This window comes from Tenrec ecaudatus, chromosome 9 (genome assembly GCF_050624435.1).
Source record: "Tenrec ecaudatus isolate mTenEca1 chromosome 9, mTenEca1.hap1, whole genome shotgun sequence".
Lineage (NCBI taxonomy): Eukaryota > Metazoa > Chordata > Mammalia > Afrosoricida > Tenrecidae > Tenrec > Tenrec ecaudatus.
In genome coordinates this window covers 90,876,255-90,948,343 of record NC_134538.1, presented here as the reverse complement: position 1 = coordinate 90,948,343, position 72,089 = coordinate 90,876,255, and the positions used below count along the sequence as shown (strand labels likewise).

At 38.8% G+C, this 72,089-nt stretch overlaps 1 protein-coding gene across 1 annotated transcript; it reads left to right on the top strand.

Annotated features, from left to right (window-relative positions):
- The first annotated feature begins 17,007 nt into the window (after window positions 1–17,007).
- AHR (aryl hydrocarbon receptor) lies at window positions 17,008–65,610 on the top strand. Its single transcript, XM_075558334.1, has 11 exons — window positions 17,008–17,694; window positions 29,126–29,313; window positions 45,146–45,249; window positions 47,628–47,717; window positions 50,617–50,740; window positions 52,013–52,143; window positions 53,719–53,921; window positions 55,263–55,372; window positions 57,562–57,703; window positions 58,918–60,124; window positions 63,403–65,610. The coding sequence occupies exons 1-11, from the start codon at window positions 17,630–17,632 to the stop codon at window positions 63,541–63,543; spliced, it is 2,505 nt and encodes an 834-aa protein (XP_075414449.1). The 5' UTR covers window positions 17,008–17,629; the 3' UTR covers window positions 63,544–65,610.
- Window positions 65,611–72,089: the final 6,479 nt, after the last annotated feature.

Here is a 72,089-nt window from a genome sequence, read left to right as displayed (position 1 = left end):
AAGAAAATTTAAAGATAATGGAATTTTTCTACAAACTCTTTAAAGCTTCCTCGTATGAGGCACACAGACATGAGAGAGCATTACATGTTGAGGAAACTACCAGTAGTTTCATGTAACTAGATTCTGAATATAGAAACATGAAGACAGAGAATTGGGTTGAGGCCAACATATGAATTAGATAAAAGAATATATGGGTTTGGTCCTATAAATGACTAAAAATCATAAAAGATTTTAAAGTAGGATATGGCCACCTTGTGTTTTTTTTCTTACAATCACCTGTCTCCAACTTTGTACCTGCTACAATAAGAAAAGTAATATAATAACAGAGGTAAAAAGAACTTACCCTATTGGCAGATAGATGTCAGTTAAAGGTCAGCCTTTCAAACAATATGCTGTTGTTCTTGCTATTGCTGTATCAGGTGCTGTCAAATCGGTTCAACTTATACCAATCCTATATACAAAAGAACAAAACACTGGCTGGTCCTGTACCATCCATCCCACAATCATTGCGATATTGGGGCAGATGCGTGCAGCCATTGAAGGTCTTGTTTTGATAACCCTCTACTTTACCAAGCATGATGATCTCCTCCAGGAACTGGTCCCTCATGATAACACGTATAAAGTACACAAGATGAATTTTCATCATCTTTCCTTCGAAGAAGTATTATTGCCATACTTCTTCCAAGACAGATTTGTTCATTCTAGGGCAGTCCATGGTGTATTCAATACTCCTACCAATACTGCTCATCCACAGGGATCATTTCTTCCTGGTTGTGGTTGTTAAGTGCTATCGAGTCTGCTCAGACTCATAAAGACTCTATACACAACAGAACAAAACCCTGCCCAGGCCTGCACCTCCTCACAATTGTTCTGATTCTTGAACCCATTGTTGCAGCCACTGGGTTGATCCACCTCCTTGAGGGCCTTCCTCTTTTTAGCTGCCTCTCTACCAATCATGATGTCCTTCTCCAGGGACTGGTCTCTCCCGACAACATGTCCAAAATATGTAAGACAAAGTCTTACCGTCCTGGCCTCTAAAGAGCATTCTGACCGTACTTCTTCCAGGACAGATTTGTTTGTCATTTTGGCACTTTTGGTAGACACGTGAAACACGGGCCGTGAAACACGGGTAACATGGGCTGTGAAACACGGGTATCAAGTAATAGGCATTATTGGGGAACAAAGTCTGCCAGGCTACTCCAAAATGGCAAGTAGCACCGGCACAAAGGAGGCAAGGACAGATATACTCTCACGGGTGAAGACTGTTAGCTAGGGGCGGGAGAGCACCATGTCACTTCCTGGTTGACAGGTTTGGATGAGGTGGGGTGACGTGGCTTTTGGCATGCACAGAAAGGTGTGCGGGTGAAGAGTGAGCAGGAAGCGTGGGAGGGAGCAGCTTGAATTGGCTAGGTGGCATCTTCTATTTAGTGTTGGTACTTTCAACATTCTCCACCAGTACCATTATTCAAATGAATAGATTCTTATTTGGTCTTCCTTATTGAATGCCCACATTTCACATGCATATGAGAAATTGAAGATGATATGGCTTGGGTAAAGTGTACCTTAGTCTTTAAAGTAACATCCTTGCTTTTCAACGCTTTAAGGACTTACCCTGGTGTTTAAAAACAACACCAAACTTATCCAGTCAAATGACATTTGACTACCACTTCCATGAACATTGACTGTGGATCCAAGCAAGACAAAATTCTTGACAACCTCAATCTTTTCTCTATTTATCATGATGTAACCTATTGGTCCAGTTGTGAGGAGTTTGATCTTTTATCCATTGAGCTGTAATCTACACTAAAGACTGCAATCCTCCTCCTTTTCAGCAGGCAACGTTGTATCATCTGCATACAGAGGGTGTTAATAAGCCTTCTTCCAACCCTGATGTCAAGTTCTTCTTCATGTAAGTCAGCTTTATTTCTATAGGGACATAGTGGTTATGCTTTGGGCTAACCACAAAATCAGCAGTTCAAAACCACCAGCTTCTCTGGGGAAGAAAGATGAGGCCTTTCTACACCCAAAAGACTTACAGGTTTGGAAACCCAGGGCCTGTTTTACAGGGTCTCTAAAAGTTCAGATGGATTTAACGGCAGTAGGGTTTCTGAGTTATCCAAAGTTTGTTATGACTCACACAGTTGAATGCTTTTGTACGTATGCTCAAGTTAAGCATATTTGTGATATTCTCTGCTTTCAACTAAAGTATATCTGATATCAGCAATGATGTCCCTCGTTCTATGTTGTCTTTTGAAACTGGCTTGAATTTCTGGCAATGCCTTGTCAATGCACTGCTATATTTCTGGATTATCTTCAGCAAAGTTTTATTTGAATGTGATGTTAGTGATATTGTCAAATAATTTCTTCATTCTTGGATCACCATTATTTGAACACCCCTCCCCCCCCCCGCCAAAAAAAATGATCTCTATCCATCAGTTCACCAAGCAGTTGTCTTCCTAAATTTGGGCATAGAGGAGTAAGCACTGCATCCATTTCTTGAATCATCTCAATGGGTATTCCATTAAGCCCTGGATTCTGGGTTTCACTAACACTTTCAATACAGCATAGACTTCTTCTTTAAAAACCATCAGTTCTTGATCATATGCTTCTTCTTAAACAGTTGAACTTTGACCATTTCTTTCTGGTTCTGTGACATTGTATATCTTTCCTGTTTAAAATGTTTCCTATGTAGTTGTGTTAGTTGCATAATCTGGTGTCATTTTGAGGATTAAGAGTTTAGGGGTGGAGTCTAGCTTGTCAACCAGGCTATAGCCAATGAGGCCTCTGTGTTGGCATGGCCTTATGAGGATTCTGGGAACTCCTGTATTCTTCCTTGGTGGTGGGAGATGACTCCTCCTCCTCCTCTTCCTCCTCATCCTTCTTCTTCTTCTCTCTCTCTCAGCTCACTTCCTGGGAGATATCCCTATGGAGAAGACACATGGAGAGAGGCTGATAGAGCCAGACTTCTGGAACCAGAGAAGACACATGGACTAACATAGAAGTTCATTTTGCACATAGAAATTCTATCTCTATCACACATGAGGTTTGACTTTTTCTTCAGTTCTTTCAACTTTGCAATGTCTTCTCAAGCCACCCTTAAGTAAGTTTCTGAGTATCCTTTGACATCCAACTAAATGATCATGTGATTTTAAGTAAGATATATAATCACTTTCTGGCTCAGTTTATACATTTGAAGAGTGATGTGTTAGTCTGGGTGGACTAGTGTAACAAATCCAGAGACACTATTATGTGTGTAAGAAAGCGTTTTATATAAAAGAGCAATTGTATATTGAGGACATCCCAGCCTGGTCCTATCAAGTCCATAAGTCCAATATTAGCCCACATATCCAATACTAATCAAAAAATTCCTCCTTAGACTCAAGCAGCCATACAGTAATGTCAAATGCAGGAAGATCATAGGCCAGTGGGTGGAGAGTCTTTTGGATCCAGTGGAGGTAGAAGCATCTCAACACTGGCAGGGGTCTCCACGTGACTCCTCCAGCTCCCAGGGATCTGGGCGCATCAGCGTAACTGCATCTGGCTCCTCATCAGTAATATCTCACCAAGAGTAAGCATGTGGCCCACTTCCAGCGAGCTATCTATCTCCTTAGTACCTCCAACAGGCTAAACTCCATCCCTTCATTTAAGTCTCAAATTGACAACAGATTATGTAACTACCACATGTGGTATAGTAATATACTTGATATGGCTCTTCTAGCCATAATCTTGATAACTCCCAACAAACGATGGGGTGGGACTGTGTGTATTGGTTAATTTCCTCCTTTCCTCATGGATCTGGATAAGAGAATTTGGGGACAGATTGTTTAGTTCAGTTGTGAATGATTATTACCAGCCTAATTATAATTGTAAAAACTTAAAACTCTAAAGTAGGGAGTGGTTGGCTTTGCCATCTCAGTGTGTTTAATGCAAGTCATCTCAGGAGCAGAAATGGAAGGTCTCACTACCAAAAAAGATGAGCCAGGAAAGGATCATGTTCTTTAGATCACGGAGTTCCTGCTTACCAAACATCCTTAATCCAGGAAACAGAGGGTGTGGTGCCAGAGGGGCAGCAGAGGAATGGCAACAGCAGAAGGAATCACCATCATATGAGACAGAACAGTAGGCTTTGGGCCCATGGGCTGAGAAAAACTGAATGCTTTAGAGCTGGAGGATCACTTGAAGAATAATGTATATACAGGCAGTTGTGTATGCTCTTTCGTCTATGCCATTAGTACTCTCACTATTGGCCTGCTCAATTTTCATTGACTTTGAAGTCTTCAGTGGAATTGATTCTCTAGCAACTTGCATGATTTTTTAAATTTGTTTTCGAGGATCATCACGATTGTCTAGTTTGGTGTGCCTACACTTCAAATGATAGTATTCACTGATGTTCCACCTTTGTGTTGCCTAATAAGCTTCTATTGCCCTTCAAAAGTGGTACTTCTCTTTTACCTCTTACTGTTGCTATACCTAGTACTGTTTTTGCTGATTTTAGGAGCCATAAAACACTTCACATTAATATTCTCTAAAGAAATTAAACAGAGTGCTAATACTACAACACATGTGACTTGAAATACCCGAGCTTGTTCCATAAGATACTGCTGCCTGTGAGTCAAGGAATAGACTGTTATGCAATAAACTGCTTACAAAGAAAGCACAATATAGTACAAACTTAAACTAGCAATTTACACATTTTAATGACTATATGAATGTTTGTATTACAGGCTATATATACATATACGTGACTGGGAATGCAACTGATTTGTATACAACAGACATACTATTTGTGTGTGTGTGTTTGAGAAAGAGAGAGAATAAGTTACATTTGCTATATTCCATTATCCCATTGGGATTTCTAAACTCCACTATAACCTTATGGAACCATGGACATACATGGAGTCAGACATTGCCTGGCTGGACATTATGAGTGCAGAGTTTCTAAATCACATAAATCAAAGAAAATGAATGTCTTCTCCCCTTAAAATGAGTCACAGTAGCTGTGAAGATTTGGAACTGATAAAACTAACCATTAAAAACAAGTATATAAAAATCAGTTTTAGGATGTTTCGCTTCAACAATAAAATGAGGACTAGATCCATTACAAGTCTGAAGAGTCTAGAGGAAGTCACAAAGAGAAGGGGTCCAAGCCAGAGTCAAGGAGCAGCAGCACCTTCGTGGTGGTCGCACATATGACCTGCTTTAACAACGAGAGCCTCTTGGTTCTGTAAGACGAAACAAGAAATCTTTCTCAGAACAATTGATGAAAAGTTTGTTCTTTTCTCTTCAAAAGTATGAAATCGGAAGAGAACCCATAACAAAATCAACTCATACCTATTAAAAATCTCGATATATATGGAAGTATGTCAGCCCATTTTCACTTATAGACTTAGCTATAATACTTGGCATGATTAGCATCATAAATGTGTAAAAATACTAATATGAAAACAAAATGGCATGGAAAAGAGATCATTTTAGTTGTGAGGAGGATGTCATGCAAGCTCATGAACATCCTTGGGAACTAGGGATACATAATATCTAGTTATCTACTAAATCTGTAATTGTTTCTTCTGCACTATAGACCCAAGAATAAATGCTTAAGTCTGTAATTCATAAAATATATATTGCAATATAATTCGACATGAATTATTAGCAAGAAAATGACATCCAGCAATTTTGACAGCTGTTTGTTCTATCATGAATATCTATCAAAAAATAAAAAACTAAGTATATTCACTATACCATGTGATCCTCACAAAGAGTAGTATGAACAACATTTGCATTTTTGTATCAGTTAAGATTCAATAAAGGAAAGAGAATAATCTCCAGGTACTTTTAGCAGACAGACAGTTAATACAAGGAATTAAAACCTGCTACAATCATTGGAACAAACTCGAGATGCAGTCTCTCATCTGGACAGATGAATTGACCTCCTGTGGGGTTCCTACTTCTGCTGCAGTTACAAGATGAGGGTCCTGGAATTAATCTAGTTTAAGGATATACCCACTGTCACTACAATCAAGGGGCCTGGAAGCCACCACTCAGGTCACTGCAAGCGCCTCTGCAGGCCTATGGGACTAGAAGTTGGATGCTGGAACCTATGACCTAAAACAAAACAAATTTAAAAATCCTGTCTCCACAATCCTGTTTGTTAGCAGAGAACAATGGAAGCATCAAAGAGTTGACCTCCATTTGACTTCTGCGTCCCAAATTTCAATCAGTGTATATAATTGGCAGAATCTAATTTAGATCTGGAACTCTAATTGCATGGGAATCTGGGAAATGCAGTTTTTCTGTCTTCCAGCCGCTGCAGCGCCGAAATGCACACTGGAAAGAAGTAGAGAGTGACTGCCAATTGGCCGCCGCCACCAGACATAATAAGACATTTCTTATCCAAGGTCACAGAGTTAACAAGTGATAGAGCAACACATCTCAATTCAAGAATTTTGGCCACTTGCCAGTGTTCTTTCCACTCCATCACTCTACTGTACTGATGACTCTCTGAAGACATTTGTCAAAGGAGACATATTTTCAAATCTTGTGCTAATTACATTTTTCACTGAAGCATTAATTCAGGCATCTGTAAATATTGTTACCTTTAGTCTTCTGTCAAACCTAGTTCTTCTTCCAAACTCAGACTTAATCTCATTTTACAGTTCTTACAGTTAAACCAACACAGCTAGGATTTAATTCCTTTGAGTATTTTTCTCAGCAGGCTTGCTGCTTAATCCATTTAATGTCAGAACAACATGAACCTTCTGATTAAAATGGGGGAAAGAACATTATTAGAAAATGCATTAGTGCATTTTGTCTTTGTGATGGGCAACTTTACCTTCATTGTAGTTTATGTTTTCTGTTGACTACCTATGGAAAGATTTCTTAAAAGGAAATGTTTGGGATGGCAAAATACCTTGAATTCTAACTATATATATTTATATATATATATTTCAAAAATTAATGGAAAAATTCCATTATCTTTCAATACCTTTTTCCCATACTTTTGAAGCTCCTGTGGATAGCTCTACATATGTATCTACACATATATTTTGATAGAATAAAAATTATTTTAAAAAAGAACAGTAATATCTCTTATTTATATTTGATTAATTTATAACTTTCCAAATGTTAAACTTCATACTGATATATTTTTCCCACCTATTTGTTTCCTGAGTGTGATAACATAAAAAGGCTACATAACTTAAATATTACTGGCTTTAAAGTTAATATTACTGTTTAATATCAAATTGCCACTATTCAAATTATTTACTAAGCTGTATGGTGATGCTAGTTTTCTAACAAAATTTAAACAACTATTTTTAGGGATTTGATCTTTGATAGGTAATACTATCAAATATAAATATAAAAATTAATATATTTACTTTCTTATGACTTTAAATGATTGCTAAAAGGAAATACATTGCATATGTTATAAGTCCTATTTTTTGTTAAAACTGAAAAATAAGCCATCTTTAGATTGACTGACAATAATGACATTTCTTTCTGAAAGGCAACTTTTGTCCTTCCAAACCACAACCCACTTTATGATTGGTTAATGCCGTTAGCAGAAACAAACCTGGTTTTAAAGCTTATCTGCTCCATCTGAGGTTATTTCCTTTATCAATATTTCACATATATCATGTTCATAAGTAATTGAGCTGATTCTATGAAAATGTCAACTTTTTAAAATAGTCAAATACTATAATTAATGCAAAGTGTATTTGGGGACTGGTTTATTATATATTGCCCCAATATTTCTCATCACTTTACTAATGAACTTCTTGTCTTGAAGTCAGCATTTGACTCTGAACTGTACAAGAGTACCTAAAAACAGAATTATTTCTTTCATATATTTTCCTGTACCTTCAAGTGTTGAAAGGAAATAGATATATGAAAATCCTGATTTCTGAAGAACTTAGCTGAATGTTATTTATGTTATAAATAATCTATTTGGTCACTCTTTAGGGAACAACACATTCAGAAATAATTAATTCTATGCATTTTTTTTTCCAGAAATGCATCTACTTTAAGTGATTCTTCATTTGTAGAATCAAAAGAATTCAACTCAGGGTGTGCACTGAAAAATATAAAAGAAATGGCCAAGAGCTGGCAATACATGGACTCCTTATAGCCCCTTTACATCAGCACTCCTTGCCCTTGCAATGGCAGAGAGGAACTCCATCTATATTCAGGCAGGAAAGCAGCTCACCAAAGTTTAAAGTTTTACGGGGGAAATTCTTACCCCTTGCCTTTGGAGGGAAAGGGTGGAGACCGCTGCTGCTTTCCAGGACACTCCACCCTGAACTACATCCCCTTGATTAATTATGTAACCAGAACTCTTTATCACTCTCAACTTGCCAATCAGGTCATGGCAGAGTTTTCTAATGCTTGATATACTGTAAGGTTTGATTGAGAAGAGTCCAAGAAGAAGAATTTATAGTGTTTGTTTTGCATAGCATTTTAAAGAAACTATTTAACTTGGGTTAATGAGTTAACTTTTTCCCCAAGCTTTTTTTTTTTTAAACCTCTCATTTTATCATGTAACTCTGACAAATATCCTGGTCACTGATGAATTATAATACCTTAGAAAATTAAGTAGCTATATATTTTAAAAAATAGATGACTAGTAAATTTCATCTTTATAATGCAATTGAAAAGGTATTGTGAAATATTAGAAATTATTAGTATATAAATATATATAACTAATGTGTGAATACAGCAAAATAAATCATTTATAGTTAGCATAAAGGAGCTAAGCACTTGAAATATACAACTAAACCTCTGCTCCTCAGTCTCCAGATACTACAAAATGAGGATTGGGATGGGGCTTTAAGTTTGTTCTCAAATGAGAGAAGTGCAGAAACATCATTTGACTCTCTCCCATCCTCTCCTGCTCCCCCCACACTACTTTATTTCTGCTTTGAATTTAACTGGCCCTTCTGAAGAAACAGTTTTTGATTGGAATTTTTTTAAAGACATCTCAAGGAAACTAAGGCAAGTATGTTATTCTGAGATCTTGTCTGCAGTCATCCACTAATCATAGAGATATTTTTAAACATGTTTGATTTTTTAAAAATGTCATGCATGTATGAACTGGAAGACTAGTAGTAATATATTTTGACCTCTGTGTGTTTATAAATTGGTTGAACTTTACATAAGTAAGTTATAGATACTTCACCCCTATACATTGCATTCCCTGTATTTTCTGAAAGTAAGAATTTTCTTCTATATAACCACAATACTACTATGATCTCTTTAAAAAAACCCACATAGCTAGGCCACAATCTCGCAATCTAGACCAATTAAATTAAAAAGTTCATAAAAGCAGATCTTGGATGTCTAGAACACACAACAAAAAATTCAGAATTATTAGCTACACAGAAATTAAATTTAAATTAAACATTCAAGAGAGAATACATATTTTTAATTGTGCATCATAAAGTGATTTTTTTCAACATAGCAGATTTTCATTAGTGATGTTAGGTCAGATTTTCACAATAATTTTGGTACATTACCATTTCCCAAAGTTTTTTATTACAAGTTATTATATTTTCCTCTTTTATTATATTTTTAAATTCAGGCTGCCTTTATTTTTTGTATATCCCAATTAATGTTAAATTGATTTGTGTAAAATATATATACTGTTTAATATAATGTTGAATAAATCAGTTATGAGATTTAGGACATTATTAGACTTAATCAAATTTTATATGTTTAATAATGAACAATTCAGAAAGCAAATATCAAAATCTAAACATAATTTGCATTATCCCTTCAACAGGGAAGGAACTTATGTGTCCCATGTGTGTTTTAAATCTTGATGTCTCTTAACAACAAAGTATTATCTTTAAGCAATCAAAATATTTTTGAATAATCACATATTATTCCTGGATTTTATTGAAGTTTCTTGTCAGTGTTATCATCGGTATTAACCTAAAGCATATTTCCAAAATCCTTCAACACCTGTTAATTCTTCAGCACCATTTACCAGGTGTTTGGGACTTCTGATCTGGACCACATGGTTGGATATCTAAGCACTTACAGAGGGAACAAGCACACAGAAACCGGCCTCAGCTACTTATGTCTCCCTTGGTGCTTTTAGTTTAAAGCAAGCAATGTGTAAACTGATTATTTTGAGGAAATAAATGAAAACAATACAATTTGAGGTGAATTATATACTTTAAACAGCAACAGGAGTGAGGAGACAGATTTCCGTTCCAACTGTGATCTACTCAATGACAGTGAGTTTGGGTTTTTCTTAGAGTTTTACTTCTTTGGGCTTGAGGTTTTTCATCTGTGAAATGAGTGCTTTTACTTTGTCAAAAGTCCCAAACTATCTCAGCTCATGGCATGTTTTAGTATCTCAGTAATTTTTCGATGGTTTCACAACTAAAAATTATGTACTAGTTCCATTTATTAAGTAGTCTGGTCCAAATGTAGGGTATAGTTGTACCAATAACGTAGTAAATGTTTTAAAAAGTATGCATATCCAATTTTTAAAATAATTAATTTCATTTCTTAATGAGACACGACTGACTGTTGGGTGCTGTCCAGCTTCTCACACTTTCAAATTAAAAAGCTACCACCCTTTTTTTTTTCTGTTCCACTTGTATTTACCCACATCCTGTTGCATTTTAATATTGCAACTTCTAAAACCTCAGGTGTCCTGGTGGTGTAGTGATTATGTATTAGGCTGCTAATCACAAAGTCAATAGTTCGAAGCCATCAGCTACTCTATGAATGAAAGAAGAGGCTTTCTAGTCCTGTAAAGCAATTACAGTTTCCGAACCCACAGGAACTGCTCTGCTTGTCCCTAGAGGCGCTGTGAGTGGTAATCAACATAATGGAAGGGAGTTTGGGTTTTTGGGGGTCCAAAAATTCAGCTTCCTGAGATATCATGTTATAAAAAGTAATGCATTATTATTTAAACCAGCTAGTGGTTTGCATGATGTCAAACTGATGTCATTATGTTGGCCTTGAAAATATCTGCTGGGACCTTTACTTTTCTAATTTCTGTTTTTGTCATGCCCCAGAGCACTTCAATACATGGTTTGGGAAACAAGTGTCTAAAATACTTACTTTAGCTATAAAACATGTACTCTCATGTGTGGAAGCAATAAGTGAGACAGACTCTTCTGAGAGCCAGTAGTAAAGAGCTGCAGGATGGAAGAGCAGACAGAAATGTGTCTTCATGAAGCAGTCTTCCCTCTCCACTCCACCTGCCCGATATCTACCGCACCTCAGAGCTCCACTCAAGCACCTCTTCTTCAGAGCCACCTTGCCAACCAAGTCGAGCACATTCTCAGACTACTCATTTCACAACACCCAGGACCATGACAATTATACCATTTGTTGGTTTAACGATTTGATCAAGTCTTATTGTCCCCATTGGAATGTAAGTCTGTGAAGGTAGGGGCAAGGCTGAGATTACCATTGTATCCCACAACACCTGGAACACGATAGGAGCTAAAGCACCTTGCTGAATTGAATGAATGAACATCAAACAAAGGAATAGCCTTCTCAATGATTTGAGTTATTTTGCATTATTTTAAACACTGGTATTTCTAATAGCCTTCTTAAACTGTATTTCTTTTTCTTAGATTAGTGCGAAAAATGAACCTATGTCCATTCAAATGCATCAGAAATCTCAGAAAACAGTTCGACCTAAGCTAATTGAAAGGACGAGCTTGTTTTGGATAAAGGAATTAAATGTTCATAAAACTTTCACAAGCAAATTAAATGTTATAGGAAAAATAATCACATTACTACAAAAAACTTACTATAGAAAATTTAAAATACTAGTGGAAGGCCATAGACCACACATCAATGTTCTCTTATGGCAATATAGGAATTAGAAAGTGGTAGTTTCCATAAAATGTTGGTTTTTACTTTTACATTGACAGGATAGCACAACAATTGTTTTTTTTATGTGCTAAGCAGAAAATATAGTTGAAGTGCATGTGATACTATCCAAATGAAATTAATCATAGGCATTTATGATCTATTTCCATCTCGGTTATATCTATTTCCATCTCGGAAAGGTAGGTTATTTAACTAAGATAGTGTGATATAATGTGGCATATGATTTCTAAATAATAAGAGCAGTTCTAAACTAAAAGGTAGGGTATGCAACACACACATATACAAATAAGCAGAACAAAATTAGGCAGTGAATGATGCTACTAAACAGCTAACAACATTTTTAAAGTATGAATTTTTTTTAATCAAGAGCTTAGATTAGTTCATTGGCTACAGAATCAATAGATTGTTTTCAGGGGCATTTTCATTCTTCAAATTCCTATATAAGGAAGAACTAATTCTCTTACAGTTTGTTCTCGATAGAGTGATGATGCGCAAGAATACCAAGATGGGGGAGTGAGAGAGAAGGTAAAATAGAAATGGTTGATTGCCCCTGGAACGGCAATTTCAGAGAGAGCAAACTCCCCCACATTCACCAAGTTCTTTGGGAACTTGCTCTAGTCCTTTGCCTTCTAGCACTTTCTTAACAGCTCTCCCCAGCAATTCTTCTCTCTTTTCTCTTAGCACACATCTAGCTTATAGGGTTGCTGTTCACCTACTCCCTGCTGCTTCTTCCAGATCACTTGTACGGTCTTGTAACATAAAAAGAGCACAAGCACCGCCAGTCACAAACAATGCCTGTTCCCTTGTAGCTCACGCTAGAATACCCTTCGCATCCTATGTTCTTTCCCACCCATTACTATCCTTGTATTTCTCACCTCCAGGCTCCTCAAATTTTCTGTGCATTTTAATAATCTGGGAGATCTTATTAAATGTGATTCACAAGGATGTCCAGAGATGATGCATGTCTTACAGCTTTCAATTTGCTATAGTCCTCGCCCCTCCTTTATGCTTTGGTACGAATTCCTTTATACTTTGATAATAATTCTGCTTGTATTCTCTTTAGCATCTTCAAGCCAGTTGCCAGTGAGCTCATTTGAACTCATGGCAAACCCATGTGTGTAGAGCCAAACTGTGCTCCATGGGGTTGCCAATGGCCTGCATTTTGGATGCATATTGCCCGCTCTTTCTTCCAAGGTGCTTCTTAGTGAACTTGAGCCTCCACCTTCTGGTTGGCAGCCAAATAAGTTAATTATTGGCACTCTTCAGATAACTCCACTTTAGTAGCTATTGATCCTCCTTTGTTTCCTGTTTCTTACATCATCAAGCATCTGAAGTATAGCCCATTAAGAAACAAAAAAACTTACCTAATAATATCACTACCTCTAATTAATTTGTCTTTCCAATGGACTATTACTTGTAAAGTAATTGTTCTTGCTTGTTTCATTTCTTCAACTCCAATTCAAGTCTATGCCCATTCTAATGTCTCTTGTAGTCTCACAACCCCACCAAAATAGCATTAACCAATGACACCATACAGAGAAAGCATAAAAGGAATTTCTGTTCTCATCTTACTTGAACCACACAATAGCCAACATTTCTTCACATTCCCTCCCATGGCACTAAACAAAACACTGTTGCCAACGAAGTGATTTCAATTCATGGTTAGCTTATGTGTGCCAGCATAAAACTGTGCCACATAAATCTTTCATTAGCTGATTTGTCATAAGTAGACAGCCAGGCCTTTCTTGCCAGGCACTTGCTAATAGACTCAAGCCTCCCACTTTCTGTTAGCATGGAAGTGCTTTACTCTATCACAAAAATTTCCTTATTTTTCTTATTATTTTTGGGACACCTTTTCAGTTTGTTCTGTCAAAGCATCATCTTCTGTCCAACCACTAGGTTCTGTGGTTCTTTTGAGCTCCGTCCTCCTCAGTCTGTTCTAGTACGTATTCACTGGATGTGACTTCATGTTCTCAATTGTCACCTAAATGGAAATGACCTTTAAACTTACAACTCCTACCAAATTCTTTCCTGGCAGTTACAAACCCGTATGTCCCAGGCCCTATTTCACATCCCTGTCAGATGTCTCAAGGGTACCTCACACTAAAGGGGTCCAAAGCTACATTAATACGTCTCTCTCTCCAACAGTACATGCCATTATCATCTGATGGGACACACAGTCCAGAAGCTATTATTCCTTCCTAATACCTCTCTTTCCCTTACAGCTTTATTTGCACTTCATCTTTCAAGCCGCCCCAATATCTATCAAATCAAAAAAATGTTCTCCATCCCACCATCGTCTCTATTAGGGCCTCATGTAAGCAATCCTCTTTGGGGCTATTGTAGTGGTTTCCTACACCCTCCCCTCCGATCCCCACCCCCAACTACCCCACGCTGTTCCTTTCTTTTAAATGAAAAGTTACTTATGTCTCTATCCTCTCTTCTCATACTAAATTTCTTTTAGTGAGACACCTCGCATCAATACCACTTTGTCTATGTTTCATCTGCCTGGAAGGCAGACGTTTACTCTTCTCCAGTTGTTGTTGTTGTTAGGTGCCTTTGAATCTGCTCCAAGTCATACCAGCCCTAAATATAACATAATGAAACAGTGCCCAGGCCTGTATTATCTTCTCAATTATTATGTTTATGTCTATTGCTGCAGCCACTGTGTCAGTCTTGAGAGACTGCCTCTTTTTCATTGACACTCTACTTTACCCAGGATGAGATTCTTTTCCAGGGACTGTTATCAGGAGAGCCTAATAACAGGAACATTCTGACTATACTTCATCCACGATAAATTGGTTTAGTCCATGGTACTTTCAATATTCTTTGCCAACATCATAAGGCAAATGTATCAATTCTGCTGCAGTTTTCCTTATACACTGAATAGCTTTCACATGTATGTGAGGTGATTAAAATAGCCAATCTTTCTCTTTCAGAGTTGCTGGTGGTTTTGAACTGCCAATCATGCAGATCTCAGCCCAACACATAACCACCACAGTGTCAGGGCTCATTTTGTTTTCTGAAGTCAAATATACCTACTAAAGATCACAGAAGACAGTCAATGTATTCTAATTCCCCGGGAACATAGTTGATTTTTTGGTTTAGGTCACCCATTTATTTCCCAATACTAGCAGAAATCATGGCATACACTAAATACCCCCAAATGTCTTGTGAATAGGTTAATCTAGGGTGATCAGCTAAGGAATCCTGTATGATGGGACATTTCAGTTGGCATTGTCATAGAAGAGTGGAAGAAAGTGATTACAGATATTGCAAAAACTAAAATCTGTAGAAAATTAGGATAATAGGTGGTAAGGGATTTGAAGATGACCCCTCATTTGATCTGAAGAATAGATTTGAATTATGTACATGGAAATTGGTAGAGCCACAAGGGTTAAAGAAAATGAGTTCAATTTGTTGTTGTTGCTGCTGCACTGAATTTAAAGGAATAAAGTGACCTGATGAAAATGTCATGAAGGATTTTGAAGTGTAGGCATGGATCGAATATGAAATAGCATCTAGGCATCTTAACCTGGATGCCCTTCTCTTCCTAAGAAGCAAACTCCTTCGCTGTTTTCCCTACTTTAGTGTATAACATCCACAGAAAGAGCCAGCAACCTTCAGACCAGCCTAGATTGCTCTCTCAGGCCCTCATTGCCTACACTATTTCTAATTTTTTCCCTCCTCTCTTCAGTGCTTCTGCTACTTTCCCGAACTTCAACCTAAATTATTTCAACAACTTTCTAACTATTCCCCCTGGATCCAGGTTTTGATAAATTCTTTTCAAAGACGATTTGATTCCAAAGTCCCTGAATTTCACCTCAGTTTCTCATCCCCTTGTTCTAACCATACCCAATAGGTTGCACGACAATTCCAGCTCATGGCAGACCATTGTGATACAGAGCAGCGCCACTCCATAGGTTTTTATTAGCTGTACTCTTTACAGTATTAATTAGCGATGGCTTTCTTCTGCAGTGCCGCTAGGTGAGTGGGAACTGCTAGCTATGCGCTAGCCTGCATGCGTGTAGTCACGTGCAAACTGCATGCGTTTCCCAAGCCCTTTCTAGCTATCCACAAACGAAGCCAAACTCACTACTTTCAACTTGATGCCACTCACAGAGACCCTATAGGATCAGGTAGAATTGCCCCGGTGGGTTTCGGAGACAAGAACTGTTCATGGGAGTCAAACTGCGCTCTTTCTCTGATGGAGCAGCTGGGGGTTTCCAACTGGTGACCTTGTAGCCAGCAGCCCAACACTAACCACGACACAACCAAGGTTCCAACTTGCCAGATAGTGTATGATTCTCAAACACCTATTGCCCTAGTGCTTCTTTTCCTCCTAGCTTCCTACTTTCCACTAACCTTACTGAAATGTGACTGTGGGATAACAAAGATATTCTGACTGAGAAAAGAACTCCAAAAAAAAAAAAAAAACCAGCTTTCAAGTCTCAATTTATATGACACCTTTCCCTCTGGGGAAATGTAGAGCCCCATTGGCTATCTTCCGGTCTGCTTTAGTCTTTACCCTCGAACTCGCCGACTCGTTGTCCTTCTATGTGTGAAGCTAAACTGACAATTAAATTTGGCACATCTCTCCTGGAGGCCACGGACCTCTAGGAGGAGAAACACATCTTTCTCGAGAGAAGTACAACCAGTATATTCCTTACAAGGGAGGCGGGCAAAACTTCATCTCAGGAACATCTCACAGGCATATCCTCAGGAGGAACCAGACCGTGCAGAAAGCCATCATGCTTTGCATAAAGTGCCAGGTGAGTGAAGAAGAGGAAGCCCCTCACATGGAAATGATGGGCAGGACAGCAGAGGTCCAGGCAGGCTTTCAACCCGCTCTACACAGCGTGGCTAGGGGTCAAATCAATTTGAAGGCACCTAGCAGCAGTTCTTGAGGCAGACCAGCATGCAATTTGTTGTCACACCTCTTTCTGCGCGGGAAATGTGTTCACAGATTGCTTCCTTTGACCTCAAGAAGATGGCTACAACAGGAGGGCATCCTTGCGTGTCACGTCATCACGTGCTGAGACGAGGGTGGGGCCCTCCAGGGAGCAGGAATGAAAGGGTGGGGCCAAGCAGGACGGGGCGGGGCTACCCCGGGCTGGACGGGGCGGGGCCCTCCAGGGGTCTGGCCTCTTGTGCTATTTCCCCGACGCGCCGTGACAAGGAAGGCGTCGAGGGCGTCGCGGGGAGAGTCCACTCGGAGCTCGTTTCCGAAAGTGTACCCCGAGACGCAGGCCTAGACTGCGGGCGACCGCGTAGCCCAGCGGAAGCGGGTGGCTCCCAGGACTTGCGGCCGGCGGCACCGGCGCTCCGCGCGGCGGGCGGGAAGCACCCAGGCGTGGGGAAGCCCGGGGAGCGGCGCGGCGTCGCCTCCCTCACTGCAGGGTCCGCGGCGCCGGCCCCGGGGCGCGGGGTGACCCGCGCGACCCAGGCCGGGCTGCCACCCAGCGGGCGCCGGCTCCTCCTCCAGCCGGCTGCCTCACCTGCGGGCAGCGCCGGGCCGCCTCCGCCTGAGCGACGGCACCTGCGTGCCTGCGCGGCCCGTCTCCGCCCCGCGGCCCGCGGCGTCCCCCACGGGCGCGCCCGGCCGCCGGCTGAGTGCGGGCGCTCGGGCTGAGGGAGCGGGACCCCGGGCCGCGGCGCTCCCCCCGCGCGAGGAGGACGCAGGTGGAGAGGCGCGGAACCCGGCCCCCCCGCCCCCCGCCGTCCCAGCCGCCGCCGGGCCCCGGACGGACCGGGCCACCGCCGCCCGGGCACCATGAACAGCGGCAGCGCCAACATCACCTACGCCAGCCGCAAGCGGCGGAAGCCGGTGCAGAAAACGTGAGTGTCGGAGCGCGCCCGCGGTGCGGGGTCTGGGCGCGCCGGGGGCGCCCGCACACCTGGCGTCCCGGGGATTCGCTCCATTCCCCCCCCCCCCCCCGGACCCATGGGAAGCACAATCTGGAGGCGAAGGTTTTGAATTTTCCGTGTTCGATCCCACCAAAAACTTGGGTCCCGGTCGACCACCTCCCACCCTCAAATCCTTGTCACCTGTGCACGCACGCCGAAGCCCCTTGCACAACTCCTGCTTTCTTTTCGGTGGCTCTGATTTGTGGACCGTTTGGGCCTGCCCATTAGTGCTGGTGGATTGGGCGACGCGAGCCACTCTTGAAATCCCCTCACACTTTGAATATCCCCCTGGGGAGGACCACCTTAGTGCTGGTCCTTGGAGGAGACCAGGAGCTGGGTAGGGTGAAAGGTTGAGAAAAGACTAGCACGTGCGGTCTGGAAGCAAGGGGTTGATTGCCAGACAGCAATTGTTTTGGTTGTTGCTCCTGATGTACTTATTTAGCATTAATATTGTCGTGTTCGGCGTGTTCTACATGGGCAGTGTGTAGCGATGGTAGCAGGTGTGAGCGGGGGCATTTGTATTCCCTGTCACTGTTTGGGGAAGTGGTCCCATTATTTTTTTTGTGGGGGGTGGTGGTGGTGGTTTGAGATTTGGAATTGCATTTATTGAAGGAGACGTTTCCACTTTTAGCATCTTCGTCTGCTTTCTCCTCTTCCCTACTTTAAAATTTTGTCAGATATAGGTGAATAATTTCCCATTTTGATTTTGTTTGGGATAGGTATTTGTATGAGTTGACAAATACGTTTAACTTTTTCCAGGATTAAGAGAAAAAGATACTTGAAACAAGTTTCCTTTATGATTTGTCTTCAAGTGTTTATTAATAAGTTTGATCTCTGAATTACTTTAAAATAATCAACATAGTTCATATTTTCTTAAACAATTAAACAAAAGCATATTAAATATCTACTCAGGGAAAGTCAGAGATTTGGCTTAAAATATCAATGTAAAGCCCAACAGCCCCAGAAAAAAGCACTTTTACTTTTTAAATTGTTGAAGAGTTGCTTTACTCTAGAGTTTTAATTTCCACATAGGTTTTCAGTGATCGTGGTTTCTCGAATCTAAGCTTAGGAATTGATATTTACCAAGGATATTAAATCTTTCCATAAATCTAAGTAGGCTTCAAAAAACTCGGGGGGAAAATCCCATTATCTTACAATTCCATTTTTCTGCGATTTTTGGGAAGTCCTTTTATGCTGGTAGACTGATTAAAATTAGAAAATCTTACCTAAAGTGTATCTAACATTAAGAATAATGCTTGATCAGCAGTTTTTTGTCTTGGCACTTCTATGAATTAGTTTATAATACTCGACATTTTGTAGTATAGTTTCTTGTATGTGTGTGTGTGTGTACATATATATGTATGTATGTATATATATATATATATATATATATATATATATATATATATATATATATATAGAGAGAGAGAGAGAGAGAGAGAGAGAGAGAGAGATTGATTTGTCTACTTTGACCCTGCCCTGGATAGTTACAATTGGTAGACATCAAAAATGCCTTTTCTTCCGAGTTACTAATACATAGAACACACCGTGTATAATAAAGTCGTGGTTTTGTTTGTGTGATCTGCACAGCGAACTGTCTCATTGATGAACTTTGAAGATGTTGAGCTTTAACCGGTGTGTTACAAAAGGACTTGGGTAGCTTTTTCATTAAAAGCTTTACTTTGTATTCATTAAAAAATTTAATACTTTTGGTTTCATAAATACACTGGTGATTGTAAAAAAGAGGCAAAAACTAGAATGGTATATTTCTAATATACCTACAACAAGGCAGGAATGGTTGGCAGTCATACTTGGAAGAGGAGTGTTTTTTAGCGAAAAGGAATGGTGATGTTTTCTTAATGATATCAAATTCCTCTTTATAGATAATGTACCTTTTGCCATCTTACATTTTATTGTACTTCCAAGGGCTTTAATTTATGTACATTATTAAGCATATTATTGAATTCCAATATTACAATATAACAAGCATTTTCCTCAATTACACTTATTTTATCAAGTAGTACAGGTTGTTTATCAGGTCTTTACTGAACATCATGCATTGCTGATTATATAAATACCATAAAGTTACACCAAATTGTTCTTTAAGAAAAAACCAGCACTAGCATTTTTCATAAAGCATGTGGGTGAAGGGAGACGTTGGACAGTGTAAGACATGAAAAATAATAACTTATAAATTATCAAGGGTTCATGACGGAGTGGGGGTGGGTAGAGATGGGAAAAATTGAGGAGCTGATACCAAGGGCTCAAGTAGAAAGCAAATGTTTTGAGAATGATGTTGGCAACAAATGTACAAATGTGCTTGACACAGTGGATGGATGTATGGATTGTGATAAGAGCTGTCTGAGCACCCAATAAAATGATTTTAAAAAGAAAAGAATTTATATTTGAATAAAAGATAGTTAATAGAGTTAATCAATGTAAATGTTAATCTTATACCTGAAGTAATTAAACCTAAATTAATTTTAAATTAGTGTTTAAATTGTTAATTTGTGGGTAACGGGCCCCAAAATATACCAGCATTCTCATGGGAAAATTCCTCTTGATAGAACTAATAATGTCATTCAGATCTGTTTAACTTTGATCCTTCAATGATAGTTTTTAGTTTACTTACAGAGAAAACACACTGTAGCATAAGTTAAAGCTGTTGAAAAGACAGCATTTAAATATACAATTCTATTGCAATATGGAATAAAGTGGGTGACATGATTTTAACCCAAAGGTTTTTCCACCAACTGAATTTATTAAACAAAGCAAACTCCCTCTAGTGGTACATCTGACTTTGAGAGTACACTTATTAATAGGAAATACATTTTAAATGTTAATTTGATTCTACTAAAATATCTTATACATTAAAACAAAAGCAAAAATCCAAACCTGCTAGTGAGTTGATTCTGCAACCTAGTAACCTTATAAAGAATCTTCAAGACTGTAAATTTTTATGAGAACAGAGAGCCTCATCTTTCTCCCAAGAAGCAGCTGGTGGCTTTGAACTGCTGACCTTGTTGGTTAGCAGCCCAGGCATAGTACACAGAGCCACCAGGACTGCCTGTCTTACAGATAGTAAATACAATAGGAATATTTTCTATCTCGTCGAATAATGAAATCAGAGACTTAAAAGCGCTCAAGCAACTTTTCTAAAACATCTGATCCATGTTCCTGCCTTCATGAAGAAATGTTCAGAGATCACCTCAGACTTCTCAGTGTGTTTCCCGTGCTTAATAACCCTGCTCTAAACAGAACAAATATTTTAATTTGAACTCTAGTCTTGTATTCTCCTTGAAGAAGATAGCCTTATTGATTTGTTTAGTTATGTTGATTCATGACAGTAGTTGAAAAGCCAACTATTAACTCTTATTTTTGTAATTTTCAGAGGTTCTATCAATATGAAAGAAATTTTAGGGGAACATCATACAACCATAATCTGTAGCATTACTACTGTGTGTTGGCAAGTTATAGATTTTCAGGAAATGAAAATTCCTAAAAGTTGCCATATACAATTATAAATATCAGTAGTAGTGGTTATCAAAAATAGTTGTTATAAGGTGTTAAAACTGGAAAAAATATTAACTTTAATATACTTAAAATGTTTTCTCCTCCGTGAGTTCTTGCTGAGAACTGTTTAGATGTCATGAGCCTCATTTATTGCTCATTTAGTAGAATAAATTATTGAATGACTTATTGAAAAATGTTTTGTGTAAAATAGTATGTATTGTTTTTTGAAAGTATCTAAATAAAAGGATAGGTTTTTTAAAGTTTTGTAATTATTGCCCCACCATCATGATTTCCCTTCAGATAGCTGGCTTGTACATGGTGGTTATGGACGCTCCTCCACATTGGAACTGTGAAATGAAAGTCAAGTCGATGAGTATTCTTTCATTATAGTAAAATTTATAAAGCATAGTGACTGAAAGAGGAAACAGGTGTTAGCTGACAGAGTGCTGCACTTGATCTAGAGAGAGGATGAGACGTGGCCTCCTCACTCTGGTAGATCTGGGCAAGGTCCGCAATAAAGGAGAATGGCCCACATCTACGCTGTGGATTTCTCAAAGCTGACCCACAGCTGAAGACTGCTGGAGAAGAAATTTTAAAGGAAGCAAATGAACAAAACCAACCAATTTTTCTGTGCAACTGTGTGTGATTATGTTCTGAATTGAGAGTACAGCCAAAATAGGGTGAATAAACTTAGCATATTACTTGTTTATTGATGTGCTTGATTAAAAGAGTGACTTAACAGATATCATGCAATTCTAAACCTAACAGCAAAATCTTTTTAAAGATTGAGTCAAATTGCCCTACAAAACTGTACCATGTACATTGGCACACTCTGCATATGTCCTTGAGTTTTTGCTTAAAACTATTAATTGTCCATTTGATAAGCAAGAAAGGGAGACAGAAGAAGTAGCTAATTATACTTAGTATGGTGTGTGTGTGCCAAGTAGACTGGCAGTGTGTGCTTGCAGATGTTTGTCATCTGAGTGACCGACACATACGGATTTGCTTCGTCTTATATATTTCAATTTTTTTTCCTTTTTTGACCAACGTGTTTTAAAAGTGTATTTCTATTAAATAATACACATTTTAAAACGTTACTGTTTACAGAACAACTCACAGTAACAGATGAACCCTTTCTCAATCAGTTCTTTTTCCCGGTACTAGTATATATCCTGATGAAAGGGACATGAACAAGCTAGGAATTACTTATTGAAGTCCTGTTGTGGTAGTTAAGCATTTTATCTTTCATTTTTCCTTCGACTTTTCTTTACCCTCCCAACCTAATTTTATCATTATTTCATTATTTGTATTAAATTGCCATCAGTGCTCCATTATTCTTGACTATGTAAATTTTGCTTACTGCTGAAAATACATTATGATTCCTTTCTTTGCCATCATAAGTCATGGATTTCTTTCCCATATACTTACCATTTTCATTTTAGTTGTTGCCATAGGTTTGTTTTGGAATGTAGCTGTTTCCTAGGTCTCTTCTTTTCCCCTTTGGGGTGATTTCAAAAGCAGGCGGGGTGATTGCAGAAAGCTATGCAACCTGTTATCTTCAAATTGGCACTGCCTTGTGGCTTTCTACTCCTGTCAAGAGAGTTACAGTCTCAGAAACTCAGAGGGGCAGTTCTGCCCTGTCCTATACGGTCACTGTTAGTGGACATCAACTTCATGGCCGAGAGCTTGTATGAGTTCTTGTCCTTACGACCGCATTTAGATGCCATCTCTCTATAAAACCTGTCCATGTTATCCCTTTTACAAATGAGCTCTTACTCTCTTGCACTCTTAACCCTATAACGCCGAGTGCAACGTTTTGGTAACGTTTAATTAAATGTACATATTAATATGTATATTGATAACTATGAAAGTAAAGGATAAAAACAAAATTTTTTCCCTGAAATTAAAAATTCAGGCATTATAGGGTTAAGCATTTTGATGATATCATTTTTATATCATTGGCCAATGTTTGATTTTTGTCTTATAGAATATCTCTATTAGAAAAGGTAAGCTCTTAAGAATAGGATTATCATTGTAGTAACCAGAGCTTCCGAGTGCCTTTTACATAGTAGATATTTGGGAAATATTAATAATTTAACAATGGACTACAGCCTGAAATGTTCCAGTAAGTTTAGTGAGTTTGATATAGCAGATAAATTATGTCTGGAGTCCAGGGTCAATACTAAAAGTTAAGTTTTTTAAAAGTGCTTATGCATAGACAAAGTGGAAAAAGGAACTATTCTTAGTGATCTTTTGAGTACCCAGGAAATAGCAGTGATTTGTAAGACATATTTTATTTTTTTGGATTAAATAAGAAAATAGTTGATTGTGGTCCGTTGTGATAATTTCTTGTGCTCCAGCCAGTGCTGTTTGGACCTCCCCACCTCTCCTCAGACAGAGCAGAAAGCGAGAAGAGAGTGCTCGTTCCACGAGCAGCAGCAGCAGGACAGGACTCTGACTCACTACAAGTGACTTGCAGCCAGATTTCCCAGATTTTTTATTCAGTCAACATTTCTTGCCTCATATAGGGAAGTAAAATATCCAGCTGTGTTCAGCTTAACAATGAACCTTTATTTGCTCCACAGATCACCTCCCACAAAGGCCAGTAAGCATGTAACTTGAAACTATAAACATTTAACACTCATATTCCGAGATAAATCAGGTATGCGCTAAAGCAGTGGGGAGGAAATGAAGAAGAGTGAGCTCCTGAGTTGGGTTTGTTTGAGTGCATTTGGTGTGGTAGAGGGATTTATTGAGGAATCCTTTAAGTGTTCTCGAGGTCGGAAGGAGGGTAGCACCACGGTAGATGCAGAGATGATGTTCAAGTTCTGGGGGAACTTGGGGAGGAGATAAGTTATGGACACATTAGATAAGTAAGTGACGTAAGTTAGGGACACTTGAATTTCATGTGTGCAGGGGAAGGCCAGTTTAGGGGCTGGGTATAATGATGAACTAGTCCTTCGTAAGTGTAGGTAGTCCTAGACTAAGGACTTTCTGATGGGCTTCTTAAGTCAAACACACTGTTATCAAGTTAGTTCTGACTCGCAGTAACCCTAACCAAACGAACTGTCCTAAATGGGTCACAAAGACAGCGCTGGAAAATGTGAATAACTGGAGTATGTTGTAATTTGAGGGTTACTTGTAGATTGAAGCAGTGGGAAAAGGATTAGTCACCCAAGGGAAAAAGAATTACAGTGCCTCTCAGTTTTATCATAGGTATCTTCTTATTAGGTAACCTCTTAATCTCCCAGGTTTACTGAAACTGTTGTATCTTTGTACATCTTCATGGGGTTTCATGACACCACATAGACATACAAAAGTTTACAAGTTCATTCTTTGTTTTTTTTAGTGAACTCGGTTTTTAGTTTCTTCAGCTTTGCTTTTAACAGATACCAGTTGATGAGATGGAAACATTTTAGCTGGAGATACTAAGAAGTCTGTAAAGATAGCATTTCTCTGCGCTGGACCGGTCGCTGGGCCTGTCACCACCAGTGCTTACAGCGTGCAGGGCTTCTCAAACGGGAGCATGGGATGCAGTCAGCTGTAGCCTTGATTTCACAACAGTTTGACTTACAGGTTGGGACAGGACTTTTGAGGTTAGGGTTTAAAAAACAATAAATTACTGCTTTGCCTGATTAGTATCTTACCATCTCTTTCATATCTGAACTCCAGATGTCCCAAATATAATCTTACAGGAATGTTTATGTTTCACATGTAGCTTTGATTTAAATGGATCGTTGGCAGTATAGCTTGGTATCGATTTGAAGACAATACAAAAGTAAAAGTACTAACATAACCCAAGGCAAGTATAATTTATTTTGGATTATTCTCTGTCTTCAGTATGTGTAGATATATGTGAAATATTTTCACAAACTAGTTCTAAACGTTCCTCCCCAAATCAGTGAAAAGGTGAGGCAGATTCATGTGTTTATCTTCAACATTCCGATCTTGTGAAGCTCTAAGGCCAGTGGGAACGCGTAGGAGTGTTGCATTACTAAGTCTAGTAGTGGGACTTCTCAGCTCTAACTTTCTTTAACCCCCTGTGCATTGGACGTTTCTTCTGACTCCCAACAGGTTCCACAGTAATTCTTTTTCTATTTTTATGTCTCCTCTCTTCTTTGCATGCACTTCATTTTCTTCCTTACACCAAAATGTTCCTATTACTAAGATCTGTTCTCAAGCCACATTTCACCTTGTTTGATAGACCTTTTACCAATAGTCCTTTTATCAAGAAACACTTGTTATCCCAAACTACAATGCCCAGAGTAATTTGAAATCTCTCAGCATGCAATTTCAATCTCTTCCTTACCTCTTCTACCAAGGAGCCCTCGTGGAGTAGATGGCTGTGCATTGGACAGCCAAATTACAAGGTGAGCCGTTTGAATTCCCTAGCTGGGAGAACAATGAGACCTTAAATCTATAAATTATCAAGGACTCATGAGGGAGGGGGTAGCGGGGAGGGAGGGGAACAAAAAAGGACCTGATGCAAAGGGCTTAAGTGGAGAGCAAATGCTTTGAAAATGATTAGGGCAAAGATGTGCTTTATGCAATTGATATATGTATATGTATGGATTGTGAAAAGAGTTGTATGAGCCCCTAAAAAAATGTTAAAAAAAAATAGGCTCAGACACCATAGGAAGCAGTTCTGCTCTGCCCTGTATAGGGATACTGTGAGTCAGAATCAACACAATGGCAGTGAGTTTGGACTTTTTTTTCTTTTAAAGCACATCCTCTATGCATTCACCAAGTTAATTTAGTTCAGTGAGCCCTTGACTATAAATCAAGCCCTATGATAAGCAATACAGTGCTGTACTTAAATATGTCTTCCAGACAATTTGTTCTGGTTTTGTTATTGATCAGGCTCTGATCATTTCTTTCTGGTTAGCAAGCATTATTGAGAGCAAACTCTGTATCAGGTATTGTGCTGTGTACTTGGAATAAAAAGATGATTAAATATATGTAGTAATAAAAGAAAATTATATGCAGTGTAGGTTCTGTAACACTTAGGGACATTTGATCTAATGCTAAATATTTCATAAGGTGCTTACTAATGCATTTAAGATACAACTTTTTTTGCATCATGTGAGGAAACGTTATCTCTTAGTGCAGTTATGAAGACTACAGAGGGGTCAGTACCAGAGGGGCAGTGATGCCATATGTCTTCTTTCTCATGTTGCTACTGTCACTTCTTCCTGCATCACAGTAGCTTCTCTTGCTTTAATGTTTGTGTTATTCTGGTCTCCTTAGTATTTTATAATCATGTCTAGAAAGTCATAAAAATGCAAAACCAGATTGTCCGTGAATGTCTTTTTGTGTGGAATGTTACTTGCATAGAAACTCCACAGTGGCGTGGTTGTGTAAGATGCAGAGGTAGTGTACAGGGAAGGGAGGGGCTAATTCATTGTGAGGTGGACCGGGGCTGGCTTTACAGAGGGGTCTGCATGAATAGGATTCTGAAGAGGGGGCGGTGTCAGGACGAGGCTTAAGAACGAATGAGTTGAAACCATCACAATCTATGTTTCTAATGATACTAGTTTCCTAGTTTTGCAGTGTAATGGACGCAGAAGGCTTTGGCTTTGGCGAGAGTTGAGTACTAGGTAAGGGGTAGAAATTTGTGACGGGTTTGCTGTTAGGCTAAGGATGCAGACAGTGGGAACTACTGAAAGATGCTTAACTTCAGTGATAACGGCCCTGCCTTCTATGCTCTCCTTCACTGGAGGCAGCACAGCACAGACTGCCTATGCCAATCCCCAGCTTCCAATTGAAGATGCCTCCCACATAATGAAGTCTAAGGCTTTAGTTTACCATTTTTTATGGGTGTTGCTTCTAATACCTTGAACATTTTTTCTTCAGACACTTACATGGTTCACACCTCATTTTTTCATGTCTGTGAGTGAAATAGCATGTGCTTTCTTCATGTGTTCAGTATCACATCAGAGACCTTCATGGCTATGATATCATCACCCAGTTCCACTGTCACTCATTAGTTTCTTACTGTGTTTTATTTGTATGCTTAACACTTCCCAGCTTGAAAAGGTATGGGATTATTTATTTGTTTATTTTGGAATCCTTGCACTGGAATGCAAGCTCCATGAGAACAGGAGCGTTTGTATATCTGTCCACTGCTCAGTGTTGTGTGCCTGGCATGCGGTAAGTGCTCAGAGAATGCCCTCCCCGCCATCTTCCGCTGCTCCAGGCGTCAGTCAGGACTTACTCCTCAGTCACAGAGCCCCATGGAATTCTAGTCCTCGTCTCAGAACCATCTCAGACATTCTCTAAAGAAACTTTCTCTAAACTCCCATAGTATGTGTTTGGATATTTACTGGAAGGACATTTGCCTGGACTATCCAGTGCATTGTAGATGCAAATAAATATTCATTGAAGTAGACATGAATTATAAGTAAAAGTTGGTTAATTGGAGAAATATAGTAAGTAAGTGTGGTATTAGAAACCCTCATCACAAAGGGACTACACATTGGGTTGCTAACCTCAAGCTCCACAGTTTGAAACCACCAGCCACTCCAAGAGAACAAAATGGGGCTTTCTACTCCCGTAATGAGTTATATTCTCAGAAACTCACAGGAGCAGAACCACATCAATTAGGGTCACTGTGTGTTGGCATCGACTTGATGGCATTGAGTTTGATGTGTGATTTTGATTACAGGGCAATATGATTAGGGGGAAATTAGGGTCGTTGTTAACCAATTTCAGTTAAATATACAGTTGTAGAAAGAGTCTGGAGCAAACTTGATTTTTTTTATATATATGCCACTTTACTAATCTATTTTATTTATGTGTATACAAAGAGAGACATAAGAATTATAAGAGAAAAATGGTAATAGATGTATGTTAAGGACAGTATTAAAATATTGTTAAACTTCTTATTTGCTTTTTATCTTTTTGCATAAAGCCTTTTCCACATGCAATGTTGAAGACATAAATTACATAGAAATGTTTTCATCACACCATACCCAAGCCAATTTCTACTTTGAAAGTTAATATAATTTCAACTATCAAAGATTTCTTTTGTAGTAAGAAAACTCAAAATATGTCTTATTTCTTTTGCTAATAGAAAAGTATCAGAGTGATTGTAAAAAATGACTTTATTTACATTGAGAATGTCTTGCTTTTCAAAGTATTTCAGCATGGGTATTTGATAATCTGTAACTTTCTTTTAAATCATCATACTCAATGTTGGGTTTTTTGTTGTTGTTTCTTAGCATTTTCTATTGAAGACACAACTTACGAAAGATAGAGAATTACTGCCCAATCATAAAAGCACACTTTATCATAATCAAAGTTAATCTCTGGTGTTAAAAATCAACAACTATAAATCAAAATGTATTCCTTTTTAAAAATGCTGCATGTATGTATGTTAGGGCGTTAAGATTATAACTGAAGGAAAATACAGCAAATAGGAGGCTGGCAGTGATTACGGTCCACATTTGTTCAGTCTTCTACTACTCATCTACAACGGAAATGAAGCTGGGGCTTCCTGTGAAAGGTAGCAAAGGAAGAATGATTTTTTTCATCATTTATTGCTGCTTGCTTTAGGTTTTTCCCTTTTCTTAATAATGGCTAACTGTATTAGAGAAAAAATGCTGTGTAGAGTTATTAATGAATACAACTGCACCACTGATGTGTTGTTTTAATCATTTCATGATGCAGTCTGCAGATTTTTCACAAAACATTATGAACAAATTTTTTCTTGATTAAAATCTGAGCGGGTGATTTTTAGGAAGCCATATGTAAATTTGAGATAGATATTAAATGTTAGTTTTATTAGAAAAATACTTAAAATGTTATGCATTTGTTTTATGTATTTCAAGGATTCTTGTTTGTTTTTCAGAGTAAAGCCAATCCCAACAGAAGGTATCAAATCAAACCCTTCCAAGAGACACAGAGACCGACTGAATACAGAGTTGGACCGTTTGGCCAGCCTTCTTCCATTTCCACAAGATGTTATTAATAAGCTGGACAAACTCTCAGTTCTTAGGCTCAGTGTCAGTTACCTGAGAACTAAAAGCTTCTTTGATGGTAAGAGAGACCTGTAACTTTTCTACTAAGGTGTACAAAATATTTACACAAAACACAGTTTGTGCTGTGTTGAAAATTATAAAATTCACCATATGTGAAAAAAATAGTTTATTGCTATACAGTAAAGTTTAAATGGCAAACACATATGTAATGGTTCTTAAAATCACCTTTCCAGTTTGCTTCATCACATCAGGTGAATGGTATCACTCTGGAAACCATGTGTTGGGAAGTGTACTGCATTTCTGTTCCCATTCTTAATCAGATTTTAAAGTCTCTTCTTAAATTAATGAATAATATATACATTACTTCTTTTATCCTTTCAAAAATCATGAGTATGTTTTGCTATTTACATTCACTATATATTGATTCCAGGAAATGTATTTGGAAAATGTTTTTCAGTGGGCATGGGACTGTGATAGAGGAGTCAGTATAATTGGACTTCAGCCTCCACCATGCCATCAGCACACTACTCAACGCACCCCAAGCCTTCAGCAGCCCTGGTTTCCAGCTGATGCAGCTGGAAAGCGAAGGGTTTGAGCTAGGGCATCATTCTACGTTTACCATGTTTCATACTCACAAGGTTCTTTAACTCGAAGTTCTCATTAGCAAATAATGTTTTCCATGATTTTTTCCATTATCTTTTTGTATCAAGGAAATTTTAGGTTTTATAAAATCCCATGTTATTTTACAAGTGCTAGTAAAGGAATTACTGGTAAAATCTTAGTGGTCATTATCGGGACTTCTCAAACATTAATGCGCTACAGGTCACATAGGAATCCTGTTAAGATGCAATTTCTGATTTAATAGGCATAGGTGTGGGCAAAGATTTTGCATTTCAAACAAGCCCGCAGATGATGATATTGCTGGCTCAGGTCAATATCTAGACAGCATATCTACAGGCACCTAGGTTGTCATTTGGGTTTAGAAAAATGCAAAATAGTAAATTACTTTTTAGGTTTATGTTTAGATGGCATGATGTGTTCAATCCAAATGTCTCTCTATATGTATGTTACTTGGTATGCTTGCTTATTGTTTTGGAGAAAAATTATAGAGTAGCAGTCAGAATGTGGGCTATATTGACTGGTTTAAGTATAGTAATTTTAGGGAACATTATATATGTAAAGGTATTACAGTAGAAACTCTTTTCTGATCCACATAAAAAGTCATTGAATTTTTAGTTTACATCTATAAGAATGCTTACCTCCGTCTTTTAGATGAATTTTGCACATCCAGTTGGATGGGGATGGACTTGTGCACGCTGCATGCGTTGTTTTACCTGAACCTACGTCAGTCACTTTTCTTTCTGGAGGGACCCTGTTGACCTCCCCTTAAAGTGTGCCCTGTAGACTAACAACATCCGCATCACCTGGGAACTTGTTAGAAGTGCTATTAATATTGGGGCCTCTCTCCAGAGCGATGGCTTTATAAACGCTGGTAGTAGTGTTCAATGCATGTTGACTAGTTTGAGAGTCATAGTCCAAGACTGTAACCTGAGGCCCACTCCCAGCATGGTAGTAGAATGTTGTCCTGGCCCTGCGTGCTCTGTTTACTCACTCACTGTGTCTACTACCTGACCCTGGGGTGGGTGATGTGTGTCTGCCTCTGGAAAGTTTATGGTGTAGCAGCAAGGGAGGCATTTATTATCTGAGTACAGGTAAATATTAAAGACTTAAGGGTTTTTTTGGTCATTTTTTACCTTTCCCGTTTCCTACTTCCCTATCCAAATAAACCAAAAATGTTGTTTCCAGTCATGGGTCATGCTTTGAAGCAGTCATCTAACCTAGCCCTGTTAATGCCTTGAGTTATTTTTAAAATGCATCCCTTTCAGAAAGACAAACCCAAATGTACAACATTGTAGGGAGATTATAGTTGTATTTGCTTAGCTTAATATAGCATAGATGGTCTAAGCCAGTGGTCCTCAACCTTTGAGTCACGACCCCTTTGGGGGTTGAATGACCCTTTCACAAGGGTCACCCAATACATAACAGTAGCAAAATGACAGTGATGAAGTAGCATCGAAAATAATTTTATGGTTGGAGGGGCCTCACCACAACATGAGGAGCTATATTCAAGGGTCACAGCATTAGGAAGGTTGGCAACCACTGGTCTAAGCAGTTTATCACATTTTTCAGTACAGAATCATAATGTCAGATGAAAGGTGAGGAAAGTAGTGGAGACAGAAGATCCCGCCTCTTTCCAGACCCCAGTGTTTGGGATGGCAGAGAGTAATATTTGGAAGGGACCCGTATGAACAAATACTGTGTGCAAAGAGGAGACATGACGCGCGCTGACACTAGTCAGATTGGTGAGTTTTGGGCGTCCCTTTTCTATTAGGAAACAGTGTAGCAAAGTGAAGGGAAGCGCTAAGTGAATAACAGGATGCAAACAGGGGGTGTGAATTCCTGCGGGAAGAACAATGTAAACGAGTAATCATACAATCTTGCTAGAAAGGAAACTCAGGTTTTACTGTAACAATAGATATTTTCCCAAGAAAATACTTGTATTTACTATAGGTTTAAATAATCCAGCTTGGATGAATCTTAAATGTTGGAATCACGACTGCACTATTACCCATTCCAATTAATCACCGCATTGTCAAATCCATCGTTAGTGTACTTAAAGAAGGATGCAGACATTTTTCAGGTTTGGTAAATTTAGAAGCAGTTTATTTAACAATACAGGATGGCTTTATTGCACAGTTGTACAGGAAACACAAGGGGAAAAAGAGGCTTTTGGCCTTTAATAGCTCAAAATCTGATAGAGGGAGACACTCAGAAAGTGTAGCAAACATAATAAAAGAAAAGTACATAAATTATAGCAACACAATAAAAGAAATAAGAGTACATATTTCTAAACCAACCTTCATACTCTAACATCTTCACCTTTTCTTACACCTGCTGCTTCTTCCATGGTACACTCCACGTGTGGGCTTTGTCTGATGCTTCATTGCAGTGACCACACAGAACTCACAGCATGCACACAGTTGGGAAGTAGCCAGTTTAACTTGGAATCAGGACCAGGAAGCATATAGCAAAGTCTGGATAGGTCCCGAAAATGGGAGCTTTTTTGGGACCCAAAATTATCCTTTCTTCAGTGTAGGACAGCTTTCTTCATCCTTCTTGGTCAGGCAAGCAAGCAAACCCTTCACTCTGCTTGCACTACCCCTGAGGATAAGCCTTTTGGGCCTCCTCGGAACAGGTTTCGGTTGCCCCTGACCTCTGCACTGCCCAGGCAAATGAAATGGTTGGGTGTTAATAGAGCTCTTGAGCTACACTGCTGAGTACTGGAAGGTGCCTCACTCTTCCAGCAAGCCTCCTCCTCTGAGGCTCTCAGATCTCTTGTTCGAGGACCAGAAAGCCCACTGTAGACACCTGGATCCATGAGTTAGAAGGTTTGCCGCACAGTCCTTTTGTTCCTGTCATCTCATGTGCATGCCTTTATCAGTAGTATTGTTCTCTCCTGGGACTATGAGTTTCTCTGCCCAGGGACCCTGGATCCAAAAGATACATTCTGCTCCATTCTTCTGGTTAATAATTATAAGGTACTCCACTCCACTTTTGAGATTGGATCCTTTGAAGCCCAGCAGAGTGGCCAGTCCCTTCATTAGGGTTCCATGTACCTGTTTGTATTATTAGCAAACTCTCCAACCCGCTGGGTGGACCATCATAAAACCTACCAGTTGTTAGTAAAGGGAGTCTGAGTTGAAGACAAGCAACCCGTTAGATTGATCAACTTCATAACCTTAAATTGTCTCTATAAAAATGCCTACTAGATTGAAATGTATGCATTGATGTGGGATCACCATTCACTGTCAGTTTTACAGAGTATTTTCCTGTCAGTCGGATGCTTAGTCATTTCTGGTTAGAGGCGTAGATGTAGTGTACTAGAGGCAGCCTCTCCGCTCTGTGTCCACTCATCAAAATGACAGCATGGTAGAAGGAGATAGTGTCAAATAATGGAAGTACACGACAATAGAAACAAATGCTAGTTTGGAATACTAATTGTGTGGCTTTAGTTAAAGGTCTTTAACTTTGCTGTTTTTCATCTTCCCATGGTAATGCTTGCCCATCCTGATATTTTAGTTTTATAGTTGATTAAACCTGAAAAGAAAGAATCTGTGCAGTAAACTTTGCTCCGCCACCCCATGTTTCTTTATCTGAAATGGCATACATTCAAATGTAGATACTTTGATCAGGAAAATGTGGACAAAGCTTGCTTTGGGAGGAAATTAAAGAATTGTGGGCACAGTGTCCTACTTCCTCCATTTCTATGCACATAGGAGTTTTTTAATACCGCCCTGTGTTTCAGTGTCAAATAGCGCTCTTCAGTTTCCCTCTTTATACAGCTCAGGTTTGATTAGCTCTTGAAAACATTCACATTAGAAAGTCTTCTCTTTCTAAGAATAGAAATGATAGTTTTAGAAAATATAAGAGAATGAGACTCAACATTTATAAGTTATTCCCCTAAATCTGGTGGTTTGAGTTGGTGGTTCACAAATATGGCACCTACTCTTCCGCATGTGTGAGAATTCGCTGGCCAAGGAGATGTGAAGCCTGGTCCTAGACATGCTCAGTCAAAGCCCTGTAAGCTGGGATCCTGCGAAGCACTTAGTTAATAAGGCTTCTAGGCGATCCTATTGTTTGCTCAAGTTTGAAAACCACTGCTCTAATTGGTTAATTAATCCTACTCGAAGTACAATTTGAAGTCCACTTTTTATCTGTATACAAAGCAAATACAACTCATTCCTCATTGAAAATGTAAGTAATTTAACTGCTCATTATGGGAGAATCACCCAAAACTACATTTTTAATTGTAAGTGTATTAAATAACAGCTTTGGCAGTCAGTTTTCACATCATGGAAGTTGGTATAAGTATAGGCTTTTTTATCTTTAAACGGATAGTCCTTAAAATTTCAAAAAGACAATACTTACCATAAAGATACAAATAACACTTGCATATATGCATTTTGCCCAACCCAGTGCCATCACGTCCATTCCCACTCCTAAAACCCTAGATAGAGCATCTACCGTGTAAGTCTCTGTGGGAGCAGACACCTGCTTCATCATTACCCTGTGGAGTAGCTGATGGGTTCGAACCAACAATTTGGCAGTTAGCAGCATCAACACCAAGGCTAAATTTTAGTTTGCCTAGGTGAATAGTAATTTGGACACAGAAAAAAAGTGTTCTGCCAGTGCTTCAGAAAACACTGATCTCTGTAGACTCAGTCTTTGTTTTATTTCATTTTTTCCCTCATTTTCCTCCCCTCAAAGGAGAAAACTTTGTTTACAATAGAAAACCTCTTGTATTGAAGTGGGGCATTATCTGTTACCTCAAAGGATGTAGGAGAAAATAGCTTTTAGAATTCTTAACATCTTGTTTTGAAATTATTTGTAAATACTCATCCATACCAGACTAAACTAAACTGAGGATGTTTTCCTTATATTTAATGCTATATTACTTTACTCTTTGGCTGGTTACATTTTATTAAACAACATTCATTACCTTTGCTCTCATTTATGCCTATGTCAGTGTAGGAATGAAGGGAGTTTATGTTTCCTACCAAGAGAGAATGAGATAGTCTATTTACAGATAAGTCTCTTACATATCTTTTACGTTGAAATAAGGATAAGAACAGGAAGCATGTGGGACTTTAAAGATAAATCATCTTTTACAATTATTCTTAGTAAGATACAGTAACTGAATAATTATATCATGACTGTTTTATTATCTTCAAATCTGATATCATCCTATTCTATTACTGTTGGCTTTGGGATTTTTATATTATTTTAACTGGTAATGCCAGAAAACTTCCAATGTTCAGAAGAAACAGGAGGGAATCAGTATCTAAAATCTTACTTTATGCGTTAACATACAGTGATTTTCTACCCTGTTACTACTGTTGACTTAGTCATATTAACTTTACATGAACTAGTTTGTGACTATAGGAACAAACCCAAACCCACTGTTATTGAGTGGATTCCAACTCCTAACAACCCGAGAGGACAGAATACAGCTGTTCTTTTGGCTTTCCGAGGTTGTACATGTCTAGGGAAGCAAACAGCTGCACCTTTCTTGGGCAGAGCAGCTCGAAACCAAAATGCCAAACTCACTGCTATACAGCCCGTTCTGACGCAGTGACCCTGCAGTGATGGGGTGGATGGTTTCAAGCTGCAAACTTTGTAGTCAGTAGCCATTGTGTAACCAGACACCACCAGGACACGGTCAGCAGCCCAGTGCTTTTCCCACTCCATGGTACTGTATCCTGAAATCTAGCCAGCTATCTACCTGTTGTTTCCTAAAGCAGCGGTTCTCAACCTATGGGTCCTGACCCCTTTGGGGGTCAATTGACCCTTTCACAGGGGTCACCCAATTCATAACGGTAGCAAAATTCCAGTTTTGAAGTAGCAACAAAAATAATGTTATGTTTGGGGGGGTCACCACGGCATGAGGAACTGTGTGAAAGGGTTGTGGCGTAGGAAGGTGGAGCACTGCTGTCCTGAAGGCAGTAGTACCGTATGTGCTGATGTCTAACCAATTCAAAGCAAAACCTTGTCACTGTGTTAAGAAACAAAACCATGATCATTGCTCTGTGGAAAGGGCAAGTGTGTGTTGCTTGCAGATAGCTGTACACTCTTAGTTGGTATTACTTTTGGGAAATATGCTGATATTTTTAGAAGCTCCAGATACAGATTTCTTTTCTGTATTTCTGCTCAGATAGCGTATCTCATCATTTTTTCAGAAGGCATGCTCATTGCACTGCCTACTCCAATACTTGGAGTATTCTTATTCATATTTTTTTATTTTATTCCATTTTGTTTATGCAGTGCCAGTTGCTAAGTGGGGGTGCTTTTTCTGGAAACCGAGCTACGATTGTTGGAAACAAAGCAGTAGGAGATACTTCCAGCCCCCTGTAAACTCTGACTACAAATTCCTGTATACGAGAAGAGGTTTAACTACAAATACCTTTTTCCTTCGATATGTAGATTTTGTAATTACATGTAGGTGTCTTTCGATGCCCATAATACATTGCATTCTGTGAAATATGGCCATAGAATGCTATGTGATTTGTGCATTGTGAGGACACCATATTAAACCACATGGACTGTGCTCCCAGTTGTCCTGTTTGCCATGACTGGCAGCATGAGCCCAGAGCTGGGACTGCACAGCAGGAGCACAGAGAGAAGTGGTGCACCCAACAACACCCTCCGCCCCTTCCACCTGAGCAGCAGGGACAGCCCAATCCCAGTGCCACCACTGCAGGAAAGAGAGCTGGTACACAGAAGCATGTCTGCTGGCTCACCTGCCTGCAACCCATGGTCCAATGTGAAGAGTGTGTTTGGGATCTTTAAAATTAGTCTGGGGAAATAATATAAAAAAGGAGAGCTGCTTTCCCTAATCTAAGGAAAAACAAAAACACCTTATGGGAACATGTATATACATACAATCAGAGTTAAGCAACAAAAACCTGTGTTTCATTTAGCCGTATTATTTTAAAGGGAGAGAGTAAATGTATGATTCAGCTAGTTATAGGAGAGTCACTACCATGACTACCTATACTGTGGTAGTGAGATATCTGCATTCAGATTCCATTCATAGGTCTCAAGTTGTTTTATATGAAAATAAAGTCAGAAACGAACCAAATAAAAGGACTAGTCTCCGAATCAAGATTCCAAGTACTACATATTATACTACATATTATACTACATATTTATTATACTACATATTATACTACATATTATACTACATATTATACTACATATTATACTACATATTTTATAACTACATAAAAGGCAGGTAAAAGCAGCAACCATAAATAATAATTATATTACATCAATTTCTCAATTTCATAGATTTTTCTTAGAATGCTGTTAAAACAATATAAACATACATGATAAATTAAGGAAAGAAAGCTCCTCATCAGTCTGTGTCAAACCATAATCTTAATAAAAGCTTTTCTTCCATGGCAGCAAGTATTAGTTTCTAATTATAAGTAATTAGAATGTTTTAAGGTTCTTTGATTTAGTAGATTATAATTTGTAGTAAGAGAAGACCGAGGCACAAAATCTATGCAGTATAGAGGTCTGGGTATCTCTAACTCCGTTAAGTAAGGTCCCAAAATTCTTTGTGATGTTTTAAAATTAATGTAAAATGAAATTCTATGGGCTTTTGGTACCCAGGAGGTGGAAAGCTATCAAGGATCTGCAAACCCCCCATATAGAGTAAGAGTGCTGCTCTATTTTAATAGTCATCTTGGGGGAGATGCGTGTTATACAAGTGATGGAGCCACATCAACGATTCAGAGTCTGTGATTTTGAAGAGGAAATGCTTGGCCTGTAACGAGTAATTGAAATCTGGGCTTACGGATTTCAATTTCAATATAAGGAAGGAAAATGTCTCAGTAGGGAAAATGGATAAGGTTATTAAATGCATGTGGAAATCAGATTTGTGTCATTGTGAAATATGTTACTTTGTAATGCTATCATATAGTCACACTCTAAATCCTGTCATTAACCCAAATCCAAACCTTTGGCCTCTGAGTCTGTTCTGGGTAATGGCGACCTTATGTAAGGTTTCTGAGACTGTAAATATTTACAGGATCAGACAGCCTCAGCTTTCTTCCATGGGGTAGCTGGTTGATTCGAACCTGTGACCTTGCATTTAGCAGCCAGATATCTAGATTACATCACAACCAAACTCACTGCGCTTGAGTTGATGCTGACTCATAGCAACCCTATAAGACAGGGTAGAACTCCCCCTGTGAGTTGCAGAGACTGTAACTCATTACAGGAGTAGAAAGCCCTGTTTTACTCCTACATTGCTACCTGGGATCCTTAAAGTCTGTCATAGTTTAAATTATATTGTTTGTTATAGAATGATTGCTTCATAAATTTCTCATTAAGGAAATGGTTGAAGTATTTAAATCGTTTACTCCATACTTTATACCCTTGTATTGTGAGAAGTGTAGTGTATCTCAGGAAAGACACCAGCAACAGTACCGTATATACTCATGTATAAGCCAAGTTTTTCAGCACAGTTTTTGTTGCCTCAGATGATAGTCGGGTCAGGTTATACTTGAGTATATACAGTATGTTACGGAACAGCAGTGCTTCCCAAGAAGTCTGTTGGAAACTTATTTGCAGATGTGATATTTTGTTTTTATGAACTGGCTAGTATTTAATCCCAGTGATGCCATGTTTAAAATGCCCTAAACTTAAAATTATGCTGTAACTAATGTAATGGTTTTTATAGTGTAGAGGTACTTTTCCATCATGTAATCATCACAGCAACCGTACTAGGTATTTAGTAAACGGTACCGTCAGAGATGAGAACACTCAGCCCCTGGGGCGTACTTTTAGGAGCTCTGGTGGCACTGTGGCTAAGGCCCTTTGCTGTTAGCATAAAGTCTGGTGGTTTAACCCACCAGCAGTTCCACAGGAAAAGGATGTGGTAGTCTGCTTCTGTGAAGATTTTCAGTTTGGAATCCCCATGCAGCAGTTCAGTCTGACACAGTGTATCAGAATCAACTCCAGATAAATGTTTGGTTTTTGGTTTTTTTTGCATTTTTGTGTGAGCTCTCCATTGTGGTTTGAGTGTGTATAATAAAGTCAGTTTATAATTAACTCGGTTACTGATAGAATCCAGGCATTGCCCAGGCACTCTGTGCAATAATCCTTACAAGAACGTGCCTCAGTGGGGTGGAGTATGCCAGAGGGGATCAATAGAACCTGAGAGGCCTGGGAGGTGGTTAAGGATAGCCCATATTCCAGGTCAGCCTGCTTTTGTTCCATCTAGACCCTGTCACTTAAAACTGTGTGACCGTGGGGAAATTCCTTCACCTTTCTAAATAGCAGTGTTCTAGTCTATTAAAAAGAAAATGATTCTAGCCTCACAGGACTATAGTATTGTGGAGAGCTAATAAGATGTGTGTTCAGCAACTATCATGTATATTGCTGAAGAATGCATTCCAAGGTCACACAGATGGTAAGAGCTAGTACTTATCAAAGTGCCTTTGCCACCTTCTTACATTGCGTTCTAATCGAGGAAAACAATAACTCTCACTGCCATTGAGTCATTTCTGGCGCATGGTGAGCCTATAGGGCAGGGTAGAACTAACTGCTCCTGTGGGCTTACGGGAGTAGAAAGCCTCATCTTTCTCCTGAGGGGTGACTCGTGGTCTCAAAATGCTGACGTTGAGGTTAGCAACCAAAAGTGTAATCACTAGACCACCAGGGCTGCTATTAGGAAAACAGTGGAAAGTTTTTATTACTATAGCTTCCAGTGGTTTTAAGAAGGGAACGGTAGTAGGTATGAGCTGAACAAATAGAGGGCAAGTGTCATGGAAGGGTGAAAATTGCATATCTGGACAAGGAGGACAGGGCATGCAATCCCCTGTCTGTGCTCTTGTTGGCGGGCGGGGGAGTGGTGGACATAAAGGGGAAGGAGTGCACCTTTCCTGCACCTACCTTTGTAAGGCATTTACTTAGATCCTTTACCAGTAATTAACCCTAAATGTGAGACTAGCAGAATTAGATATTTCTTTGGAGTAGGTCCCTCCAATTATCATTCCCTACTTTCTCTACTGAGTATAGTTATCCATATGGAGTATTGTTGGCTAATTATTGGACTACAAGCCATAAGGTTAGCAGTTCAAACCCAGCAGCCACTCCATAGGAGAAAGATGAGGCTTTGCAGTCTTGGAAATTCGATAGAGGGTGGCTATGAGTTGGAATTGACTTGATGGCAATAGGGTTTATAGTTACCCATATTAAATAATGTCTTTTCAATATTTAGAGATAAGCATTGCTTAGAGAGGGTTTGTCATTTTTATTCTTTCTTATCTTCAATCCCCATATTCAATTACATCTCAGTTGGTACTTAATATTTTTGACAATGATTTTCAGTTCTTCGTTTACCTCTTTATATTCCATACTTAAAGGCCAAGCCTGTGTGTGTGTGTGTGAGTACATTTGTTAATACTCTGAGCCACATGTGACCTCTTCCCTGGGAGAGGGACAGCAGAGAAGGGGGGAAGGGAGACCCCGAATAGGGCAAGATATGACAAAATAACGATGTATAAATTACCAAGGGCATATGAGGGAGGGGGGAAAGGGGAGGGAGGGGGGGAAAAAAAGAGGACCTGATGCAAGGGGCTTAAGTGGAGAGCAAATGCCTTGAGAATGATTGGGGCAGGGAATGTATGGATGTGCTTTATACAATTGATGTATGTATATGTATGGATTGTGGTAAGAGTTGTTGGAGTCCCTAATAAAATGTAAAAGAAGAAAAGAGAAAAAAATGATTAGGGCAAAGACTGTACAGACGTGCTTTATACAATTGATGTATGTATATGTATGAACTGTGAAAAGAATTGTATCAGCCCCAATAAATTGTTAAAAAAAATACTCTGAATACAAGCTGAGATCATAAGCCATTCTAAGATGGATCACCTCTTCCATTCTTTATTCAACTGTACACTTGTAGTTAGGTGCTTTAAAGTCAGTTGTAACTAATAGCAAATCTCTGACCAGTCCAACAGAATGAAACACTGCCCAGTTCTGCACCATCCTGACCATTGCTGTTAGGCTTTAGTCCATAGCTGCAGTCTCAAGCTGTGCATTGAGGACTACTTTTTTCACTGACCTTCTACTTTACTAAGCCTTAAGTTCATCTTGAGTGATTGATCCACAGTAAAATACCGACCACTAAGGCTCGCCATTCTTGTTTCTAAGGGGCATGCTGGCTGTACTTCTTCCAAGACAGATTTGTTCAATCTTCTGGCATTCCATAATAAAGTCAGTATTCTTTACTAACACCATAAACACAAATACATAATTTTCTTCAGTCTTGTGTATTCATTACCCAACTTTTGCCTACGTGTGTGGGGATTGAGGATCCCGTGGCTGGGCCCGGTGTGCTTTAGGCCTCAAAGTGGCATCTTTGCTTTTAACTTTTCCCCATTGTTCGATTTCCTGCCTCCTGCTTCCAGTAGGACAAAATTTCTTGCCAATGTCGAAATTTTTTTATTGACTGTGATGTTACTTACTGGTCTAGTTTTGAGGATTCTTGTTGAGATATAATCTAAACTGAAAGCTGTCATCTTTTATTTTTTTTCAGTACTCCCAGTGCTTCAAAAGCAAGGTTGTGTCACCTGCGATACGTAGATCACAATACGCAGATATCATTGTTTTTCTGCAACCAGTGGCTAGTTAGAACTGATGCCAGTCCCATTGATTAAAGTTAATTGAAAAATACTCTTAGAGGGAGGCCTTCAAAAAACCCATGGGGAAACGTTATTTAAAAGTTTATGGAATGCGTTCCACAAGATTTGTAAAACCCTTTCATGTGTATTGCATATTAATTCATGTTTACAATTGATAATAAACACTACTAAGGAAAAATACTCTTTGCATGATTTAAATTGGGCACTTTAACTTTGTTACTGATATGTAAAAGGCTGAAACATAAGAACAACTGTGAGGCAGATGCAGAACTGGGCTGTGTTTATTCTGCTGTACGAAGGGTCACCATGTGTCAGAACAACTCGATGGCACCCCACAACAACAACATTGGAGAACTAAAATGTTAGGCTTAGGCTCCGCCATAATGTAAAGATTTCACTTTGGGGATTTTGGGTTTTGTTTTTAACAGCAAGTCTTACTGATACGTGATATAACTCTTAAATTATAGGTTACAGCAGAACTTTTGGAAAAGAAGTACAGTTGCGGGTGACATTGTGAGACTTAGTGCATCCATGTACATTTAGCCATAAACAGCCAGCAAAACAACCAGAGAGCAGCCGCAACAGAGGAAAACACAAGAAAGCTAGGGAATGTCATTTTCTCTTCTGTCAATGAGAAAAGATTAATCCTTTCCTTTGGTCTTGAAAAACTATTAGGTAAATTAATTTAGCTCAAATTATTTTCTGCTGCCCCAAGGAAGTCTGTTCTCTGGCCTTTTCAAGCTGTTATATTCGGAGACCAGTGTTTGACCTCTTCTTTCAAAGTGATGATATGTTTTCAAGTTCTGTTAAAGGTTAGATTTTTGGCATAAGATTTGAGGGATATGACACAAGCTGAATTTCACTTCCCTACTTGGGGAAGCACTGGTGATTTATCAGAAAAATACATTTTGAGCATTAAGGAGTTTAATGTACGATGCATGGGTTTTCCTATGAGAATTTCCTTGGAAAAACTTACCCTGAAGCCCTCATCTTGCATTTTGTCCCCTAAACTCAGTGAAAGCTGAAACGGGCCGTAATTTGAGTCTCTCAAGGGTGCCAACACTACCACTGTGATGTGTAATATGAAGAGCATAGAATTCTTAGAGAGAGTGGAAAGCCTTCTTTCTTTAAGAAATTTATAAATCTCCCCAGAGGCTAAGTCAAGAAAAAACAGCTTCACACTTTGCTATTTTTGTTTACTATTTTATTGCAATACTTCTTTACTTTCCCTCTTGATTTATTGAACTATCGCCAAGAACTGCATGTGTATTCTAATTATTCTTCACATGAACCCTACAGAATGAGTTTTTTGTTATAATTATCACTTATGAAAAAACAATCACATTTCTCAAATATTTGATAAATGACAGAACTAAAATTTGAACCCATAGGAATGTCCACATGTTTATAAATGAAATGATATTTCTGGATGTGACAAAGTGCTAAATAAATAGCTATTATTTTCACTTAGCTATGCTGCGCTTCCCACTATATGAGGGGGTACCCCCCAAATGGAAAAAAGCTCCGCTGAGCAGAGCTTTCGTAGTACACATTTTTCCCTCTAGGCAAGCATCCAGTCACACACTCTGAGTTAGTGCACCCAGGGGTGTCGCCTGGGAAGGTTCTCTCTGATCACAGTGAATTTTTTTATAAAAGCAGCTTTGCTTGAACCTCGTCTTTGTGTGTGTGATGGTTGATTTAAGAGAACATCATGCTGCTGTAAAATTTTGGCATAAGAATTTTGATACATTCTTGCTCAGGAAAAATGCTCCAGAAACTGTTGTGATGTTGAACACACAGAGACAGTACTATGAGAAGAACTCAAGTGTATGAATTGTTTTATTGTTTAGAAAAGAAGTGTTTATTGATGAGAAACCTCATTCTGGATGTCTGTCAACTTCCATAATGGATGAGAATGTTGACAAAATCCTTGCACTTGCACTTGAACACCATTAAAGATGACCATTGAAGAGATGGGGAAGCTATCTGAACTGCCTTGGAGTTTGGTTCAGCAAATTTTAGTGGAAGATTTGGGAATGAGAAGGATCACTTTGAAATATGTCCCTCAGTGGAAGCATGTTGTGCTTTGAAAGAATATCTCCAAAGAGACCCAGGCTTTTTTCTAAGGTCACTGAGCTATTCTCGTGACCGGAAAGCAAACATCAGTCAAGTCAATGGAAGGTGCCATCATCGCCTCGCCTAAACGAAGTTCATCGAGTGAAATCAAAGATCAAGACAATGCTTTTTTTTTTTTTCTATGTCAGGGGTATAGTGCATTTGAGTATGCTCCTCCAAGTCACACTGTTCATCAAGCTTTTTATTTAGAGCTCTGAAAAGATTGCATATCAGTGTGCAACAAAAAAGGCCTGATCTGTGACACACGGGGTCTGGTGCTGCCACCAGGACAAGGCGACTTGCTCTCATGGCCATCTCATGTGCCAGCCTTTGGCAAAGACAGCAGGCCTCTCGTGCCCCCGGCACCTGACTCACCTGAGCTCACGCCTTGGGACTTCTCATTGTTTCTGTGAATGAAGAGTACCGTGAAAGCATAGTAATTTGATGATTTAGAGAAGGTGGAGAAAAACGAGGGAGGTGCTATCAACCAAACATGTTTGGTTGGAAAATGTTCCAAGAATGGAATCACATATTTGAAAAGTGTATTAAAGGTAGTGGAGAGTGCTTTGAAGGTGATAGGGTTGTTTTATTAAAAACTAAATGCACATATTAGGAAAAATTCCATATGGGGGTACCCCCTCTTATATATTCTGTATAGTAGCATACCACTGTATAGCTTCCTGTCTCCCTGGTAGACTTACCTTAATAAATACAATTTACAGCAGAAGATGTAATGAAAGAGTACCTGCTTTACAAAATTTCACACTTTGCAATAACTTAAGGAAAATAAGGGTGTGTGTGTGTGTGTGTGTGTGTGCGCGCGCGCGCGCAACTTTAAAGCCAGCTGGAGGAGGTGAAAAGAAAAAAATTGAGTGAGTGGAAAAGTATACATATTCTTCATTAAAGAAGTAAATTCTCCTGGCGTTCATTTACAAATTTTAATATGCAGACAACTAACACACTTCTTTACAGAAGGGGAAAGTAGAGGAGGAGTCTGAACTTTTTGAAAATATTTCTGTTAATAAGGTATCATTGAATCACTTCCTCAACAACTCATCAGTGTATCAGTGTTTATGTTAAAATTATTTTCTAGATGCATATTCTAAGGTTATTCTTCTGATTAAGTAGGTAGGGCTGGAAGGAGTATTTATAATAATATTCAGCAACTCATAGAAACTCCTAAATTACATGGCAAAAGTCATGTAATAAGCTCATTAAACGTGTTTTTAACAATTTCTCAGATTACAGCCAAATTAAATTTACCTTTAGTTTTATTAGCATAGCACTGGAAACTATTTCATCAGAGCTATTCAAATTGTTTGTTATCATTCTAGCAGATACCAGTAGCCCCATGTTGTCTCCTTGGTAAATGTAACAACAAAAAGTTGTTACAGAAGTTCTTCTTAACCTTACAGAATTGCTTGTTTGGTGGGGTTGGGTGTGGGGTGCGGGAGAGAAACTGAATGTTACACCATTATGTCTTCATTTTGTGCACAGTTGCAATAAAATCCCCCCAAGGTGACAAAAATGGAGGACAGAATAACTCTAGAGGAAAATTCAGAGAAGACCTGAACTTGCAGGAAGGAGAGTTCTTATTACAGGTAAGTTTCAGAGAATATTATTTCTATTATGAGAAATGAGACTTTTTCACATTCCTACTTACCTTGTCTCACATTTCATGATATACATTTAGCACCAATGCAGTGTGGTAAATAAAGATGCTTCCGGAAATGCAGTGTGCCACGTAGCTTATACTTAGGAGCTTTTCTTTTGATTTCAACCGAAGAGTCACATGCAATAATGTCCCGATATAATCCTTAAACCTTAAACAAAAATATCCCCTGAAATCTTGTCAAAACAAACTGTAGTTTAGCTTAAGTAATAAAAAGCATCTGCTTTGAAGAACATTAAGCTCTTGTTAAAACTATAAAATTGACAACAGAAATTTCGAAAGATGAAAGGCTAATGCGTGTGCAGTTAATTAGTATGAATGATTAAAGGTAGCCTGGAAAGGAGGGTTGGGATGGTTAGTCAACTCAAAAATATAATCAGTGTCACTGGCTTGTAAATGTAGAAATTCATATATGTTCCATAAATACCTGCAGAAACAAACATCAATTATTTTTGAAATTTTACATTTTTTGCCATGTAGATTGGTATTAATTTTAAACTTTTATAAGAAATAATGGATTCACAAATAATGATTTATCTTTTTATCACTTTATAACATCTTATTTAGTTTTCATTTTATAACATGTTTTGGTGCTATTTGATACTGTGTTTATTACTATCTACAACTCCATTTTAAAATTGCCAGTTAAAATTATAAATCACAGTATGCAACAATTAGTGATCAATCACACATGAAGACAATGTATCCTGATAATTAAGTGGATGAGCTTTGGAGTCAGACAGATTGCGCCTCTGAGCACAGCATTTTCTTGGCTCTCTGACCTTCAGAATTCCTTTACCTCAGGCTTCTCTATTACCAAGCTGAAGTTTGTTACCTATGTTAACAGATTGTTGGAAGAATTCAGCCACATGAATGCGTAATAGCGGTTTAATAGTAGGTGCTGTTTTCTTTCTAATCGAGTCCTGAGAAGTATGATGCAAAGCATACTTAAATCTTCAAGGTGAAAGGAGAGACAGTCACTGGATTCATTACCTAATCTAAAGACAAGGGCATGTGTGAGCAACATAATCAGCAGGCCAATGTTGACTCTTGAATCCCACTACTTAGCTATGTCTCACTTGCAGTGAAGTTGTTAATAATATATTTAATAAATGGCTATTGGGCATATAAGCTATTAACAGTTCTCAGAGCACATTCATGTAAATCTTTATAACAACAACACCTTACATTACTCGAGCGCCTGCTCTATTCCAGCACTGAATAAGATGAGCTGTAGTCCTTACATTCATCTGATAAAATGATAACATGAAATCTGGAAGGAACAAACAACTAAAGCTACACCATGAATAAGGGACAGAATTGTTTGGTTCTTACACTAAGCCATGCAATATTTCCATTTACATAAAAAAGTAAAGGAGGTTAGCTGTACCAAATAATAGACCAACTATCAAACTGAACTTAAGTGGCAAATAGTGAGGCCTTATGAGGCTTTCTACTCCCCTAAGGAGTCTCGGAAATCCACAGGGGCAAGAGAAAGAGGCAACTCAGCTGGTGGTGAATTTGGTTTTGGAAATAAGCAATTGCAGGATATATAACAGCAATAAAGTCACTCAAGATATTTTTCACTATTCAGTTGTAGAATGTAAATATTAACGTGGAGTTTGAATAATCACAAAAGGAACAGTAAAAAGAGTTAGGCAAAATTTCAAAAGGTTTAACAATTTTATACTTTGCTAACACACCATGCATCCTTGGAATAAGAAGAATCCACTGTTAACTCTTGATTTCGATAAGAAAATCTTTCAGTTAAAGTTCATGCCCAATCGCAATAATTTTAGTAGAATATTTGTTTTCTTCCTCGTTTCAGAATCTGGTTTAAATATATTGTACACAATTTCAAAACCATAAACTATCTAGACATGATTTACTATAGTGTGCCTCTCTGTAGAAGAAATAGAGGTATAAAGGTACTGATACATTCAAAGGAAGAGAAACCTAGATAAGAAAACCATTTGTGCCAAGATATTTCAGGCACCTATGAAATTTAGTTTGAATACTTTCAAAATATTGTGAAACTTTACTGGTACACATCATACAACATAAATGTGAAATACACGTAAAACATATTTAAAACAAATGTGATAGTTATAAATATTATAAAATAACTACTTGTAAATAGCTTTTAATTCGCTTGAATTTAATGTACTTGATCATATCTATCATTTTACTCTAGTGATTTGAATTTTATTATGTGTTTTCCATCCATACTGTGTTTCTTTTTCTCTCCCTTCTTACTTGCTTTGGACAATGTTTTCTCATCATTCATTTTCTTCTTTTGCTCCATAGGCTCTGAATGGATTTGTGTTGGTTGTTACTATAGATGCTTTGATCTTTTATGCTTCATCTACTATTCAAGATTACCTGGGCTTTCAGCAGGTAAACATATTTTACTTTTATCTTTAGAAAACTAGAAATTAACTTTTTAATTTTTATGTACATATTTTATTATAGGAACATTTTAAATTTTGTTTATGTAAAATATTGATTCAAATATTTATACTACAGAAAATTGTTTTTTGCAGATATTTTTCTAGTAGTAATTTATTGCAATAAAATTTCTCTAAATGTTTAATTTATGAATATTGTGGTTTTTCAACTTTTTAAATATCTATGTATGGCACTATGGGTTAGGCATTGGGAGGTTAACCAAAAGATCTGCGGTTCAAACTCCCCAGAACTCCGAGAGAGAAATATGGATCATCTGTGCCTGAAAAGAGTTAAAACCTTAGGAACATTGTATTGTGTATCTATGAGTCAGAATTGTCTCAGTAGTACAGGGTTGATAAGGCACAAGGGGCAAACAGGGTTGGGAAATAGGCAGAAAACATATTTACCATCAAATAATTGTGGAGAGCCAATATAAGACAGTTATGAAATGAATCAGGTGCTGTACAAATAAAATACTATGGTTTGTGCCTTGTGTTCAGATTTAACAATGGCTTATAGAAGGTTTAAAATCAGGAAAGGTGTGCATTAGTATTGTATCCTCTCACCATACTTATTCACTGAGAAAATCATCAGAGAAGCTAGATTATATGAAGAAGAATGTGATAGCAGTCTTAGAGGAAGGCTTGTTAAAAACTGGAGAGCAAATGATTTGAAAGTGATTAGGGCAAAGAATGTACAGATGTACTTTATACAATTGATGTATGTATGGATTGTGATAAGAGTTGTAAGAGTCCCTAATAAAATGTTACAAAAAATTCCTTAAAAAAACCCAGGAATATGCAGATGACACAACCTGACTTGCTGAAATTGAGGAATATTTGAAGCACTTACTGATGAAGATAAGAACCTTTAGTGTAGATTATAACTCAGTATAAGAAAACCAAAAATCCTCACATCTGGACCAATAGACAAAAGCCTCATAAATGGAGAAAAGGTTGAAGTTGTGAGGATTTTGTCTTGCTTGGATCCACAGTTAGTGCTCATGAAAGTAGTAGTCAGGGATTCAACAACACATTTTACTGGGCAAAGCTTCTGGATAAAGTCTGTTTAAGGTGTTGAAAAGCAGGGATGTTACTTGGAAGACGTAAGGTGTGCCAGACCCAAGCCCGGGTAGTTTTAATTGCCTCATATGCCTGGGGAAGGTAGACATTGGGTAAGGAAGACCCAAGAAGAATCAATGAGTTTGAAAGATGTTGCTGACAAAGAATATTGAACGTGCCGTGGACTGCCAAAAGAAGACGCAAATCTGGCTTGGAAGAAGTACAACCAGAATGTTCTTTAGAGATAACGATGGCAATACTTGGTCTCAAATGCTTTAGACATGATGTCAGCAGAGACCAGTCCCTAGAGATGGACATCATGCTAGGTAAGAGAGAGACAGCAGAACAGAGGGAAACTCTCAACAAGTTGGACTGACACGGTGGCTGCAACAATGGTCTCAATGTAGGAGCAATTGCGAGGATGGAGCAGGACGAGGCTAGGTTTTGTGAAAGAAACATTATACTCTTACCTGTGTCTCAAATGATAACTTTGGAAATTGTATAAAGGATGGAATAGAGGGGTTAAATGCTAGAAGATTAAGATTAGGAAGGTTAAGATCAATAACTCAAGCTTCTAGCTGTTGACACTACATATATCTGTCCTGTATTTTAAAGAAAATATATCAGTATCAATAGAAAATTCTGTTTGGTACTTAATGAATTACATATATAACTAGCTTGATTATGATTTGATATGTGATTTATATCAATTAAGAAACCTACAGAGATTACACATTTTCCAAACTTCTCCCCTCTTACATAGCTTGGGTACTCTTTAAGACAATGGGTAGTAGTTTCTGGTATCAGTTTTGAAATTGCAAGCTGTGACCTATTAGTTTGTAATGAAATTGACAGCATGGGTCACTAATAAACTTAGGTTGCTTTGATGCTAAGAGAGCGCTGGTAGGGGAGTGGGCAATGCTGTGAGCGGCTGACCTCCACAGGTCTGCTGTTCACACCAACCACACTCTCCACGGAGAAAGATCAGGCAGCCTATCTCCTCCTGTAAAGATTGATGATCACAGAACCCCAGAGGGGCAGTTGTACCCTGTCTTGTAGGGTTTCTATGTGTCAGAACTGACTCAACGACAGTGAGTTTGCTCTCTTGGAGAACAGTAAGAGTAAAGCGTTATAAAATGCACAATATCATCATACAAGGAAAAGGTATTCTTATGAAATGTTTTTCTCTGTGTGTGTGCGTGCACGCACATGTTGAATGGAAACACATTTCTTAGCATGAGTTGTAAAAAAGAAATTAAAAAACCACGTTTGCATTCTGCAAGTTCAGCACTGTAGTGAGTGCAGAGGAACAAGAAGTTGGGAAGGGACTCTGACACAGAAAAGGCTCAACCCTTTGCCCTTATAAATATGTTTGGAGAGAAACTTTAATACAAAGGAAACTCTGAGCAGTGAAGGATAGTCATCAGGAATGCTTTTAAGCTTAGTGAAGTAAAGAGGACTAGTTTTCAGGTTTGGTGTCATGGAAGAGGCAGGATAAACAGGCAAGAAACTAGCAGAACTTAGTATGCTACATTTGAGGATTTGGGAGGTAATTAAACCATGTGTTTATGTTGAAAAATGAGGATTAGTAGTAACTTGGTTTATGAATTAAACTATCTTTCTAGATTTCTTTATGTTGGATGCTTAGAGAATTTTGGCAATCATTTGATTATGCACTTATTTTCACTAATATAAGCATCTGATAATCTAAACAAGTTTGAAATTATGTAAGTTTCTTTTTTTAATTCAATCCTTGTATATTATTCCCTTCCATCTTTTTTATTTAGTCTGATGTTATACATCAGAGTGTGTATGAACTTATTCATACTGAAGATCGGGCTGAATTCCAGCGTCAACTACACTGGGCATTAAACCCTTCACAGTGTGCAGACTCTGGGCAAAGACTTGATGGTAAGAATACTTATCAAAATACAGTCTTAATTTCTTAATGTAATTCTGTTAGGGGAGGCAGTGAGCCTTTGTTAATTGCTGTTGCTACTTGCCTTTGGGTTGATGGTAACGAATGGCAGCTTGAATGTATAGTGTTGAACTACTCCATAAGGTAGTTTGGAGGCAGCATATCAATTGGCCTGTCTTCAGATGTGCCTAAAAATGGGCTCAAACTTCTGGCTAGTAGTCAGTGCTATATCTGCGTTTATCAGCCATTGCTGTCAAGTTGAGTCGAACTGCCACAGTGGGTTCCGAGGTTATAATCCACGACGCTGCTCTCCCACGGAAGGTCTGGTGGGTTCCAGCATTTCGATTTGCATTCAAGCACTAACCACTGTGCCCCAAGTCCTCCTGTGAACCCCACTAGGGCACAAAATTCATGAGCTTACAGAAGGAATGGAAAGACAATTTCTCGGCCTGATCTAGGTTATAAGACCTAGATCAACTGAGGATGCTTTAGCAGATGACTGCCATTAATGAATTCCAACGAAGAATACTGCCATCATAAGTACAGGTAGTCCCTAGGTGAGGAAGAGATCTAGTGCTAATTGTGTTTGTAAGTCTTTAAGTGGACTTTGGAGGTGAGATAGAACAGTTGCATACAAACCATATTTAGCCTTACCTTAGTGGAACAAAATGCTTGAAAGCTCTCCAATGATTTAAAAGCTGCACTGCAGCAAATGAATACGATTATTATGGCGACTTCATTGCAAGTAGTTATTGGTGCAGTCCTTTCAGAGTAAGAGCAAATTTGCCTAGCATTGAAGGCTAAGTAGGAATTTGTCTCCATGTGTGACACAAGGCATGCCTGTATTAAGATAGTAACTCATTTGCTATCATGAAACATGGAGAGAATATACATGATTCATGCAGGAGTTTACATAAAGTGCTCTGTATTGAAAATGCACAAAATTAAAATGTAAAATACCACGTGTAAGTACAAATACCGGCAGTATTTCCAAAAATATATGAAAGTGGTAAAATAAGAATATTAAAAATATACAAATTATTAATAATGATAACTCAATAAAAATAAAAACAAGTAGTAAAAATCACAGAAAGTTTTATTTCTTTTCAATGACTCCCCTTCTGAAAATTAATTTTTTAATTCAAAATACAGTCTCCTGTTTCAAGATTAACACCAACTTCAACTATTTCAACACTATTTCAACATTAAGCAGTTAATTTTATAGCAAAATGGAAAGTAAATCTGTGTTGATTTTCTTTCTGCAGAAGCCGATGGCCTTCCACAGCCAGCCATCTGTTTTAACCCTGACCAGCTTGCTCCAGAAAACGTTTCTTTTATGAAGAGGACTTTCATATGTCGACTAAGGTGTCTGCTGGACAACTCATCTGGTTTTCTGGTAAGGGACAGAATCTTGTAGTAACAGTTAACATTAAGTTATAGAAATAAAAGGAGACAAGTTAAGTGAATTATTTCATTCTAATTTTCTTCATGTTTGAGTTTATTTATTAAAAGCTATTCCCAAAGAATTTGATGCTGATTATTTCTCATAACTAAAAGAAAAAACAAAGACACTCTATTCCTAAGGATAAAGTAATACCGGTTGAGTGAAACAAGATATACCTTTGCATTTTGCTTATTAGGCTATTTTAAGTTTTAAGATAGAGAATCATCTGGCCCTTCTATATTAACGGGATGCTGTCTGCTAGATATAAGCACTCCTAATAGCTGCCATCGTGCAGACATAGTGTATATTCATGGTTTCAGAATCCCATCTTGGATGAGCGGTCCTTGTGGCGGAATCTGAACCACCTGGGTGGGATAACTGTAGGGAGCAATTTGGACAGAACAGTCAGTGTGGGGTGGCCCATCCTTGGCATTTTTGCCAGGTCTCCCTCCACCAGCTACAGGAAAGGAGTTTGTTGCGTATCCTTTTTGTGAATTATTAGGAATTTGAAATGTATGATCCTATTTTAAATTAAGTAGTAGAAAACCATGATTTTGGGAGTGAAGATAATTTTGCTGACACAATTAGAATTGGGTGTTGAGAATATTTTTCTGGTATTGGTGACAGAAAATTCATATTTCTGAGATTGAATTTCAATGTGTAAAAATAGGGACGTTTAATACTGATCCTCGTAGCCAATTAACATAACCAATCGTTGGTAGATAATTATGTTTTAAGCAATCAACTGTGTTAATGTATAAATTGCTGTACTTTCTGCTTGCTAAAGATATTATTTATTATTACTGTTATATAATTATGCAATTATTTTGTTTTCATAATGATTTGTTTTTGCATTTTAATAAAATTTTACTCTGATCACTACATAGATGATTAGCACACCGATAAGTCATCATTAACTGCCATCAAGTCAATTCCCATTCATAGTGACCCTGTAGGACATGATAGAACTGCTTCTATGCGTTTCTGAGAGTGTAACTCTTCATGGCAGTAGAAAGCCTCATCTTTCTCCCTTGGAGCTAGTGGTGGTTTTGAATGGCTGACTTTGCAGTTAGCAATTGAACTATGTTACCACTATAGCACCATGGCTCCAGATCAGTCATGTGTTTGAAAATTAATGCTTATTTGATGACTTCATCACTTTTTTTCATTTGGGAACTATAGCAAGACACTGTGCTAGGTGTTAATAAGTGCAGAAAATGATACAAGGTCGAATCAGGGAGTGGCTCTCTCTTCTTAACAATCCCTCGGTACTCCTTATAACTACCTTTTGAAGGGTTCTTCTAGTACTACATAATAGCTTCTGAATGCTGCAGATACTACCATGTAAAGCCTTAGTTATAATCATGGGCTTATTCCTTGGGAGAGAAAAGCAAAAGAAGGTAGCAAGCAGTTAACAGGCTCAGAGAGTTTATTTCTGAATTATCAAGAGCCCTAAAATTGATCACAGCTTTAAGAAGGAACTATTTTAACCTGATAAGTTTCACGAACTATTTTTTATTTCTTAAGGCAATGAATTTCCAGGGGAAATTAAAGTATCTCCATGGACAGAACAAAAAAGGGAAAGACGGATCAGTGCTTCCACCTCAGCTGGCATTGTTTGCAATAGCTACTCCCCTCCAGTCACCGTCCATACTGGAAATTCGAACCAAAAATTTCATCTTCAGAACTAAACACAAACTAGACTTCACGCCTACTAGTTGTGATGCAAAGTAAGTGAAACTTCATTAATCAAATGCTTAGTTCATTGCAGAAAGTCTCTGTTAGGGTATCAATCATATAGTGTAGATTATGCTCCTGGTTTACTGTTATGTTTTCAACCAAAACCCTATATAATGTTTCAAGGTCATAATCTTTACAGGAAGAGCTTCATCTTTCTGCACAGAGCAGCTGGTGGGTTTGAACTGCTGACTTGTGATTATATTCCAAACTCACTGTCATTGAATCATTTTCAAGTAAGCTACAGTATAGGACAGACTAGACCTGACCTCTTTGAGTTTCCGAGACTTTAAATCTTTACTAGGAGCAGACAGTGCTATCTTTGTACAGACAAGTGGCTGATGGCCTTGAACTGCTGCTCTTGTGGTTAACAGCTCACTGAGTGTACCACTACACCACCATGGCTCCTTTGTGGTTCTAGTATGTACATCTTCACGTATACGCTGAGTTTTTCAGCATTTTAACACAGTTTTGTGGTAAAAATAGGTGCCTCAGCTGATACTCGGGTCGGCTTATACTCGAGTATATATGATATCTATAATTATTTTACAATATTTTCATATTGCCTCTTAGAGTGAAATAATGTCATAGGGCACACTCAAACAAAAAATTCAGGCTCATTGCCTTGGAGTCAGTGTTGACTCCTAGCACCCCAGCCCGGTGGATTCCCGAGGTTAATTTATCCCGGGAGTGGAAAGGCCAGCCTGCTTCCTGCAGAGCTGCTAGTGTGCAGCTCGTAAGGCTGATTTTGTCATTTAAAATACTTTCTATAACTTCCACATCAAAAATAATATACCATAAACTTGTAAAACTCAATCTCCTGATGCCATTTATTGGCTAGATTTTCATTTTTACCTCATATAAAATTTATTTTTAGCTCTAGACATTTGGTCATCTTTGGAAAATTATGAAATAGAGCCTCCTATTAAACATACACATCACCTGTAGTTTTTCTCCTTTTGAATATGAGAAGTCAGAGAAATAATATGATAAACTTTACTCAAATGAAGCATAAACTTTATGAATTTCTATGTACATAATTTGCTGTGCTAGACTCATCTTTAGCCACACATATTTTTGTGATCTTTATTCAGAAGAGCAAACTAGGCACAAACTAATTTACAGTTGTAAACCTAAACAAAGGGAGCCCCTGCCATCGAGCCAATGCCCGGGCATGGGGGTCATTGGCAAAAGTTAACATGGTAGTTATTTCATACCTGCTAGTTTGAAATTCTGAATGTCAGGTAAAAGATAGATGCAGAAAGTACCATAAAACCAAAGAATTTATCTTAGTTAAGTTTAAATTTCATTCTTATTCTCCTTTTTTTTAACAGAGGAAAAATTGTCTTAGGATATACGGAAGCGGAATTGTGCATGAGGGGATCCGGGTACCAGTTTGTTCATGCTGCTGACATGCTTTATTGTGCTGACAGCCACATCCGGAGTAAGTTATAGTTCCTGTGAACCTGGCGAGAAAGAAGGGGCAGTAACCCCAGACAGTGTTTTTCATTCGTGAACTGACACACAGGAATATACACTATGGAAATATGTGTTCCTAGAAAATCTTCTCTTTCGGTTTTTAAAAAAATCATTTTAGCTGAATCAGATAAAATGAACTACTTCCATTGGATAAACTGTACTATGGTTTAAAAAAAGAGATAATTCTCTATCAATAATTGAAATATGAAGAACTTCAAAAAGTCGACAAATTAAGTTTTAAGTTAAAATTAAAGAATATGAACTTTATTTTTCAACTAAAGCTCCACTAACTTTAAAGATATTTTTGTAAATGCTGATAATCGGTCATTTCAGTCCATCCCTAGAAATCTGAGGGTCCTGAGCTCAGTTTAACCGTGTCACTACTGTCTTTGTTACATTGTTATTTGGCAAAAACCAGCCTGGGTGCTGAGGAAATGGCATTAGGGTTGCATCTAGTTCCTCTGGCTACGCAGGGGAGAAGAGTCCAACTTCTCATCAGTCCAAAGCCGGCGGCCACAAGGCAGAGGTCAGACGTGCCGTGACCCTCCTTTCCTCTTTCCCTCTCCTGACGCTAACGGTCCATCCAATGGCGCGAAGCTACCTGCAGGTTTCCATAGCCCCTGTTGGTAGATAGTATTCGGCATGATGGGAATTTATTACAAACTAGGAGAGACAGCCTTGTGTCTGCTCTACCATGCTTTGAGCCATGCTGCAGGCATGGCTGTCTAATCTTTGACCTCTCAGCCATGAGATCCCTTGGGATCGGCCCTTGGGGGCCAGAATCCCCACTTGCCATCCTTTTTCTTGATCCTGGTGCTGCCTCTTGCTGGGTCTCCTCGTCTCAGTGTGGGGAGGCCTCGGCTGCTTTGAGATGGGACCTCACATTGCACGACACGAATAGCTCTTCTTTCTTCCAGTTCCTGCTTCTGAGATGGTTTTCTTCCACCCAGAGGCATGGCAAAATGGACCAACCTCTGTTAGATTCTTCTCTATCCTAGTAGCTTCTCCCACTCAGTTACTTGGTGGGATTTACAAACACTGGATGGAAGAAGTGTGCCAAGCATTTTCAGTTCACTACAGGTCCCCATTAGATATTTTTAAGAATAGAAAACGAAAATAAGTCACAAGCAGCCAAATCAGGATTGTAGGGTAAATGCTGAATAATTTTACATGAAAACTATTGCAAAATTGTCCTTGACAACAAAAAAGAGAAGAATGTGTAGGAACATTGATTTGAGAAAAAAAAATCCAGTGAAGTTTTCCTGGATATTTTTCTGGTAAAGTTTGGCTAACTTTCACAAAACAGCCACTTAAGAAGCAGAGTTTTGTTATTTAGACCTCCAGAAAAATCAACAAGCAAAATGTATGGAGCATCCCAAAATATTGTTCCCATGACCTTTGATCCTACTGCTCTGTGTTTGCTTTAACTGGGCCACTTCTCTTCTTGGTAGACATTGCTTTGGTTGTATTTTGTCTTCAGGGCCGTACTGGCGACGCTAGGATTCATTACTTAGTACGGTTCTTCAAGAAGTGAAGCATCTCAACGCCACTCGTTTAAAATTCCCATAGGAAATGATCATCTGCTGCTGATCTAGGAGAAAGGATTTGGACACCCACCAGGCAGCAAGCTTGTTGAGCTTTGATTTATCCTTCAGAAGTGTGTGGCTGAGACAGTTGAGAGATGTCTGTGGTACCGGCTACTGCTTCTGCTGTTGATCTTGGGTCTTCCAGCCAGGGCATGCACAGGAACGCTGCCTCGGGAACTGATGTGCATGCCCCCATCATACTTAGAACACATTAGCCTGCTGGAAACTGCTGATTTCTTTGGCACATTGTCCTTTCACCATAAATATGATGTTTGTCTTTACATCCATATTAGCCGAATTCATGCCGCTCTGACAGAGACTCTTACAGACTAATGTCTTCCCTTTCTTAGTACTTTAGACTAGGTGCTGTTCAGAACATAACAAGTTATCACACGTTTATTTTGGTGGGAAAAATATGGAAATTCATGCATAGTTATTTTCATCATATTTTCCATAAACATTTATAGACCCTTCATATATTTATAGGTTACAAAGACTTTGTTTCAGTGATTGCTTTAATATTTTGACTTGGGGAGGTTGGTAACTAATTTAAAAATTTTTATTTTAGTGATTAAGACTGGAGAGAGTGGCTTGATAGTGTTCCGTCTTCTTACCAAGGAAAATAGATGGACATGGATTCAGTCAAATGCACGCTTAATTTATAAAAATGGAAGACCAGATTATATCATTGCAACTCAAAGACCTCTCACGTAAGCATAAAGACGTAAAATGCTTTGTGGTTTTGTTTAGTAGCATTATTAAATGTTGTATTTATAAAGCTTTCTTAAATGAATATGTGTGTGTGTTATAAGAGAATTTAGTGTGGAAATAAATTGAAGAGGTAACTAAATGTATTGTTTTTATTCTTTTTATTAAAATGTTGCCATCAGGTTGGTCTGACTCCCGGCTGCCCCAGGCACATCTCATGTACACAAAACGCTGTTCAGTACTGGATCATCCCCAGGACCCTTGGGGATCAGAACATTGTGATCCATAGGGTTTTCGTGGGCTGATTTGAAGAAGTGAAGTGCCAGGCATTTCACGTTAGTCTGTCTCTGCTGGAACTTCAGCATCATAGCAGCATGCAGGCCTCCTTGACAGACGGGTAGAGGCCACATCAGAAGTGTAAGGCCCGGGATCGAGCCTGGGTCTCCCACAAAGAAGGCGAGCATTCTACCACAGAACCACTGATGCCTTATGCATATATTCTGGAAAACGGTTCTGGATCACATATTTTTATTGAAAATATGTTCTTACATTCAGGAAAGTTGATTTTTACTTATGGCTGCAGGTAAGGATTCAGGCTGATTCATCCCACGCCCCCTCACCTGGGTGTCCAGTTGACCGGTAACATTGACCAGACCATGTGTTGAAAAGCCACTTTCATTCTGCTGCACTGCAGGTCATTTGGTTATAGATATGCTGCAAATATTTTCTCCATCCCTTAACTGGTGTATAGTTCTTTGGCTATTCAAAAGTTTACATTTTAATGTTGTCGGTTTTGCCAGTCTTTCCCTTTATGTCTTTTGAGCTTCTTGCTTTAATTAGACACACATGTCTTAAAGAGAGTCGTACATTTGTATATTTTGTTTCAGTATATTTAACTCTACTCCACCAGGGTTTTCTTCCCACCTTATGGTATCAAGAGGGAATATGACCGGAGTATGGATTTCACTGTTGTGCTGCATTTGTAGGACCGATTTGAAATCATTTAGTTTTTGGTTGCTTAAAAGTATTCAAAACTATCTATAGCAACAGTCATCAAGATATGAAAGCCAAGAGAAAGTCTACGCTTGCGGCAGTCATTCTAAATTTTAGTCTTATTTTGCTTGTCCTTTTTCTTTATGTACAATATTTCATTTTAAAATGTTGGTGATACGTGAACTCTCCCTAATATTGCAAACGTTTTTGTACACGGTTTTAGAGAAGAAGAAGGAATAGAGCACTTACGAAAGCGGAATATGAAGCTGCCTTTTATGTTCACCACTGGAGAAGCCGTGCTCTATGAGGTCACCAGTCCTTTCCCGCCTGTTATGGATCCCTTGCCAATAAGGACGAAAGGCAACACGGGCACAAAAGACTCTGATACGAAGTCCTCTTCCAATACAGACTCTCTTAATCCCAGTTCCCTCCTGGCTTCTTTGATGCAGCAAGATGAGTCTATTTATCTTTACCCAGCTTCGAATACTGTATCCTTTGAAAGAAAAATGTTAAGCAAATTTATGAATGAATGCAGTAATTGGCAAGACAGTATTACATCAGTGGAAAATGAGAATATCCTGAAACACGAGCAAAGTAGTCAGTCTCCGGAAATAATTCTCCCTGGAGGCCATGCCGATCTTTTCGCAGATAATAAAGACAGTGACTTGTACAGTGTCATGAAACACCTCGGCATTGATTTTGAAGACATCGAGCACATGCAGCAGAATGAGGAATTTTTCAGATCTGACTTTTCTGGTGCGGATGACTTTGGAGACCTTGACATAGAAGATGACGTCCTGACGTATGTCCAAGAGTCCTTACGTAAATCTCCCTTCGTTTGTTCAGGTCACCCGCAGCCGCAGTCTGTGCTTCTGAACTCCAGCTGCATGGTGCAGGAGCAGCAGCAAAAGCAAGTAGGGGGGCACCAGCAGCAGCTCTGCCAGAAAATGAAGCATATGCAAGTTAATGGCATGTTTGCAAATTATAACTCTAACCACTCTGTGCCTTTTACTTGCCCTCAGCAAGACCCACAACAGTATAATGTCTTTTTCGACGTACGTGGAACTAATCAAGAATTTCCCTACAAATCTGAGATCAGTACTATGCCTTATACACCAAGCTTTATCCCTTGTAATCAGCCAGTGTTTCCACAACATTCCAAGTGTACGCAGTTGGACTTTCCTGTAGGGAATTTCGAACCATCCTCGTACCCCAGTGCATCTTCTAATTTTGAAGGTTTTGTCCATTGTTTACAAGTTCCTGAAAATCAAGAGCATGGACTAAATCCACAGTCGACTCCAGTGACCCCTCAGACAGGTTATGCTGGGGCCGTGTCGATGTATCAGTGCCAGCCTGAAACTCAGCACACTCAGTTGGACCAGAGGCAGTACAATACCACAGTGGCTGGCCCTCAGGCATTTCTAAATGAGGTAAGAGTGCCTTGCTAACGGAATAAACCCTGCCCGTAATATATTGATAAGTATGCCACTCTGTAGACTCATTGCCATCTAGTAGCTTCTGACTCATACACACCCCACCCCCAAAGCCACACCACTGACACAGAGCCATTCTGACTCACAGCAACATGAGAGGACAGAGTTGACCCGCTCTCTGGTTTCTGCACCTGTACATCTGTGCCGAAGCAGAAATCATCGTTTTTCTCCCACAAAGAGAGAGATTTGAGTTGTAAATTTGCCATTCATGCAGTTCCTGTGAGAGAGAATCTCTGTGTCAGTGACTACTTTCTTTGAATAAATCAGTAGTTTTTCCTCTGTCTCATTAAAGTAGCATCACTTACTTCAATATGAAGGAGAAGGAAATGTCTGGCTCATGGGGAAAATAATGTCCTCAATGGAAGCTGAACTAAGCTACCAGGAAAAATGACTCTGTGGCCTTAAAAATTTTCAACCTTTCAAAGCATGAATTTTGAAACTTCACTTCTTTAAAGCTCAAATGTTTTAAATTGGGCTAAGATCAAATACAGGTGTGCTTTCATAAACTCCCTATAGAAACGTGGTTTATTTCTGAAATTCACTCGTGGGCTTTCCAGTGCTCTCCGCACACATCTTCCCATGTTATCTGTCAGATACTCATTTAAGGTACAGTTTTTTCCTCACTGTCCTTAAAAAAGACTGACAGCTGGCTTTCATCGACGCTAAGCTTGAGATTGTACCGTCACTGTTTACATATGTCATTAGAGCAGCTCTTAACAGCAAGTACACTTTAAATTGAAAAGTAATCATGTGTTTTTTAAAATTAACATAATGAGAGTAGCTGTTCTCTTTGGCCCCCAAGAAAAATATATTTTAAGTTTAGTTTCAAGCCATATTCTAACTATAAAAGGAAGTTCATTGGTCTCTGGTTATTATGTACCGAAGCATAAGGTTTTAAAACTATAACATAAATCTTTATCCTTGTTTTCCTGATGTTCCTCTTACCTTTGGTTCACGTGATGATATATAAGCTTTTAGATAGACTGAGATGGTTTTCTTGCCAATCTTCACATCCTGCAAATATATTTAAAGTTAATCTTCATGTAGTCTATCTCAATGTGAGGTAAGCCTGGGTGGAGTGACTTCAATACAGTGCTAGTCGATTATTGGATGATTTAAAGGTACATTGTGAAAAGGGAGCCCTTCAGTACCCGTGAGCTAACGAGTGTGTGATGATTTAAAGGTACATTGTGAAAAGGGCGCCCTTCAGTACCCGTGAGCTAACGAGTGTGTCACCCCCTTCCTCACTTTGTATTCTTTATGGATAACAAGATAACGAATCTGTAGGCCTGCACAATTCACTCGTGACCCTTCAACCCACATGTCACAAGTGAACATTTGAAACGTGGCAAATCCAATTGACATTAGACAAACTTAAGACTGAGTATGAAAATAATATTCCTCACATTTTTATTCCATGTTGAAATGATAACATCATGACTATATTACATTAAGTAAAACATATCAGTAAAGTTAATTTTATCTGATTATTTTTTAAATGGCTACCAACTCGAAAATAAAAGCCTCAATGCCATTTAGTCCAGTCCAGCTCGTCAGTGACACCATGGGCTGCAGCACGGCTGCTAGAACACTAAGGTGCAGTGAGAGAGAATGGCATTTTGTGGAACGACTGATGAGTCACTACTCAAAACCCATCATTATCTGGACAAATAAGATTGCCCTTCATTTGAAGACTCTACAAAGCCTGCCATTTGCTGAAAGAGCTCGATAATGGGGCATCTTTGAAGTAATCAGCATTTTGATTGGTGACTATAGACTGATAGGGCCATAGAATTTATTTAAAGCTGTTAAGGACATTACTTTAATCTGAAAGTTTGGGGTTTTTTAAAAATTATTTTGCTGGGGGCTCCTACAACTCTTATCACAATCCATACATGCATCAATTGCCTAAAGCACATCTGTACATTTGTTGCCCTCATCATTCTCCAAACATTTGCTCTCCACCCCAGCCCCTGGCATCAACTCCTCATTTTCCCCCACCCTCCCGGCTGGCCCCTCCATGAACCCTTGATAATTTATAAATTTTTATTTTGTCATATCTAATCTGAGAGTTTCATACAACTTTATAAAAACATAAAGGTTCTATGACATTTAAACTGTTACAGACGATTACAGTGACCCTGGCATATTTCTTTCCATCCATCCTTCCGTGGTCTGTCATTACTTCCATTTATCTTCCCTCCTGCCCTTCCTTTCTTTTTAATAATTCTCACCAACACCAAAATATATTTAGTGTGAGAAGTTAAAAGGAGTTTTTAGCGTTTGTTTGTTAATTTCTCTGGTAACTCGATGCTGTGATTAGCACACTGGCTATACGTGAGTATAAGCCGACCCAAATATCAGCCAGGATACTAATTTTACCACTAAAACTGCATGAAAAATGTTCTGAAAAACTCATCTTATACGTGAGTATATGTGGTAGTATTTTAGTGGCATTTATTAAAAAATAGAATTAAAAATATAGCCTAGGCAATTAAGAAAAGTATATTCATGGTATAATATTTTAGTAATATTAAGAAACTGGTAGAAAATCACCTCTTTGGAGCAAAATGCTAACATAGACTCTAGAAAAGATTCATTCAAAGCGATGAAGGACATGCCTTTAGTCTGAAAGTTTATACAGCTATACATACTGAAAAATAAAGGTCATCTGCACTCTAGTGTCATTCATGTGTTTCCTCGTGCTGTCCTTTGGGGTTCCACCTGCTAGGGTGCATTTTGGAGGCCCTGTAGTAACCTTGAATGTCATCTATTACTCACTCCCCAGAAGCGGCTGAGATGAGTTCTGGTGAGAGCAAGCCTACTGCACTCTACTTAGGGCAGAGGATATTATTCTTGGCTAGCACTCTTTACTCGTCAGCTCCTGTCCTATCCAGATAACTCACGGGCCAAATAGCTCCTAACATGAAGTCCTGGATCTGAAGTGAAAGTGTTGAATCACTCCAGGTACCATTATATGATTTCTTGTCCAATGACCAGAGAAACCAAAGTTATATGAGTACAAGTGATACATAATGTGTAATAATACATCTTCATCAAATGAAGGATTTGAAATTTAGTTAGTAGTACAGGGATTCAAAGTTAAATAGCTTACAAGATTAGGGTTTTTAAATTAGATTTAATGTACTTAATGGTTTGTGATATTTAAAAAAATCTATTCTAATTAACATTGCTGTTTTTGTTTTCTGTTCCAGAATGGAGGTGTTTTCAATGAAACATACCCAGCGGAATTACATACCATAAATAACACTCAAACTTCCACATATCTTCAGCCTTCTTGTCATCCATCAGAAGCCAAACCTTTTTCTGCTTTGACATCCAGTAGATTTCTGTAATTCCAAGCCTACTTTCACTTCGATATTTGTATGCTGCTTAAATTAGCTTGTGAAGGATTGCAGAGTGAAAAAACTGTTCGTTTTGGTTATCATCAAGTTGATGTGGAAGCATTGGTGCAACTGATTCCATTGGTATTCAAGAGCACACTTGAATTTGCCATCGTTAGAAGTTTAAAAGGGAAAAGTAAATTTTGTATCCACCCCCATCATCCTTAAATGGTGCTCCCACTGAACGGTGAGCTCCATCCTTGGTACCCTGAGCCCCACAAGGTATGCACGACTTCTCCAGAGCTTTGCATCTTTCGCAGAAGGGAAATTCCTCTGTTTGAACTTGCCACTCAAATGATTTTTATCAGAATAAAAAAATACTGCCAAGTTTTCAATTTCTGGATTTTTATAAGTACATTAATACAAAGGTATAAAACTAATCAATCTTATTAACTCTGCTTTTATCTCAAATGGTAAAATTTGTGGTTTGGTGTTTTTATAAAAAAATGACAATCACAGTGCTCTTTGTTAATCCAAGTGCCTCACATGTTTCAACTGATAACACTGTAGGATGTTTATTTTATATAAAACAGTTTTTCTTTTAAAATTAAATTGATAACATTTTTGTGCACTATTATTCATTTTTCTTTAAGCCAATCATTTTTATTAATTCAGGCATGTTTTAATTGCACTACTTAATCCACCTTCTTTTCAGGTAAAGGGCAAATAATTATTAAAATGATAATTATTTATTTTATAGCCCAGTTGCTTCTAGACATTAAATGTTCTGTGCCTTACATAAGGAAAAATATCTTAGTTTGTAAGATGTCCTGTCAAATTATTTTTTAATAATTATTTAACTTAAAATAGTAGCACTTAAATTTTATTATTGTTTCTTGAAGAAAAAGATGTACTACTGTTTACCTTTATTGGAATCTCCACAAAGGTGGTTGGATGTGAAATTTTTTTTACATCTTTTAAATATAGCCAGGTTTATGAAATTGCATTGAAGAGAAGCAGCCGTGTTTCTTCTAGTTTTAATTAAATTAAGCAAGGTGCCCATGTTAGTATGTAAACGTTCTCTTTAGTGTTCTAGGTCTATAATCATATACATTACGTTGACTTTATGAATTCATTTCTTAAAACAGCGGAAACTGTTTGTTTTTCTCCTATTTGAGGAGTGCTTAAGATCGAAGATACCAATATTTGGTGTAAAGTATTGTTATGAGTGAAAGGGTGGTGCACTGTGCAGTTTGTAGTGAACAAAATCACTTGTGAATAATTTCAGTCTTTCATTTAAGTAGTCCATATTTTACATATGCACTTAAATATGTTTGGTTCTGTATATTTTATCAGTATATATTTTATGAAAACTAATAATGATCCAAACTGCTTGTAAGATGGTCTTAAGAAAAATACAATCATGAAACTTTAACTTCACACATTACGGTGTTCTTATCAATAAGTGAAGTAATCATTATACCAGCAGTGATTTAAACTGTCCTGAGTGATTTAAAAGAAAAATGCCGCCATCTGCCACATTTCTATTTAAATATGACCTCTGAGCAGTGTAAATATGGTTTACATGTATTATTTTTTAAAGCGAAATATGATGGAATCCCAGAATGATATGTATTATTAAATTTTAATTTCTTTTTATGTTGTTGACTAATGTATATAAAAATGGCTTCAGACAAAATATCTGTCCGTACTAAGTATTTTCAGTGAAAATTATAAATCTGTATAATCACTTTAAGTATTGAAGAAAATCAAATTTGCCTACAACATCATTTGTTTCTAGCATGAGGTGCCACTTAAGAAAGAGATAGGCCATGGTCCACATTAGTATTCCCTGTTCACATTTAAAACTTGTGTAAAAGTCTTCATCTAAACCATTCTTGCTAGTTCTTCCATATGTTATCGGGTAAATTATGCTCTGAAAAAAATAAGCTCTATAAATTGAGTAGGTTGACAATGTTGTTTATAAGTTTTTTTTAAGTTTTTGAAAGCAATATTGTATTTTTATCTATATAAAATAACAAAATTTATCTAAGAATAATAAAATCACATTAAACCAAACCCACCTTTGTCTGAATTGTAAGTGCCAAAGGAAGCAGGAATGTGTTGAGAATTGCTCCCTGGAGGCATTTCCTTTCCGTGGATGTGCGCCCTGCACAGGACACCGCTTCACTGGAGCCTGCGGCCCGGGCCTCGGTCCTGGGTACCGCAGACCCAAACCCGCCCAGCCTCCCGGTTGCAGCCCCTGCTTCAGTCCAGCTCCTTGAACAGACGTGTTCATTAGGAAGCTTGCAAGCTCTCCTAGGAACTAATGGATATTTCTCAATATTGCTCAATTTGAACGTAACTGTTTTCCCCTATGGCAGTTCAGTTTCCTTCAATACTGCTTACATTTTTATGCATACATTTTAGTTAAAAATATTATTTTAGTTGTCCTTACTTAACAGTGTTGTGTACAGTATTATATGGTAATAAAGTAGTCACTATTTATAAAGATATCTTTAATGTAAATTATTTTTCATCGTCCATATCATGTTACCAAACTTATTTGACCTACTGCCCCTTTTTTCTGGAAAAAAAAATAGTATTCAGAATCCCCCTGACAATTAAAAGCTTCTATATGATATGTAGCCCATAATTCAAGATAAAGTGTCAATATCTATCTGCTTTATATCAGAACCACCAGGGGACTACTTCATTTATTGCAGGGAAATCCATGTAAAACGACTTCAAAAAGTTTGTGGGAAAATTGCATTTTTTTCTATTCCATTTTCCACAAACTTTTTGAAGCTTCCTCATATGAAAAAGAAAATTAACTGTCATCAATTCTATTCCACCTGCGGACAGCTTACAGCAAACCTGTGGGTTTCTGAAACAGCCTATACAGGCCTGGGAGCAATCGGTGGGTTTGAACCATTCCCCTTGGGAGCAGTCCAAATCAGAACCCCCTGTGCCACCTAGGCTCCTCCTCTATTTAAAAAAAAGCATTTAATATAACCGTCGGATATAGATAACTATTATATTTAAGCCTGTTAAATCAGTATGGCACACACTTCTTAGACTGGCCCTAGCTGATTAAAATGTTTCTAAAATGGAGTCTTAACACTTGTAGCATCAGTATTTTGTGTGTGTGTATATATATATATATATATATATAATATGGATAGTGTTAGTATCTAAAAAAGAGACCAGATTTCATCTAAGTAAACCAGGATTTTAAGCATGCTTATGAGACATTTTTTGAAAGGAGCCAGATTAGCTATATTTTGTGCTTTAAAAACCACTGCCAGAAAGTCTATTCTCTTTACAAGGGCAGACAGCTTCACACACACACACCCCACCACCCCATGCTGTAAATGGATATGAATTGCAGGCCTTGGGGTTAGTAGCCCAGCATGTAACAGTGCCACTAAAGTGCTTAGGTTGGAAAATGTGTCCCACCCTGCCTTTTTAACTAATATAAAAGACACATAGCACTGGTTGGCCTTAAATTCTTCAATACCAATAATCCTGAAGTTCAAATGGATGAGAGAAAACATCCAAGGAAGAAACCGTGCTCATTCTGGTAACAACCAGTCTTAGACTAAGTGTTTGTGTACAATTTTTGAGATGTATTTTTTCCCTCAATGACCATGTAGTAACACAGCGAGTTAGCTCCATACTTAATTTCCGAACATACTAAAAAGGTAACAATGATGTTTGTCTATTTAAGAACTACATGAAATAATACATTTTAGTTATGTAGTGTGAAAAAGTCAAGTAAAAATTCAGATCATCTGTTTCTGTTCTCCGCTTGTGCTCAGTTGGCTTCTGTCCACATGGATGACTTCAGCGTGGCTCCTCACCAATTCTGCCAACCAGCCGGCTTTCGGCATGGGAGCTACTGACAGGACTGAGGGACAACACTACAGCTGCCCTGCATTCAGCCCGTTTACCACTAAGATTGAATATCAAAAATCCAAAGCACCCTCAACTCTCTCCTTGGTTCCTTAGCCTTGCCTTCACAATGAGCAGGAAGGATATTAGAAATTAGTCTGAGAATTCTATGGGCAGCAACAGAATATTGTCCCATATGATATGTATGATCAGCAATGGTGACTGGACAATGGCTTAATCCTGTCTGTCTGCCGAAGACTTTCACATTGTTTCTATGCCCATTCTTAGACACTGTCAGTTTAAAATTATTTCCAATGCCCACGATATTCTTTACTATTGTTCCCTATAATATCACAGTTGTGGTTGTCTTATACATTCTCCTATTTCTTACCCGAAGTATGATCTGTTTTGGTTGTTCGGTGTATGCTGAATCAGCGTAAACCAAATGTGGACACTATGATACGTCTTGAGACGGCTGTCTGTGAAGATACGTAAAATGCCTCGTGATATGGATGGACATTAGAGACAGATTGGGAGATGGAAAGTTCTTCCTTTTGCAAGTAGGAGCCCTAGTAAAACTTGAGTTCTCTGCCATTTCTCTTAAGCTGATAAAAAAAAAAAAAGGCAAGATACATACTTAGAGTTGAGGAAACCCTACTCAGTTTGAGCATTGTGGACCAGATCTAAATCTCTCAACAGCTAGATAAGAACATTTTCCAAACAGACCTGAAACTGTTGGGTAACTAGATTTCAGGACAGAGGGGTGGGGGTGGGGGCATGAGGGGGTTGCCCCTCATGCCTGCAAAGGCCCCCATGGAGGAGGTTGGAAAGAAATCAGGCAACCATTAGATACCTATGAAGACCTCAAACTGAGCAGGTTCATACTCAAGCCCCCGAGCCAGGTGGGAGGTACACTTGGGCACCCAAACTAGGCCCAGCTTATGACATCACCCAGATGAGCTTAACTTAGCCAATGAGGGGAACTAATACCATCAACCATGCCTCCACAGTCAGAGGTTTGAACTACCCAGGCTGTGGAAGAAATAGCTCTCTGACCCTGTTCCTAGTCAGCAGCGGTGGAGGGTGAAGGTCTCCCTCCCCACACGAGTGTGTGCCTGCTGCGGGCCTACTCAGGGCCCACAGCCTCTGGGCGCACATGCTCTAGGGTTCTTGGGCTTCTGGCCTCTCAGGATCCCCCCACGTTTCACACATGTGGATGCTCTTTTCCACATGGTTGTTCATGTCCAGTTGTGAACCCCAGCACAGCTTCTGCACAGCTTGGCATGCTTCCCAGAGAAAGCTTGTACTCTTTTGAGACTGTAACACCTGAAACCTGTCCTGTCCTTCATAATAAACTCACTTGGATCACAAAACGAGCTTCAGCTTGAATTCTTTCAGCATGCAGAGCAAAGAATCGAGGTATCACCCACTCCAGAAACCTAACAAAACAACCCCGTGTAAGGACATTTCTGTGTGGGGCAGTCTGCCAGTTGGTGACTATAGGCTAACTGATGTTCAGTACATTCCTCTAAAGGCGATACACTCATCCCAACTCCACACAAGAAGAAATTCCACACTTGTTTGTGCTCTGTCTTGTTTAATGTGCACATTATTATCTCTGCAGGTCTATCTAGATAAGATAGGCGGGATAAACAATCTGGAGGAGAAAACAATGGGACCTATGGGTGGGGGGTGGCGGTGACCTAAGAGAGGGGAAGGTGGGGGAAAGGATATGGGTGTTAACAAACCCAGGCACAACAAGTGATCTAAAATGGATGGTGAGGAGGGTGTAGGAGGCTTGGTGGGGCTTGATCAAGGGCAATGTAACCAAGAATTATTGAAGGCTGAACAAGATGGTGGGACAAAAGGAAAGTAGCAGGAAATAGAGGAAAGAACTAGGAGGCAAAGGGCATTTCTAGTGGTCTAAATATAAGCATGTACATATGTAAATATATTTATATATGACAATGGATAAATAGCTCCATGTGTATATATTTATAGGTTTAGTATGAAGGTAGCAGATGGACATTCAGACCTCTACTCAAGTACTCCCTGAATGCAAGAACACTTTGTTCTTAAAGTGGCACTCCATGATGCTCACCTTCCCGACACAATCACTGAAGACAAAGTGGGTACACAAGCAACTGTGGTGAAGAAAGCTACCCGGCTATCAAAAGATAGTGTCTGGGGTCTTAAAGGCTTGAAGATACACAAGCAGCCTTCTAGTTAAGAAGCAACAAAACCCACATGGAAGAAGTACCCAGCCTGTGTGATCATGAGGTATTAATAGGATCAGGTATTGAGCATCAAAAAATAAAAAATTATATCATTGTGACTGAGGGAGAGAGTGAAGTGTAGACCCAAAGTCCATCTGTAGGCAACTGGATATCCCCTTACAGAAGGGTCGCAGGGAGTAGTAGATGAGCCAGTCAGGGGGCAGTGTAGAGCCGATGAAGCATACAACTTTCCTCTAGTTCTTGAATGCTTCCTTCCCCTACTATCATGATCCCAATGCTACCTTATAGATCTGGTAGGCCAGAGGATGTACACTGCTACGGATAAGAGCTGGAAACACAGGTAATCCAGACAGATAAACAACTCTTCAGGACCAGTGGTGAGAGTAGCGATACCAGGAGGGAAAGGGGAAGGTGGGGGAGAAAGGAGGAATTGATTTACATATAACCCCATCCCTAGGGGATGGACAACAGAAAAGTGGGTGAAGGGAGACATCAGTGAGTATAAGACATAAAAACAATAAATTATAAATTGTCAGGTGTTCATGAAGGAAGGGGGGTGGAATGAGGCACTGATACCAAGGTCTCAAGTAGAAAGAAAATGTTTTGAGAATGATGATGGCAACAAATGTACAAATGTGATTGACACAATGGATGGATGTATGGATTGTGATGAGTTGTACAAGCCCCCAATAAAATGGTTTAAAAACATGGAGGCAGAAAAGTCTGAGTGGAAAGATGCAAGGTGATGGCAGAGGTCAAAGAGAGGAAGAGATTTGATCATAATACAGTGCTGATGTTGGAAGTGGAGGAAGAGACCACAAGTCAAGGAGTGCAGACGTCCTTTAGAAACCACCTGAAAAAAATGCAACCAAGAAATGCATTCTATCTTAGAGCTTCCAGCAGACAGGCAAGCCTACTGACAGCTTGCTGGTACTTACCCAGTGAGACCGGATGCAAGCTTCTACATGCCACAACATTCTAGGCCATGATCTCAATATTACCCTCCATTTACTGAGCTGATGTGCCTATGTGTTGTAAATCTGAATCTCTCTGATGTTAGTGAGGCAGGATAAAGCCTTAGGTTGTCTCATGACACAATCTCTTAGGAGAGATCAGAGAGATTTTAAAAAAGAAAGCAGATCAGAGCATCCTGACTACCACCACCAAGAAAGAAGAGCCAGGGAAGGGAAGGTGGGGGGGGGGGGACACTTCCTTTATACCCAGGGCCCTGTGCTGAGAGCCTCCTAGCCCCCGGGGAAGATGGGTGCTAAGATGCAGGTAGATCTCCCAGGAGCAGAAGGCCCATTGATGTTGGAAGGAGACAAAGACTCTTCCTCAAAGGTGACAGAGAGCCTTCACTTACAGCTGGTACCCTGAATTTGGACATCTCGCCTCCTACATGCTAAAAGAATGCATGTGCGATAAAGCCATTCCACCTGTGGCATTTCAATTGCAGCAGCACCAAGTAAGCCGTGCCGCACAGAAGCACCAGGCACGGACGGAGAAATGAAGCACGCCCACGAAGACCACCAAGGGACCATAGAGCCGAAATTGAAGAGACAGGCCCTCTCTCTAGCACACAGGGTCAGAGCCTGCCCCCAGAGCGGGAGATGTGAATTCAAACTTCTAGCCCCTTAAACTGCGAGAAATTAAAAATCTATTCATTTAAAACAAAAGCAAAAAAACTGTAGGAGATCAGATATGGTGACTTGATTGGATATGGTAAGTAGGAACACGTTACAATGTTGATGGATTTTTAAGAAGGTAAAGGATGAATCTGAGAAGAGAGCGTCTATTCTGCCAATCTAGCCATGTCTCTAGCAGAGCAGCGGAGCTTCTCTGAGCCTCCCCTGTGCTGTAACAGTCGGGCCTGCTGCAGAGGAGGGCCAGCAAGTGCTGGCAGCGCTTCCAGGCCATCCTCTCACCGCAGAGGCACCTGAGCCTGCAGAAAACCTCCACTTTCTGAGTACGAGAGTTGTCTCTGATGGGCTCCAGCCTTGCCTTGGCGTTACAAGTAAGTGTGGACGAATCCAGCCATCCACTGTTGCATGTAAGCATTGCCTGTTACAGATGTTTAGCTCGTGTCCGAAGCCAGGAAATAACATTGCTTACAGCCCCACATGTGTTGCTGAAGAAAGATCCTCATAAATATGTCTGATCTGTGCAAATAATTCTGATTATCGGTCCTATTCTTAAATTAAAAGTGACTGTCCTGCAGCAGGTTTGACATTACACAAGCAGTGTCAGTTACGTGTCTTTCAGCATTGGTTCTGGGCTTAAAATTAAAGGAGATTTTGACTTACAAGGTAACACAGGTAAAGTGCTCACATATGAAAATAAAAATTACCTAAATAATGCCATTATCATTCACAAAGGCATAACAAAAAGATAAATGACCCAAAACCATGAGTAAACATCTTTAACTCT

Excerpts from the sequence above, each read along its gene's own strand:
- AHR (XM_075558334.1), top strand. The coding sequence starts at position 17,630 with ATGAACAGCGGCAGCGCCAACATCACCTACGCCAGCCGCAAGCGGCGG. Across the intron at positions 17,695-29,125 it reads CGGAAGCCGGTGCAGAAAAC|AGTAAAGCCAATCCCAACAG; the intron begins GTGAGTGTCGGA and ends TTTGTTTTTCAG. Across the intron at positions 60,125-63,402 it reads CTCAGGCATTTCTAAATGAG|AATGGAGGTGTTTTCAATGA; the intron begins GTAAGAGTGCCT and ends TTTCTGTTCCAG.